The following is a 72,089-nucleotide window of genomic DNA, read 5'->3' on the forward strand; positions in this document are numbered from 1 at the left end:
ACCCGTCAGGCTGTTTCAGAAGGGAACAGCCTACAGGAGCTCTCTAGAACCTGCGTTTCTGGACACAATGCCTGAATGCCCGCCGGTCCCCATTAACTATAATGGGGACCAGTGGAGGTCCAACCACAAGTTGGCAAGAATCTGCTGGACAAATACCACCGCGCACAGTTGTTTAAATTCTCTTCATATTTGCTGTCAATCACCGATAGGAATGTACATGAATGAAATAAAAGGGTAACTGAATGATTTATAATTTTGTTGGAAACAATCTGCTCAGCTCTTCCTGCTCTATAACATGGCGCCTGCGACTACACTGCACTTTTATGGTGACAGGTTCCCTTTAAAAAAAAAAGTTTGCATACTGTCAATATGGGTTCAACATATTTCTTGCTTTTATTACATTTCCCACATTCCATATAAAAATACAATATGTTCTCGGTGTGAATTTTTCTAACGTTGATTTCTGGGTAAAACATTTTTGATATGAAGAAAATCAAAATGGCCTCTCTACAGTAACTTTTCTGATGATGCATACGACTAGCTGTAGAAATGTTCAATTCTGAAGATGAATACGGTCTCTCTCCTGTGTGTCCAGCAAGATTTAATTTACTTGAATAATATTTCCCACATTCTGGACAAATTACCCTCTCCTTTGTGATTTTTCTAATGTATAACCCAATTTGCCCCTTTTTAAGAAACATTTCCCACATTCTGAACATGATTACGGCTTTTCTCCTGTGTGAATTCTCTCATGTACAATAAGACTTGATTTATGTGTGTAACTTTTCCCACATACTAAACATGAATATGGCTTCTTTCCTGTGTGAGTTGTCTCATGGACAACAAGAGCTGATTTAGTTACATAACATTTCTCACATTCTAAACATGAATATGGCTTCTCTCCTGTGTGAAATCTCTTATGGGTAACGAGACTTGATTTATTTGTAAAACATTTCCCACATTCTGAACATGAATACGGCCTCTCTCCTGTGTGATTTCTCTCATGTACAATAAGAGCTGATTTATATGTGTAACTTTTCCCGCATACTAAACATGAATATGGCTTCTTTCCTGTGTGAGTTGTCTCATGGACAACAAGAGCTGATTTACTTACATAACTTTTATCACATTCTAAACATGAATATGGCTTCTCACCTGTATGAATTCTCTGATGTAGAACAAGAGGTGCTTTTTGTTGGAAACATTTCCCACATTCTGAACATGAATACGGCTTTTCTCCTGTATGAACTCTCTTATGTTTAGCAAGGTTTGATTTAAAATCAAAACATTTTCCACATTCAGCACATGAGTGTGGCTTATCTCCTGTGTGAATTCTCTGATGTGTAGAAAGACCTGATTTCACTGTAAAGCATTTCCCACATTCTGAACATGAATACGGCCTCTCTCCTGTGTGAATTCTCAGATGTTGAGAAAGTTCTGCATTATTAGGAAACCATTTCTCACATTCAGAACATGGATACGGCCTCTTTCCTGCGTGAACTCTCTGATGTTTAGCAAGTCGTGCATTTTTAGGCTTTTCTGCTTTGTGACTTGTCTCATGATAATCAAGGTGTGATTTATATCTAAAACGTTTCCCACATAATGAACATGAATACGGCTTCTCTCCTATGTGAACTCTCTCATGGTTAACAAGTTGTGATTTATCTGTGTAACTTTTCCCACATTCTAAACATAAATATGGTTTCTCTTCTGTGTGAGTTATCTCATGTCTAACAAGAGTTGATAGAGTGGCAAAACATTTCCCACATTCTGAACATGAATATGGCTTCTCACTTGAGTGAATTTTTTCATGGGCAACAAGTGTTGGTTTGTCTGCGAAACGTTTCCCACATTCTGAACAGAAGTATGGCTTCGAATCTATGTGAATTCTTCTGTGCATAAGAAGACCTGAGCGGTATGGAAACTGTTTTCCACATTCCCAGCACTGAAAACTTGTTTCCTCTTTCTGATCTGTACTTGTGGCACCAATCTGTGATTGGTCAGGAGAAGGTTCCTCACACTTAGCCGGATAATGTGACAGATCTGTATTATGAAGTCCAGGATGCACATTTCTGGTAATGAGGTTTTTTAGGGACGAGCACTGCATGAGATCTTCATCTTCTACTTTATCATTCTGTGATAACATGAAGTTTTCTTCAGAGTTCCTACTGAGATTTTCTGTGAGGATTAAAAATGGATATTTGTGAAAAGACAAATTTATACCATTCATATTACTCTACAAACACACATAGGGGTCATTTATCAAACTGGAAAATGAAAGGAGGAATCTGATTGGTTGCTTTGGGCAACTAAGCCAGTTCTACTTTACACCAGTTTGATAAATGACCCCCATAGTTTTCTTTTCTTTTAGCCATATCCAGAAGTGGACCATGCAGGAAGATATCTTTCCTTTATAGTTTCCATTCTATAACATGTATCAGTGATAGTGTCCAGGACTCTTCTCTACACTCAGTGATCACTTTTATTACATAAGCCCAGACCTGATACAACTAAAAAATCTGATAAGGTTTCGATGCTTTTCTGGTAACCAGGACTATCCTCTACCAATATATTCAGCCCATCAATGCAACTTTGGCATCACTTTATAGTCTCCCTCCAAACTTACTGTCCCACCTGATGGGCATGAAGAGACACTCTTGCACACCGGGTGGTGAAGTTGCCAAGACAATTGTACAATAACCAGCAAGTAGTGGACATGAGTCCCACTGTGATAAATAACACCCATACACAATATTCACTACATATTTTAGGGTTTCCTAACTCGTCAGGTGCCGTTATATTTCTTCATGAGCAATATTCCTCTTCTCCAATAAGTAACATAGTTTTATGAAAAGATGTTCAGAATCATTATTTTAAGGGAACACATCAGGAGTGGTGACCGGTCCTCCACCTGGAACAAGATAACATGCCATGAGGTCTGTATAGCCTAATGGCCACATAGGAACCAGATCTAATTTTTTGGGACTTATTTAGGATGAAGTGGAACAGACAGAGTGAGGTCATCAATCAGAATCTGTAATAAAGGTTCCAGCACCTTGTTGGGTCCATTCCACTAAGAATTCAGAGTGTTCTATCTAACACAACTAACTATACAATGGAGGAATAAAGCACACTGCACACCAACACCCATCCCAACTGTGAAGCATGGTGGAGGGGTGTCATGATAGGAGCCTATTTTGCTGCCTCAGGGCCCAGACACCTAGGGATCATCGAGGGAACAATGGTTTCTAAGGTGTGTGAAAATAATTTACAGGAGAAGGTGTCCATGAGCTCAAGCTGAAGAGACACTGGCTTATGCAACATAATAATGACACAAAGCACACCAGTAATCACCTAAGGAATGGATAAAAAATTATAACTACCAGCAGGGCCGGTGCAAGGATTTTTGGCAACACAAGTGAAGCTACATTTTGGTGTCCCCCCCTGAACTCCCCCTAACACTGTGTTAGGGGGTATAGTGTATATATGGGGTGTTATAGGACTGTATAGTGTATATATGGAGGATTATAGGACTGCACAGTGATTGGCTGAGGTCCTCAAACTTGCTGGGAGCCCAGAGAGAAGATACCAGGACCACATAGAGGAGAACAGGAGCTGTGGCTGACGCTGACTGACCTAGACCTGGAAGCAAAAAATAAATAGCCATGCACAATTTCAGGTGGACACTTTATAGTCTTTGCTCATAGGACATACATGTAAATGACTTTATAACAATTCAGAAGTCATCCCCATGGGATGCAACTGCTACATACATGAGTCATGTCCATCCATGTACAGAAGAGAACTAATGTAAATCCCTTATATGTAAGCTGACAGAGTGCATTAGAGGGCACAGCCTGGTATATTGGATGCACAAATAGTAATACACAATAGTACAGTACGGTAACTTACTCTTCATGTTGCACTGTTTAAACTGCTTCCGCTCCTCAGCCTGCAGGTCCGTCTGTAGCTGCTGCTGTAGACCGGCACTCTGCGCATGCGCAGCTTGCTCTTTTGTGAGGGGCGCAACAGAGACTCTCTCTGTCCCAGGTCTTTCTAATAAGATTCCACCCCCAATCCCCCCCCCCCCCCCGACTGTGTTGCCGAGGGACGTGAGGGACGGGGCGGCACGGCACACACGCAGGCTGGGGCGGGGGGGGGGGGGGGCGGCGGTGCAACTTCGCAAGTGATTTATTTAAAAAGAAAAAAAATATATAATAATTCATTTTTACGTCCCGGCGCCCCCCCCTTCTCTGCGCCCTAAGGCAGCCGCTTGGTCTGCCTTATTATAGCGCCGGGCCTGACTATCAGTCATTTGATTTTCCAAAAACCCAAGACAGCACCATAGAGAAAAATGGATCCACCCCCCGAAGTTGGGCAGGAAGCCTCAGAGCAATTAAAAAGGGAACAACCACTTCCTCTTTCAGTGTTGATTCCAAAATAGATCAGTAGGAGCCGTACAAATGCAATTCATATACCTTCTTTCTTCCATTTTTTTTAAAATTCTTTATCAAAGACAGAAACAATTGTCATCAACCACAAGCGCCAGGGAGGGAAAAAATCTAATTACCGGTAAATATACTTATCATTCTTCCCTTCACCTATGACAGCACCATAGAGAGACCGATGAGCAGAGGAATAAAACACCCCCCCGGGAGGGACACCTATACTTAGTATTCTATACTAAGAAGATCCAGGAGTAAGTAGAAGGCACCTTAGGCTAACAAGAGGTCCGAACTAAAAAAGTCCCATCAAGAAACATCCTAAAACCCAGGAACTTTTAAAAACTAGACATTAGACTTTAAACCAGTCATAATCTTATAAAAGAAATCCCACATGGGTTCCTCAATAAGTACTTATATAAATAATCATAACAGATTTAACAAAACATGGGGGGCGTGGCCTACCGCTGATCTGTCAAGACACGTCTTGCTGAGCTCTCCAGCTCTCAAAGCTTAATCCTTGGCCATCGGTGGATTAACACAGCCCAGAACCTGCCAAATCACTCACAGAACCAGTGGGCCTCCCAACACACCCTTTGCGACCCTCCGATCTTTCCATCTGGAGGAAATTCGCAACTTGGTGGACTGAGGCCTTCCCGCTAAGCGTGGCCTCCGGTCTTTCTCTAGACTACCGCGCTTCACAGGCACCCCTTCAAGACTCTGCAGGATTGGAGCCAACTGAATAAAATTCCTGCAACCTCTCTGGTGAGATAAGGGTTCTCCCGCCTAATACCGGGCCACAGCCTACAGCAGAGTCGCACCCGATCAGAAGTTGCGGTCGCGCGGAGAAATCGGCAGTTGGTGCCATTCTCACAACTAGCTATCGGCTGGACACCGCATTTGAGAAGGCTGTTGTGCTTTTTCTCACTAAAGGTACCAGACCACATAACCCCACCCCCCTGCCACTGCACCCCTCTTCTTCCCCTCTGTTCTCACTAAGAGTTATGCTCTAATTTTTCTGGACCAACGAAAGGGTCTATTTCTACAACAACAAGGGACACACTATCTATATTAAAGGGACTCTGGCCCAATTTTTAAAAAGTGTTTGCTCCGGCACTCACAATCAGCTATTATAAATAACCTACTACACCACTGCAATGTGATTCTTTCACTATACCTTCAATGAGACTCAACTATTTTTGCTGAAATACCTACTTTATCATGGTGAAAATAGGCCAAGCTGTTTCTAAAGACAACAGTGACTCCCAAAACCCTAATGTTCAGCGTGGAGATATGGATAAATACATAAAAAAGAAAAACGAACTCTTCTACTCAAAAACTGAGCACACCATCTAAAGCCTCTCTCCCAGTAGCCCAAGTGGACACTGGAGATGATGACTCAGACAGCGAGACGGACAGCCCATCACTCCAAGATTCCCTTCCAATTTCTCGCTTCTTCTTGCAAAAATCCCTGGAAACAACACTGGCCAAAGCGCTAGATCCTCTTTTAAGGGACTTACAAGATATAAAACATATTGGCATCCGCGTGGAACAACTCAAAAACGCACATACGGCCATATGCCGCTTCAGCACTGCCGTTACTGAAAGTATGTCTACTTGTCAAAACCTTCTTAAAGTTGCTTTTGAGGCTCTAGAAGACCAAGAGAACAGAGGCGGCAGAAATAACCTACGAATAAAGGGCCTTCCAGAAACCGTAGCTGCTACACTGATAATATTTAAATCGATCCTAAACTCATGCCCAGAAGACATCATCATAGAGCGAGTCCACAGAGCACTATGGAGAAAAAATAAAGACTCTGAGCCGCCAAGAGACGCCATTTGCCGTCTTAAATTACAGAGTGAAAGAAGAAATAATGCAACATACGAGGCTATCTGAGCATATTGAATATGAGAGTGCACAAATCTGTATCTTCCAAGATCTATCTCCGCAAACCCTACAAAAAAAGACAGTTCTCAAAACATTAAAAGAGGCCCTCAGATCCAAAGGAATCCAATACAGCTGGAAATTCCCCTTTGGACATGTTTTCTTTTGAGAGGAGGAGGATCCTAATCCGTTCAACATCTGACCTTCCTGATGTCTACGCGGCCCTGGAACTTCCAGAGCTTCAGATCGCAGACTGGTCAACGGTAACGGGCCTAGCCAATCTGCCCCATTTAAATGCTGCCTACTCTCTGGGAAGAAGTTACCCTATGACCGCAACACAAAATCCAAGAAAAAAGCAGGAAAACTGACGCCCAGGAACCTTATCACTGACAACAGTTGAAACGCTCCAGTGCTTGATGAAACTTTATTCTATTTCTAAATCATCAAACTTAGTGGTAAATTGTCTCTCACCCTTCCCTATCCCTTCCCAATTTCCCCCCCATACCCCTTTTAATGGCCAGATATTGCTATCAACCCTATCACCCCCCCCCCCCCATTTAACCCTTCCTCCCATAATTCATACATTTATGGTATAAATGTAGTTACATCTTATATATTATTCATTTTTGGAGTACACTCTGCTACAACTTTATGGCACCTCTCACCGCACTCTGACCCATTCTTCACCATATCTTCTATGGCTTTATCACCTCTACCTGCATTACAACCTTTTCCATCTCTACTATTCCCTTACAGTATCTGAAACATGCCTCTAATAGGCCTACAATGCACCAATCCTACACCTTACTAAAACATGAATGGAGGAGACTGACCGGACCTGTTGGTGCTTCAGTTTCCATCCTTTATACACATTCTTATCTACTCTCCATCTCTGAACTCTGCTGCCTTCTTGCAGCAACTTTAAGTTCACACCTTTTCTATCTGCTTCTTTCACTTCTTTTCCTTACATCTTTGCCTACTTCACCACACTATTAAGATAGTTGGGTCTCTCCGACTGAGGTGTCAGAGACCACAACTTTTACTCATGTTCATATATCTTCAGGGCGAATTGATCGTCCCTATCAGTTTATTATTCGAGTTTATTATTATAGTTTTACGATGAACGTTCCACTTTCGTATTTCTTTAATGTTATTTGTGCAATAACTTGTTGCCTTTTGTCATACTCTGCTCCGTCCCACCCTCCCTCCCCTTCTATCCTTGCTCACACCTCCCCCTCCCTCTATTTAGGTCCTGGACAATGGAGGACTCCACATGCATAACCTTCTACTCACTATTACGCCTCAATGACGTGACTTAGAATAATAACCTACAACGTGCGTGGGCTAAACTCTCCATCCAAATGAGGTCAGGTGGTTTATTTTCTCAAAAAACACAAAGCAGACATCTGTCTTTTACAAGAGACACATTTTAGAGACACACAGATTCCTACGATGAACAAAAAATATTTTCCACTTGGTTCGACTCGGGCTCTGATAGCAAGGCCTCGAAGGGAGTCAGTATTGGAATAAGTATACATATAGACTTCTCTTTATCAGATAAGTGTACAGACCCAGTCGGCCGTTAGATATATATTAAAGGGAAGATAGGCAACTTCAAAGTAACCATAGGGAACATATACGCCCCCAACAAAGGCCAAGTCTCATGGCTTATTTCTACTATGAAAACACTGTCACTTTTTCCGAAGGCATACTTATTATTGGAGGTGACTTTAAAGGGAACCTGTCATCAACTTTATGCGGTCATACTAACGGCAGCATAAAGTAAAGACAGGCGAGTTCATTTCAGCCGTCTAACATTTAAAAGTAAGTGGTTGCCGAGAACCAACATCACAATCATTGCAAACTAGGCCTGGAAAAGTCGAGGCCAATGAGAAGAGTTATGGTTATTCATGAATTCCTGCTCTCCTGCCCACCTGCTGATGGTTGACAGTCTTCTACCTAGTTTTCTTCCGTTCTCTCTAGGAGAGAACTGCCAATCATCAGCAGATGGGGGAGAGCAGGAGATTATAAATAACCATGACTCTTCTCAGGTAGATTTGACTCTTTTCAAGGCCTGGGCTGTAAAAACCACTTACTATTAGCTCATGAGTGACACACCGCTGAAATCAGTATTTTGTTAATACTTTATGCTGTCCTCCGTGAGATCAGCATAAAGTTGATGACGGGTTCCCTTTAACGTCTCCTTAAATCCATTAATCAACACATCCAGTGGGAAAAGTGGCACTAGCGAAACTCGAACGACAACTTCTATACCTAAACATGTCAGACTCCTGGAAAGCATTGAATCCCTCGGTCAAAGACTTCTCCCATTATTCTACCCCGCATAATTCCTATCAACGAATCGATTACATATTCCTACCTACTAACCAGATTTAAAACTGCCAATCTTTGACCATAGTGTCTCAAGTCCTGTCGGATCATTCCCCGATAGAACTGGTATACACAATACCTTCCTCCTCCCCAAGCTCCCTTTGCTGGAGACCCCCCCCCCCAGAATGTCCAAATGATAAAGAAACATGTAGAGGAGTTTTTTTTAGATAAATGACAATAATGAGGTCTCTCTGCAGACACTTTGGGAAGCTCATAAATCACATATAAGAGGTGAATTCATATCCCTCTCCATTCATACTAATAAAGAAAAGTCAAAAGGAATTGCAGAACTACAGCAAGAGATCTCGACACTGGAGTGTCTGCATAAGAGATCTCTACTTAAAGGGAACCTGTCACCGGGATTTTGTGTATAGAGCTGAGGACACGGGTTGCTAGATGGCCACTAGCACTTCCGCAATACCCAGTCCTCATAGCTCTGTGTGCTTTCATTGTGCAAAAAACCGATTTGATACATATGCAAATTAACCTGAGATGAGTCCTGTCCCTGACTCATCTTAGGGACAGAAATTATGGCAAGAGAGAAAAGGGAGAGGCGCTCATAGGTTAGCAGGCAATGATAATCAGCTAAGCGTAATGGATGGACTATGCTCACCTTTGGGTGTTGTGCGTGTGTGAGCACAACGTCCGTAAAGGTAGACACACAATGGGTAAAGGGGGGGGGTGTCGGTGCTGCCGGTACCCGTTCAATCCTTTTGGATGGAGTTGCCAAAACGCCTAGGGATTGTTGAGGGCGAGATGAATGATTTGTGTGCAAACACACGATAAGGTACCTCTTTGGTGCACAGGGACGACCACAGTAGTCGTCCCTGTGCGCCAAAGAGGTACCTTATTGTGTGTTCGCACACAAATCATTCATCTCATCTTAGGGACAGGACTCATCTCAGGTTAAAGACTTTACGCCTCTCTCCTGACATCGCTACGTTACCACCAAATTGCCTACAGATGGGGCTTTCCATTTGCCCTATCAGCACGCCACCAGGGCAAACTGGTGACTCTCCATTCTTTTTCCAATCTGCAACCCTTCTGTGAAACCTTGAAGTCCCTGTTCCTGCTATGTAAGACTGGGAGGTTGATCCTCCTATGCCACCACAGCTCCGGGTGTGGATTCAGGTTGCACGGGACCGAGTACAGGATCATCCTCATCCTCACGGATCTACTCATCTCCTGGGCACCATCCACCTGATTAAACTCTTCTACAATCTGTACAGAGAGAAGTATTCTGCTCTGGAGCTACCATTCTCCCATGAATCCCATTTGGCAGCTATCATGAGCGCCTTGTCTACTATTGTTTTGTCTTTCTTGCTAATTAGCTAGTTACCCCATTGTTACCTTTCACGTTTTTATTATTCGTGCGGGCTAGGCCGAGTACAAGCCAGCCCCTATAGGTTTTCTTGTTTTTTATCCTGCTCTTCCTGTAACCTTTGTCGGTCGTCTTCTGACACCGTGACCCCAACGGAGGCTCTACTCGTTGCCTCTAGCAGGGATGCATATCATATCCCTGGGAATTATATTGCCTCTGTTAGTTTTAGGTATGTTTCTGGTCTTGTTCTGTGCTGTCTACACCCTTTTGTTTCCATTTATCTCTTTAGCTTCTATGTACGCTTAGGACACTGCCCTTCAGGGCTCTGACCTCCATAACAGACAGGAACTCACCCAGCTGGTCATCAGATGGTGGGGAGATGGGACCTTATTTTGCATCTATTGGTGAGCTGTATTTCTCCTTTATGCTATCCTTCTCCATTCCAATATGGTGCAGTGTGTAACCCTGAATGTTAAGCAACTCAACTCCAACGCAGAGAGGAGACTTTTGCTTGCGGCTCACCAACACCCTACTGCATACTCAGCTACCCATTCCCGTCGGAAGACCAGAGTGGCGATACTAATATCAGCCCATTGTCCCATCAAGATAGGATCTTCTGTACCAGACCCTCAAAGGGGCTACATTATCTTGAAGGGGTAGCCTCTCTGGTCAACCAATTACACTCTGCAATTTGTATGCACCAAACACCTATAAGACCTATTTTGTGAATAAAGTACTCAGCAAGATCTTTAGGGGTTCTGATTTATTTGTACTGTTAGGGGGATACTTTAACATTACTTTTTATGATTCTATGGACAGATTGACTTTACCTGGTAGATCTCCCTATCCGACACAGTAGCGACTCTCTAGGGACTTTCGCAGGCTGATTAGATGATGTACGATTTATGACAAATTAAACACCCTACCGACAGGTCCTTTTCATTTTATTCTGCTCCCCACAACACACATACCAGACTCAACTATTGTTTTGGAACCATTTCCACCCTGTGAGTATTGAAGGGGGCTGTTTTGGGACTGCTCACTTGGTCTGATCATGCCCCAGTGGCGGTCCTACTGGATGCTGGTTCGGGATACACTGGCCAATGTAATTGGCGTCTTAACGATACCCTTCTTAAACAACCGTTACTCAGGGGTGAACTGCGTACCCACCTACAATACTACTTTGAGCTCAACAGGGGATCAGTTAACGATGTCCGTTGCCTTTGGGAAGCACATAAAGAGGTAATGCGGGGCCATTGCATTGTCCTGGGCACTAGGCTAAAGAGGGATTCGGCAGCCACTGCTAAGTCTCTGAGATCACGCCTACATCGTCTAGAAGCGAAGATGAGCGCTCATCTCACACGCTGTACCCTTAAAAGTATAGTTGATACCCGTACCCAAATACATAAGATTGCCTTAGGCAAAGTTGATAAACTAATGCTATATACCCAGCAACAGTATTATGCCTGGGGGAATAAGCCTCATTCCCTATTAGCTCCGAAACCATCCCCCACAGTCTAGTCCATATGCTATCAAAGGAGATGACGGAAAGGTCTACTATGACCCCAAGGAGATATCGGCGCGATTCTCTACTTATTACACTGCTCTTTATAATCTACCTAGTGATCTTCCTGCAGGTGAAGGGCCCAGAGAGTTTTTTGCAGGCATACCTGACCTCGTGTAACCTGCCTACTCTGTCGGCAGAAGATATTACTGCGGTCAATAGGACTATTACTGTGGAGGAGATAGAGGAGGTCATTGACCATCTACCTGAAGTCTCCAGGTCCCGACAGCTTTGCCTATAGGAACTACAAGACCTTTGAATCGGAACTGATGCCCCATATGTCAAGTCTCTTTAACCGGTTCTGTTCAGGTGACCCAATGCCCACTTCTATGTCCCTCCTCCTATCTTATGTTAATCCCGAAACCTGAAAAAGACCCTCTGGAATGTCAAGACTCTAGACCTATTGTGTTACTAAATTCTGACCTTAAGATTTTTACTAAAATATTAGCTTCTCGATTGAACGTTTTCCTCCCATCGTTAATCAACAAAGACCAAGTTGGTTTTGTTTCATGCAGGCAGGGAAGCGATAATACACGAAGGAACGTCGACTAATTAGATGTTATTAGTCGCTCGGGGGAGGAGGCCTTGCTACTTAGCTTGGACAAGCATTAAAAATAGGACAAGACAGGGGTGCCCCCCTATTCCCAATAGTGGCAAAAATCAAAGCTTGCCCAGACATTCGAGGTGTCATGGCCAGAGACAAAGAGTTCAAATTATCGTTGTATGCGGATGATTTCCTGCTTACTCTAACCAGGCTCCACACCTCCCTCCCAAACCTCCACTTCATACTGCAAGAGTTTTGGATTCTGTCAGGATATAAGGTCTATACTCATAAGACTTACGCCCCCTCCCCCTCTTAATATTCACCATGTGTCCCTCAGTATTCTTCAGGCTAACTTTCCCTTCAATTGGAAAGCGGACTGTTTGCGATATCTGCGTATTAACCTTACCCCCCCATTAAACTGATCTTTACTAAAGTAATTTTCCTCCCATATATAGACAGAGAGATTAGAGATCCTCTCACCAAATGGAATACTCCCCCTATATCCTTCTTAGGTTGCATTGCGGTGATGAACATGACGATTCTTCTGAAGATCCTGTGTTTGAGACCCTACCCATCCATCCCTATTCCTCTAAGGGACATCAAGTCGATCCAGTCACAGCTCTTAAGATTCATTTGGGCCGAAAAATGACGCAGGATACCTAAATCAGTAGGTAATTCTAGCCACCTGGAAAGACATGTAGTTCTTGGAATGTGCCAAGCAGATGGGTCAAAAGAGAAGATCCTTTCAACTGCCACCAAAATTCAAAAACCATAATCTTCTCCTTCTCCAGCTTCTGTTCCCGAACCCATGCAGGTGGACAGAGTAAGGCTGTCTGATGAAAAATCTAACCACAGACCTACCAATAGACTGTGCCTGCACTGTGGTGGCAGTGATCACTTTGCATCTGTCCTAAAAAGGAGGAAAACTCCAGAGCCCAGGCCCAGTTGGAGTGGCGCCCATGGTGAAGATCAGTCCTCGCACAGCCATCTTTGCCAGTGACTTTGTCCTATGGTGGTGCTCGGTTCACCGGGTCAGCCCTCCTTGATTCTGGTTCGGCAGGTATCTTCCTGCAATAGCACGTGGTGGACCAGTATTACTTACCGGTTTGATATCCCAAAAGACTCTTGGCTTTTTTTTTTTTACAATTTGATCAGGGTTCGCCGAGGGGACGAATGGAAAACAGTTTTTAGTACCCGAGATGGCTGCTACAAATATTTAAAGATGCACTTCGGTTTAAGTAATGTGTCAGCCGTATTTCACAGATTCCTCAATGATATTTTCAGAGACATTCTGTACGTATATATTGGCGTACATTCTTTTATCACCTTCATGTTTCTTCTTTTTCATGTCACCCCAAAGACATGTGAATGGTGCTTCAGAACCGGTTTTATGCAAAAATTTTAAAAAACTTACTCTTAAGAAATCTTCCCTTCCAATCCTTGGTCCACTACCCCTTCGAAAAAAGCAGCACTCGAAACGCGTGTCGGAAAGTGGACTGGTGGTGCTTGTATTTTGTTGTGGACTATCTTGCGGTCAGTATTATTGTGTAGCACTGTTTGGCTACACAGGGGGAGACAGGCAGACACCTCTCCGCCACAGGGGGAGACGAGCAGACACCTCTCCGCCACAGGGGGAGACGAGCAGACACCTCTCCGCCACAGGGGGAGACGAGCAGACACCTCTCTGCCCATGCTACTTTACTGGAGCCTCACCTTACAAAGTCTGACCGTTTGTGCATGAACGGAGGACCTGTCTGAAATGTTTCTGCAAGGTGTTGTCCCATTTATTAGCTAGAATCATTATGACCTGTAAATGAACACGGACCTGAGAGACTTAGCCGTTGTCTGCCAGGGGTGTCTCGGGATTCTGATTTATTACTGATCTGAGTGTGGCCACGCCAAGGTCCGGAATACCAGATAAACACCATACACGCAGTGACTTACAGACTGCAGGAGCTGGCGACATTCCACTAGGAGGTGCAGATCACTGGTTAAACTAGATAAAAGCTGGAACTTTTCAGCTACTGGTCAAAGTCCATCTTCAGAAGGACACTTTGCGTAGAAAACGGCGCTCTCCATCAAGACCGACTGCTTCTGCTGGAAAGGGCTTCACAGACGATGTGTTTGTCCGATGAGGTTATATCAGTCAGTGATGTAAGTTTTCTATTCTTTGTGTACATATATGGGTATACTATTACTGTTTTATATATTAAATATAAAAAATTAATTTGAATTGTAGTTTTCACCTTAATTTGAAGTGTAGCTGCAGTAAAGAGTCTCTCTATAAAGAGGATCCAAACCTGAAGTTGTGTCCGGCAAAACACCTGAAGAAACCTCCCAATTCCCTTCCTCCATTCATTACTCCATACCTGTGGTCACATGGACTGGAATGTCCTCCTCCACCTCACTCTTACACGGGGGATCGCCCATCATCCGCTCTTCTTCATCCTCCACTTTAATATCAGTCACATCTTCCCCCTGATTTGTCATCTGTAACAATTCAGGACAATACAGCAGACAGGTGGGAAATCTAACAGATCCACATAAGAGACCCCCACAATCTATGACCCCTCTATGGCTGCAGGACACCCCTATATAGATGTGTATAGGGCTCAGCTCCATCTACCTGATGGTTCTCTGGAAACTTCTCCTCTGGACAGTCCTGGGAATACAGAGGACGAGGACATCTCTCGGGGGGATTTCCTTCTATGAGTCCATCTGTAGGAAACACACAGGGGCAGGAGAGATTATTACATGTGATGATGAGATGATGGGAGTAGTATCCAGGTGACCCATGACAGCCCCCCTCCTTACACTGCTGATCGCCCCATAAATCCGTCTCCTCTTTTGCTTCATCTTTAACCTCAGCCTTAATATCCATCAGATTTTCATCCTAAAGAAGAAAAATGTAAAAGGGTTAATTACTCTTACTGGTAATTGGATTTTCCAGTAGCCTCCACAACTCACAGGAGGGTGTCCCTGCTTCCCCAGGACAGGAAACAATGTAGAAGCTCAAGTTTAAAAGCCCCCCTCCCTTTACCTGCTTCAGGTAATGACGTAGGACTCATTATTAATGCAAATAATGTATTATTTGAATATTTCAATGCACTTTATCACATCATTATGTCACAGAAAAAAAGAAATGGGTCGGGAAACCACAGAGCCGTTGTGGAGGCTATTGGAAAATACAATTACCGGTAAGAGTAATTAACCCCTTTCCCCGGCGCCTCCACAACGGCACTCACAGGAGTGACAGAAAAAAAACAAATTTTTAGGGTGGGACTACCGCAGATAATACTTTTCTGCCAAAAGATAAATCATAGTTATGGAGCACATCTAATTTGTAATGTCTGAAAAAGGTACTAGGGTTTGCCCAAGTGGCCGCCCTGCATATCTTATCCACAGATGGAGAGGCAGAAACTGCCCTTGTAGAATGTGCTTTTATCCCTTTAGGGGGGAGTCAAGCCCTTTTGAATGTAGCAGAATTCAATGGGATTTCTTATACATCTTGAGATGGTACTTTTGCTTGCTGCAGATCCTTTACGATGACCCCGATACTGCAGAAGAAGATGGTCCGCGTTTCTGAATTCTTTGGTGACATCTAAGTTAATATGCATCTTCTTACATCCAGATTATGATATTTTTTTATCTGTTTCTGAGGATGGATTTGGACAGAAGGAAGGCAGGGATACCTCCTGCTGACGATGGAATCTGGAAACAACTTTTGGCAGAAACATCTGGAGTATGCCTGAGAATAATGCTGTCTTCTAATACCGTGAGGTAAGTGGTCTGCAGGAACAGGCTTGGATTTCCCCAACTCTTCTAGTCGATGTAATTGCCAATAAAAAGGTGGTCTTAAATGTCAGACGTTTTAGATGAATATCCTGTAAGGGTTACAAGGGTGCATCCGTCAGAACATCAAGCACCAGAGTTCAAATCCCAAGGAGGTATAGTTAGGAATGGACAATGGAATCATCTCGTTGCCCTATTTAGGAATCGTTTTATTAGGGTAGATCCCTGAGTTTTGTTTTCTAGAAAAGTTACTTAACACTGAAACTAGCATCTTAAGGGTGCTTGGTCTGAGTCCTTTATCTAGACCTGCTTGTAGAAATTCCAGTATTAGGGGGAATATCAGGATCTCGATAGTGACACCATCTATTTCCTGCAAATTTTAAGAAGGCTTTCCATGTTCTTGTATAAATCTAGGAAGTGGTGTCCTTTTTACTGAACAAAAGGTGGATATTACACGATCTGACAGATCCTTTTGTTTCAACATAACTTGCTCAGTCTCCAAGCTGTTAGGTGTAATTGAGACACACGTGGATGAGATACCGGACCCTGATGCAATAGGCCTGGATATGATGGGAGAATCCAGAATTTCCCCGCTGCGAGGTCGAAAAGGAGGGGAAACTGGATCTTTTCGGCCAGAAAGGTGTTATCTGAATCATCTGCACCTTTTCCTCTATCGCCTTTATCAGCACTCTCGGTATTAAACTGAAGAATGGAAATGCATAAAGGAGGTCCTCTGGCCATGGGGCGGATAGAGCATCTACAAACCGCTGATTCTTTAACCTCTTCAGGACACATGATGTACCGGTATGCCCTGATGTCCTGGTACTTAAGGACACATGACGTACCGGTCATTGAGCAAGCACCTTGGCTAAATGCGCGGGGGGGTCCCGTGACCCCCCGTGTCGGCAATCGCCGCAAACCGCAGATCAATTCAGACCTGCGGTTTGCGGCTTTTACCTATTGCGGTGGGGCCATCGGGTCCCCTTGCAGCTGTAGGGGGGACCTGATGGCATGGAGGGCAGCGCGATGCCTAAGGAAGGCATCGCGCTGCCTTCCGGTGACGAGCCTGTGAGATCCAGCCCCCTGGATCTCACAGGCCAGAAGCTGTATGAGTAATACACACTGTATTACTCATACAGCCAATGCATTCCAATGCAAACCTTTTCAGATTTATTATTACCCTGTAAGAGTTGTTTGGTTTTCAAATTAAAAAGATCAGAGAATATAACCCTGTTCCCCCCTGATCTTTTGGTACCGGGAATTATAACTTGTTTTTGTAGCAGCAACAATATCTCTGATTCCAGAGCCTGCTGCTTTTCTAGTCAACTCAAAGGCTTGTTGCTGGTGTAGAAATCTCAGGGAGGAGTAGCGAACTCTAGTTTGAAACCTTCACTTATGGTCTTTCTTAACCAAGGGGAGGTAGAAATGTTTTCCCAGGCCGAGGCAAATCCTTTTAATCTGCCTCCTACCTGAAATTTGGCGTCATTGTGAAGACTTTGCAGTGGTTTCTATGGTTAACAAAAACCCTTTCCCCTTTCCTCTTAAGGGTTGCCATATTCCAGAGCTGTCTTTTCTCCTTTGATCTGATCTAGTCCTTTTTTGGCCCCGAAAGGACAGTCTCTGTTGGAAAAATTTTGAGTCTGAAGGAAAGACTTTTTTCCTGTCTGATGCCTTATCCAAAATGTCATCTAAGGCTGAACCAAACAACTTATTCCCCTCACACGGAATGGAGCATAGACGACTCTTCGAGCCAGCATCCCCAGACCAGGATCTGAGCCATATAACTCTACGTGTGGCATTTGATAAGGCCGCGGATCTAGCCGAGAGCCTTACAAGATCCGCCGAGGCATCTGACAAAAAATTTGAGGCCTGCTTCAAAATGGGGATAGAGGCTAGAATTTCTTCTCTGGGGTACCTGCCGCCAGGTGTTCCTCCAATTGGGTTAACCAGACCGATAATGATCTGGAGGTACAGGTAGCCGCTATACTAGGCCTCAGCATAGCCGCGTTTGTGTCCCATGCCCGCTTGAGAAGACCCTCACATTTCTTATCCAGCGGATCTTTTAAGAGGCCCATATCTTCAAAAGGTAAGGAAGTCCTTTTTTTATATGCGGGCAACCGCGGCGTCGATTTGGGGAACTTTATCCCACGAGGAGGAGTCTGATTCTGCAAAGGGGTATTTTATTTTTAAGGCCTTCGTAATTGTATTTCGTTTTTCTGGATCCTTCCATTCTTTAGCGATCAACATTTAATTGTTATTATGGACCAGGAAGACTTTCCTTTTCTTTTCACCCAATCCTTGAAACATTTTATCCTGAACTGATTAAAGTGGTTGGACATACCTCCATTTTAACTCAGGCAGCCCACCTCACTTAAACATTGGAGCAGTTCATGCTCTGATGCTCTCTTTTGCCCTGCGCTAAATCGCATGCAATTTTAGGAGTTCCGGTGATGAACCGGGCTCTCTATGGGGCTGCTGGGAAGTCTGGCGACGCTACTGGCACTGATGGGTGGTAGCCAGAAAAACGGCTAGGGCAGCGCTTAAGCATGCCCATCAGAGCCAGTGACGTCCCCGAACACACTGTCGGGAGGAGGCTTCCGTGTTATTGTGAACAAAAGAGCCCTTGCCCTGCGCAATCTAGCGCAGGGCAAGGGAGAGCATCAGAAAATAAGATGCCCCGATGCTAACATCAGGTGGGCTGCCTGGGTGAAAATATGGGTATGTCCGGGTTTAGCTCTGAACCCGGACGACCCCTTTAAGATTCTTTTATGTCCTCAATCTTCATAGTAGCTCTTATTGTTTTTAATAATTTTTCCGTATCTTCAGGAATAGAGAAAGGCTTTCATGATTCGTCCTCAGAAGATTCGGAATCTGCCTGAAGATTCGGAATATTTCACTCTCATATGAATCACATGGGAATTCCGATATCTGTGAGGTTGGGGGAAAACTGGTGGCAATCTTGCATCTATCACTGCGTTTACTTCCTTCTTAATAATATTTCTTATGGATTCTAGGAAGGATGAGGATTCTTAAGTCATTACTTTGTACACCATACACCAGTACGTTCCAGATTACAGTGCTCCGACCCACTATAAGTGTAACATGCATTTTTTATTTTATTTTTTGTATTTCCTCATACCTGTATATATTTCGATTTTTTTTATTTTTATTTTTAAATTTTTTTGGTATCTTTTCGGGTGGGATATTGTGCCGTCATGGTGGATTCATGGAAACAATTACCGGTAAGTCTAATTCCGGTTTTCCATTTCACCACCATGACGGCACACATGAGAGAACTACCAGATTACCAACATTAAGGGGGGGGGGCTATGGTTTGTAAAACTTTCCTCCCGAAAGTTGGATAAGTCCAATCTATAGTGTCTTACAAAAGTATTCATACTAGACCATGTGGTTGCTCTGCATATTTGTTCCAGAGAAGCCCCTGCTCTTTCTGCATATGATGAGGAAATTGCCCTGGTAGAATGGGCTTTAACTCCTACCGGGCAACTAATACCCTAAATTTTGTAACAATCTAAAATCGTCAGTCTGATCCATCTAGCAATGGTTGCTTTTGATACTGCTTTGCCCTTATTTTTTCCTCGGAATTGGATAAGTAAATTATCCACTTGGCGTAAATCTTTTTTTGGGGTTTGTGCAGAAGGAAGGTAATATTATTTCTTGGTTTCTATGGAAATCGGTTACTACCTTGGGTAAAAACCCTGGATCTAGTCTGAGGGTTATCCTGTCTTCTTGTATCGTGAGGTATGGTTAACGAATTGAAAGGGCCTGGATTTCACTTAACCTCTTAGCTGATGATATGGCTATCAGGAAAGCTGTTTTCTGTGAAAGGTTCTTTAAAGAGATGTTTTCTAATGGTTCAAATGGAGCCCCTGATAGTCCTTTAAAAACTGTATTTAAGTCCCAGGAAGGCATCCGGGGTCTGATTGAAGGTCTTAGTCTAGATGCGGATCTAATAAATCTCCTGATCCATATATGACTGGCCAGTTCAATGTCAAAGAAGGCACTTAGGGCTGAAATCTGAACCCCCAGTTCTAGACCCTTTTGAAGAAAGTCTAGGATCTTCTGGATATTGGGATCTGAGTGGTTAGATGTGTCCTCTCCACTCCAGATACAGAATCTTTTACATATTTTGAGGTAAATAGCAGCGGTTACTTTCTTTCTAATTGCCTTGAGAGTAGATATTACCTTCTCAAAAAGGCCTTTGAGTCTTAGGATGTCGAATTCAGGATCCATGCTGTTAGCTTGAAGAGCTCCGGATGTAGATGCGAGATCGAGCCCTAGACCAAGGTATCGTTATTGAGTGGAAGAGTTAATGGTTCCTGTGGAGATAGTTTCATTAGTATGGAAAACCAACTTCTCTTTGGCCATAACGGGGTTATTGAGATTAGTTTTGATGACTCTTGCATGGCTTTCTGTAGAACCCTGGGTATTAGCTGGAATGGGGGAAAGGAATAAGCGAGGTCCCAATTCCAGTTTTGGGAAAAAGCATCTATTGCCCAAGGATTGTCCCTTGGGTTGAGGGAGCAAAATAATGGGACTTTTGCGTTTAGTTTGGATGCAAATAGGTCTATAGATGGAAGACCCCACTTTTCTACCAACAGGTTGAATATCTCGCTGTTTAAGGACCAATTCTCCCTGATCTATGGTGGTCCTGCTCAGGAAATCTGCTATTAAAGTTCTGTTCTCCTTTTAGGTGAATTGCAGAGACATATTTTACATTTTCCTCTGCCCAGGAGAATATTTTTGTGGATAGATTCTGTAGTTTTACTGATCTTGTACCCCCCTGATGTTTTAGGTAGGATACTGTTACGTTGTCTGAGAAGATCTTTATGTGGTTGTTTACTATTTCTGCCGAGGCTGCCTTCAAGGTCTCCCATGCTGCTCTGAGTTCCCGATAGTTCGAGGATCGCATTGCTATTTCCGTAGTCCAGATTCCCTGATAGAAGTTTGTGTTGACCTTTGCTCCCCTCTCCTTGCCGCTTGTATCGGTGTGGATAATTATTGCTGGTGTATTCTGCCATTCTACGCCTTTCCTTAGATTTTGTGAATCCAGCCACCAGAGTGTGGAGCTTTTTACGCGTCTTGGGATCCGAATCCTTTGGTCTAGTGATGACTGGCGCTTGTCCCACTTCTTCAGAAGCCAAGCCTGGAGGGTTCTGTAGTGGGCCTGACACCATGGAACTGCAACAATACAGGCTGTCATCTGCCCTAAGAGACTCATTGTCTCTCTGATGGAATAAAACCTCCTTCTTAAAAAACTTCTGACAGTTTTTTGTATATTTCCTATCCTTTCTTCTGGAAGGAAGTTTATTTTGTGGAGTCTAAAAGAACTTCCAGAAATGTTACCCTTGTTTTTGGTGATAGACAGGACTTGTTTAAGTTTATTATCCATCCTAGATTTTTTAAAAGATCGCAAAACCTGTCTCGATCTATTTTTATTTGTTATTCTGTGTCTGATATGATTAGGAAGTCGTCTAGGTAGGGGACGATTGTAAGACCCTGAGTTCTCAAAAGGGCGATAATTTCTACGATTTACTTGGTGAATATTCTGGGGGTAGATGATATCCCGAAGGGGAGGGCGAAAAATTGAAAATGGGCTAGGTTCTCCATGTGATCTTTTATGGCGAACCTCAGGTATTTTTGAGACTCAGTACAGATTGGGACGTGATAGTACGCGTCTTTTAGGTCGATTTGTACACATCAGGGCATTTCTTTTTATTAGAAGGATGGTGGCGCTCAGGGATTCTATTTTGAATTAACATGCTTCTTTATGTCCCTTAAGTTTATTATCATTCGATATGCACCCCCAGTTTTTTTTTTTGTAGGAACAGGTTTGAGTAATAGCCCTGACCCTGTTGAGATGGGGGGACTGGAATTACTACTCCCAATTTTTGGAGATCCTAAATTCTTTCCCAAATTAATTTTAACTGTGCCAGATGAGGAGAGATTTTTAATCTTTCTTTAGGGGGAGAAAACTCTATTCCTGTAACCGTCCTTTATTATGTTTAAAGCCTAAGAATTTGAAGTTACAGATTTCTACTGAGGGTAGAAGCTCTTTAGTCTCCCTATCCTGACTTCATTGTTTGTCGCTGTTTTTGTTTTGGGGATTAGGAAGATATCCTCTACCCTGTCCCCCTTTTGCATAGCTCCAGCGGACAGTTTTTCCTTTTCCCCGAATGGATTTTCCTTGACTAAACTGGGGACAAAACTGCAATTTCCTTTTTGTCGGCTTTTCTTCAGGAAAACCTTTTTTCTTGTCGGTAGATTTTTCTAGGATCGTGTCCAGGACGGGGCCAAATACATACTCCCCAGAAAAAGCTATCGAGCATAACTTCATTTTGGATGCTATATCTCTCCCCCCAGGATTTCATCCAAAGAACTCTTCTGGCAGCATTTGATAAAGGCGCGTCTTTAGCTGAAAAACGGATAGTTTCTGCTGAGGCATCAGCTAGGAAGCCTGTAGCTGATTTCAATAAAGGAATTGAATCTAATATCTGTTCTCGAGATGTTTTATTAATTAGATATCTCTCTAGTTCATTCAACCAGAGATACATCGACCTGGCCACTGAGGTTGCAGTGATATTCGTCTTAAGGCAATACATTGCCGCTTCCCAAGACTACTTCCTCAGAAGGCTTTCCTTTCCATGGTGTCTTTTAATTGGGAAGAGTCCTCAAAAGGTAGAAAGGTTTATTTAATTTACCTTTGCTACCTGGATGTCAATTCTAGGTATTTCATCAAATACTTTAGATTCAGTGGGGTCAAATAATAACCTACTCTTAAATTCCTTAGAAATGCCAAATTTTTTCTCAGGGAATGCCCACTCATCCATAATCATTTCTTTAATGTTTTCGTTTATGGGAAACACTTTAAAGCGTTTAGTTTTTAAACCCCGAAACATCTACTCCTGAACTGAGTGAGGTTTTAGGACATCCTCTACTCCCATAGTATCTCTAACCGCCTTTAAAAGATCATTCATCTCAGTCATGGAGAAAAATTTTTTTTTGATTCATCCGTTATTTCCCCTTCAGATAAGGGATGCTCGTCTTCATCTCTTTTATTTGAGGAAGCTTCGTCCTCCAGACCCTCAGAGTTTGAGGAGGATATGTCTATCAGTTTTTGGCGTTTTGGCAGAGGCACTGCAAAGGCTTCTTTGCGAAGGGATGCCAATGAAGATTTAACTTACTCTTGGATCATGGACTTGAATTCCTGCATGATAGACGGCTGTTCACCTCTCACAATTTTGGTAATACACTCTTTACAGAGTGTTTTAGTATATTTATCAGGAAGATTAGCACAACATTGGATGCATCTCATAGTCTTCCTGTGTTACTTCAAAGTCTGTTTAGAGACCTATGAGAGAGCAGCTGTATCAATGCAGGATTCTATGTATAGTACATCATAAGAAAGTGCAGTATACATTGAAATGTGAGGCACTAGACCAAGGGGAGGCATTCCATAGTAGTTATTCCAAACTACCTCCTATAATCCCCACTATGGACCCTTTCATTGGTGGGTCTGCTGCCACTACACAAAAATGTGCGCACTCGCGGTTTGTAGCGTTGGAGCGTCATGCTCTTGCCTGCTGTAGCTCCTGGTCCGACATGTTGCGATGTGTCGGAGAGGTACGGAGCTTTTAAATTCCCCGCCTTAGATAGTCACTTCCGGGTATACTCCTTGACCCGGAAGTGAGGTCAGATGCCCGCACACGGGCTGATCTCACTAGGAGATAGGAGGCCCGTGGCAGCCGCAGGGCAAGCTTCTGATTAACCGGGAGCGTGACCCTGCCGTCTCCCTGTCAGCTTTGGCATGCGCCTCCGGAGAGCAGGGGACGCACCCGGAACGAGATTTCTGCAAGGGAAAGCCGAGCTCCCGATGTAGCTCCCAGGTACATAATACGTTTCACCTCCCTGACCGGCAGAGAGGACTTTCTCCGTCCTGGCCACTGTAGGGGCGCAGGAACACACTGGTGTATGGTGGTGGGAGGGGTGAATTTAACCTTTCTCTGTTCCTGCCCCAAAAGAGGTCAATCTCTCTCATGTGTGCCGTCATGGTGGTGAAATGGAAAAACAATACAACTGTGCTCCCCTCCCCCCAATAAAGGTAACATGTGAGGCACAACTGTTAGGAGGAGGCTTACCGAGCTCTGGGCGGCAGAAGGATCCACAGGTCTGCTGTACATGTCAGGAGCTTCCACGAGAGCGGACATACTGCACGAGCAGGAAGCGGTCTAATGCGCTCCATGCTCCCGACATTCCCCCGATATCCACTAGACCTCCGACGTCATGCCAGCGGAAGTGACGCGCAGAGACCTAGCAAAGCAGAACTCTTGCCCAGAGAGTTCCGGCCTGTTAAGCGCAAGCACGCGATCCTTCGCATCCCGCAGGTGCCATAACCGGGGAAGCGGATGCCCCAGGGCCACCTTCACTGAAGGGCTTACGCCAGAGGAACGAGACAGAGGCGCCAGGCCCTCTTCAATCCCCGTCCCCTGCACAGACCCTCCAGGATGAGGCAAACTACCAGCCCGTGCGATTCTTCATTTGTACTCCCGACTCTGCAGGAGCGGCTTTCATGCGATCCCGAGGACAGGAAACAACAACTGAAGCTGGTAAAGGGAGGGGGCCTTTAAACTTGAGCTTCTACGTTTTTTCCTGTCCTGGGGAGGTGGGCACACCCTCCTGTGCAATGACATTGTGGAGGCGCCGGGGAAAATGATCTTTGCTTCAATCTCTTTCTGGTCAAAATCTGGGGAGACTTCAGCTCCATCTACCTGATGGTTCTCTGGGAGCTTCTCCTCTGGACAGTCCTGGGAATACAGAGGACGGGGACATCTCCCGGGGGGATTTCCTTCTAGGAGTCCATCTGTAGGAAACACACAGGGACAGGAGAGATTGATTATATGTGACGATGAGATGATGGGAGTAGTATCCAGGGGACCCATGACAGCCCCCCCCCCCCCTTACCCTGCTGATCGCCCCATAAATCTATCTCCTCTTTTGCTTCATCTTTAATCTCAACCTTAATATCCATCAGATTTTCATCCTAAAGAAGAGAAATGTAAAATGATCTTTGGTTCAATCCCTTTCTGGTCAGATTCTGGTGAGACTTCAGCTCCATCTACCTGATGGTTCTCTGGGAGCTTCTCCTCTGGACAGTCCTGGGAATACAGAGGACGGGGACATCTCTCGGGGGGACTTCTCCTCCTGGATCCATCTGTGGAGACACAGAGATGAGAAATTGAGAGGCTCCAATATGTTGCTATGACAGCCTTGGGCCTTGATAGACAACCAGTAAAAATCCCATAGACTGCAATAGTATTCTATTACAGTCTCTGAGCAATAATATAACACGTACAAGTCCTGAGGGGACTAAACACTATAGAAAGAAATAAAAAATAAAAAACACCAAAGTAATTCAAATCACCATTTACCAATTTTTTATTTATTTTTTAAGTATGATATAAAAAGGTATCAGCGGGTCTTGAAATGTCCAAAATAATATGAATAATCTTTATATAGCGCTTTACAGTTCAGTACAATATAATTTTCCTGAGCAGTGAATGCTGAAAAAGGGAAAAAAAAATGTTAATTTTAATGTAATAAAAAAAAAAGCGATCAGAAAGTCAAACCGACCCAAAAATGATAAAAAAAAAACCACAACAACCTGCAGCTCGCCTTACAAAAAAACACCGCTCCCTCAGCTCTGTACATGGAAATATTGAAGAGTAATGGGGTCAGAATACAGCGAAGCAAAATGTTTTATTTTTTCTGAGTTTTTTTTTTAAAGGATTAAAATATAATAAAAGAATATAGATTTGGCATCACCGTATTAGTACCGAAACTCAGAAGAACATGATACAGTTGGACACATTTCCTGTATACAGGACACATCCCTCCTCCTGTAGTATATACCGATAGAGCCGGACACATTTCCTGTATACAGGGCACATCCCTCCTCCTGTAGTATATACCGATAGAGCCGGACACATTTCCTGTATACGGGGCACATCCCTCCTCCTGTAGTATATACCGATAGAGCCGGACACATTTCCTGTATACAGGGCACATCCCTCCTCCTGTAGTATATACAGATAGAGCCGGACACATTTCTTGTATACAGGGCACATCCCTCCTCCTGTAGTATATACCGATAGAGCCGGACACATTTCCTGTATACAGGGCACATCCCTCCTCCTGTAGTATATACCGATAGAGCCGGACACATTTCCTGTATACAGGGCACATCCCTCCTCCTGTAGTATATACCGATAGAGCCGGACACATTTCCTGTATACGGGGCACATCCCTCCTCCTGTAGTATATACCGATAGAGCCGGACACATGTCCTGTATACAGGACACATCCCCCCTCCTGTAGTATATACCGATAGAGCCGGACACATTTCCTGTATACGGGGCACATCCCTCCTCCTGTAGTATATACAGATAGGGCCGGACACATTTCCTGTATACAGGGCACATCCCTCCTCCTGTAGTATATACCGATAGAGCCGGACACATTTCCTGTATACGGGACACATCCCTCCTCCTGTAGTATATACCGATAGAGCCGGACACATTTCCTGTATACGGGGCACATCCCTCCTCCTGTAGTATATACAGATAGAGCCGGACACATTTCCTGTATACGGGGCACATCCCTCCTCTTTTTTTAGATTGCTGTATACACAGCGCTCAACGATCAGGGAGCACTATGAGAGTGCAGGAGCTGTCGGGTCTTCTACAGACCTCGATCAGCCCTGCACTGGGGCTGTACAGCGCTGTATACTGCTGTACAGCCTCTCTGGGGGGGGGGGGGGGTATTTACCCTGTAACTGGGGCTACTATGTCAGCCCCAGTTACAGGAAAAATCAAAAGCGGGGAAAAAATAAAGTGAAGTTAAATCTCCCCCAGAGGTCTTGTATGACTTTATGGGGGACGCAAAGTGTAACATTAAATAATAAAAATGGTTTCACATGTAAAAAAATTAATAAATAAAAAGTTAAAAATAGAAAATAAACAAAATAGACATATCTGATATTGCCGTGTCCGTGACGGTCGGCTCTATAAATATATCACATGATCCACCCAGTCCAATAACCATAAAAAATTTAAAAAAGGGTCAAAAAAGCCATTTTTGTCACCTTACATCACAAAAAGTGCAACACCAAGTGATCAAAAAGGCGTATGTCCCACAAAATCATAACAATAAAACAGTCACCTCATCCCACAAAAAAAATTTGCCCCTAGGGCCCTACATAAGAAAATCTTTCAAAAAAATAAAATAAAAAAAAGCCATGGCTCTATGGAGACACCAAAACATTTTTTTGGTTTCAAAAATGCTATTATTGTGTAAAACTTAAATAAGAAAGTAGACATATTAGTTATTGCCGCGTCCGTAATGATCTGCTCTATAAAAATTTCACATGACCTAACCCCTCAGGTGAACGCTGTAAAAATAAATAAAAACTGTGCTAAAACAACCAATTATTTGGTCACCTTGACCCATAAAGTGTTATAACAAATGAACAAAAAAATCCTATGTACCCAAAAACGGTACCAATAAAAACGTCAACTCTTCCTGCAAAAAAACGAGCCCCCTGCACAAGGCGATTGGCAAAAAAAATAAAAATGGCGTTCAGAAAATGGAGACACAAAATTATTTTTTTTCAAAAATGCTTTATTAATATGTAAAACTGAAACAAAGCAAAGTAGACATATTTGATATCACTGCGTCCGTAACAACCTGCTCTATAAAAATACAAAAAAACCTTGCCTCACAAAAAACCTACTATAGAACAATTAAAAATCATATGTACCCCAAAATAGTACCAATAAAACTGGCTCCTTATCCCCTGGTTCCAAAATGGGGTCACTTTTTTGGAGTTTCTACTCTAGGGGTGCATCAGGGGGGCTTCAAATGGGACATGGTGTCAAAAAAACAGTCCAGCAAAATTTGCCTTCCAAAAACCGTATGGCGCACCTTTCCTTCTGCGCCCCGCTGTGTGCCCGTACCGCTGTTTATGACCACATATGGGGTGTTTCTGTAAACTACAGAATCAGGGCCATAAATATTGAGTTTTGTGTTTGGCTGTTAACCCTTGATGTATTCAAGAAAAAAAAAATGGATTAAAATGGAAAATCTGCCAAAAAAGTGAAATTTAAATATTTGATCTCCATTTTCCTTTAATTCTTGTGGAACACCTAAAGGGTTTTGAGTAACTTGAGGGGTGTAGTTTCTACAATGGGGTCATTTATGGGGGGGTTTCCACTATGTAAGCCTCACACAGTGACTTCAGACCTGAACTGCTCCTTAAAAAGTGGGTTTTGGAAATTTTCCTAAAAATTTTAAGAATTGCTTCTAAACTTCTAATGTCCTAAAAAAATAAAATGACCTTTACAAAATGATGACAACATAAAGTAGAGATATGGGAAATGTTAGGTAATAAATATTTCATGAGGCATCACTTTCTGTTTTAGAAGCAGAGAAATCAACGCACAGCCGACCACGGGAGGGGGGGGGGCGCGATCACCGCACAGCCGACCACGGGGGGGCCCTTACCCGACAGTCAACCACAGGGGGGGGGGGGGCCCTCACCCCACAGCCGACCACAGGGGGGGGGCCCTCACCCCACAGCCGACCACAGGGGTGAATTGGACGCCATGCTTGTAGTTACCCGGACCTCCGCTGGGAAGGCTGCGGTCACACAGTGCACCCCCTTCTCTTCTACCGGCTGATGGGGGGGGGGGGGCGGACCCCGCTGATGGGATATGAATGGACTGTGCTGAGCGGAGGACCCCTCTAATAAAGGGCTGCTTGGCGTCTCCCGGGCAGACAGCTCCTCAGTCTCCTCCACAGTAACCGCAGAATGTCCGCTCTGTGCGGCTACAGCGGAACTAAAAACCCTCCTGGTCCTGAAGGGGTTAAAGGGAAGACTTAAAGGGGCACTCCGGGTGCAGCAGGTTGTCCCCATCCCCAGGGGTCGGGGGTGACTATAATATGGGAGGGGTCTGACCGCTGGGACCACTATTAGTTTCTGTGGAGCCCCCTGCAGGTGGAGCAGGTGCACTGCCGCCCCGACTACATCTACACCGGGGCCTCTCACCTGCTGATGTGAAGGAGGCCTCCATCCCGGGCGCTTCTCATCTCAACACAGCACCGGAAATAAGCAGAACTGCATGTGGTGACGTCACCGATCAACGGAGGACAGGGCGGAGCTAAGCAGAGAAGAGAATACGTGCTGCTGAAAGACCTTGATGATGTCACCATGTGATTTATCAGGAGGCGGAGTTTAGAATTAAAGTAATGAAGGACCTGCAAAGACGTCAATGTCATGTGACCAGTGATGTAGGGGGCCGGGCACGGAAGTGTGGTGCGGAGGAGGGGCACCATGGTCATGTGACCAGTGATAAAGGGGCGGAGCTGAGCAGTGAAGAAAAGAAGTGTTACTGAAGGACCTGGGATGACACAACGGTCATGTGACATGAGGGGCGGAGCTGAGCAGTACGAGGCTTTATCACAGGCGGTGCAGATGGAGCAGCAGGTAGACGGCGGGTTCTGAGCGGAGACACCGGAAGTGGGTGTGCAGCGCTGATCTCTGCCCGGTCACTGCTGTGTGTTCTCTGTATACAGAGGGTATATATATATACAGCCCTCGCTGGCTGTGGCCCCAGGATACATTCACACCGGTCCTGTATACAGAGGATATATATATATATATATATATATAATGAAAAAATTGGACTGCACTCCAGACGGTTCCTTATAGTAAAACGAGTGAAGTTTATTCACACATGCAAAAAAGCAACGTTTCGGCTCAGCATGAGCCTTTCTCAAGCCTCTATATATATATATATATATATATATATATATATACAGCCCTCGCTGGCTGTGGCCCCAGGATACATTCACACCGGCCCCGTATACAGAGGAGATATATATATATATATATACAGGCCTCGCTGGCTGTGGCCCCAGGATACATTCACAACGGCCCCTGTATACAACGTTATCTCCGGAGACGTTGAGGTCTGCCAACTCCGGACCCGGCGGAAAGTCCTCCACGTCTCCCACCATCACATTTAGCGGGGTTGTCTCCCTCTCATTCACCGAAGTAGTGGCCACCCCTACCGCTGTAGTGGCATCCCAGGGTTCTGGTCTCCCCCCTGAGCCGGGCAACTCTGCTAGGGTTACATCTGTCTCCCGGGTACCGGTAACTTTCGTATCCGGCCATAGTGCCGGGAAACCGGGGAAGTCTTATGAGTTCATACTGTAATTTTGTGGCGACGGCCATCTCATGAGTCCACCTGCCAGCCACCGTTGACAGAGAGACCAGGGCGGTGGGATAGTCCTTTAAGTCTCCATGAATACACACTACCCGACCTTTCGGCCAGTATACTCGGCTGGCCATACGAGGGAAGCCCTTACCAGGGATACCAGGCTCCCTGAATCCAGCAGATCCACCGCCAGTGTCCCCTACTTCTACCTGGCACAGGTGGCTATTGTCTATAGTCTCGGAGGTTCCGGTGGCACACAACTTCCTTGTATATAATGAGTGGCGGTAGCCATAGTTAGTGTCCATGGGTTCACCCCAATGTGGACAGTCAGCCCTTATATGTCCAGGCTCCTAACATCGCCAGCAGACCATCGGGGCTGGGTCTACAGGGGGTACGTCCCGGGTGGGTTTGGCTGGCACCGGCCACCGGGTCTGGGGTGGAGATTTCCGGGGTTTGACTGGCCTTCTCCCCAAAGAACCCCCCTGTAGATTTCTGGTGGCCTCATAGCGCTCCACCAGGTCGACCATCTCTAAGGCATTACCTGGAGACACCTGGCCGATCCAGTGCTGGAGGGGGTACGGCAAAGCCCTCCAGAACACATCTGCCAAGAGACAGTCCAGCATAGCAGTGGGGGGCAGTACATCAGGCTGCAGCCATTTTTGCAAACAGTGTAACAGGTCAGAATACTGCGGTCTGGCGGGTTCAGCCGGGTTAAATTCCCACTGATGCACTTGGTGGACCTGGACCAACATATTCACCCCCAGTCTCGCCAGGATCTCACCTTTTATGGTCAGGTAGTTGGCCGCTTGATCATCGTGGAGATCGAAAAAAAGAACTTGATGGGGTCCAGACGCCAGGAACGGAGCGACGACCTCAGCCCACTGGTTTTGGGGTAACTTTTCCCTCACAGCCACCTTTTCGAAGACCGCCAGATAGGTCGCAACGTCATCTGAGGGGGTCATCTTAGGAATCGCCACGCGGACACCTTTCCGGCATCGTGGACGTTCTGGGACACTCCTGCCGCTTGCAATGCCATTACATGTCGCAATAGCAGCTGGTTAGTTTCTTGTTGCTGCTTGTTAGCCTCCCGCTGCTGCAAGTTAGCCTCTACGAGGGCTTTCACAACCGCCTCCATTTTGTCAGGTGCCTCGGGTCGCAACCTTGCCGGCTTAATATAAGACATGCACTTGTGCCGGGGAAAAACAAAAACTTTTCGGCCTTCAGACCTGGCTCACTGCTTTTGCACGCATCCTCCACCAAATGTGGGGATTCGCTCTAGTAGGCAGATTAGCAGGTGCAGTACAGAGGCAAAAACAAAGTCTTTGACTTAAACAGTGCAGTGTTTATTCACACATAAACAAAAATGACAGTTTGTTTTCCCACGGCAAGTCCACAGAACAAAAAACATTCACCTTGTCACTGGTTTTGGCAGTAGCAGTCCCCAAGAGGCTTTAGGGCCTGCTTCCCAGCAGTGCGGCTCTCAGCCCTTTAGTATGGCACACATCCTGCAGATCCCAAACCACAGAGACTCCACAGATATTCACTTTGAAATGGAGGATGCTGGCTGGGTATTTATATCCCAAACCAAAACCCGGCCTGGAACGTAGGGAGAAGCCACCCACCCTGCACTTTGGCTGCTCCCAATGAGAGCCGGCCCGGATCGGCTTTACAGCCACATTAAATAACCAATAGTGTCAGTCAGCACTAACTGCCGCTGACACTTAAATTACCAGCTCTTACCTCACCGAGGCCAGGAACCTCGGTGACACATATCTTCCGTCAATGACTTCCCCTTCCGCTTTCCTACAATATATATATATATATATATATATATATATACAGCCCTTGCTAGCTGTGGCCCCAGGATATAATATATTCACACCGGCCCCGTATACAGAGGATACAGTCTGGTCCATAAATATTGGGACATTGACACAATTGTAACATTTTTGGCTCTATACACCACCACAATGGATTTGAAATGAAACAAACAAGATGTGCTTTACCTGCAGACTGTGAGCTTTACCTGCAGACTGTCGGCTCTACCTGCAGACTGTCAGCTTTACCTGCAGACTGTCAGCTTTAATTTGAGGGTATTTATATCCAGATCAGGTGAACGGTGCAGGAATTACAACAGTTGCATCTGTGCCTCCCACTTGTTAAGGGACCAAAAGTAATGGGACAATTGTCTTCTCCGCTGTCCCATGGCCGGTGTGTGTTATTCCCTCATTATCCCAATTACAATGAACAGATAAAAGGTCCAGAGTTAATTTCCAGTCTGCTATTTGCATTTGGAATCTGTTGCTGTCAACTCTCAAGATGAGATCCAAAGAGCTGTCACTATTAGTGAAGCCATCATTAGGCTGAAAAACACAACAAACCCATCAGAGAGATAGCAAAAACATCAGGCGCGGCCAAAACAACAGTTTAGAACATTCTTAAAAAGAAGGAACGCACCGGTGAGCTCAGCAACACCAAAAGACCCGGATGAACATGGAAAACAACTGTGGTGGATGACCGAAGAATTCTTTCCCTGGTGAAGAAAACACCCTTCACAACAGTTGGCCAGATCAAGAACACTCTCCAGGAGGTAGGTGTATGTGTGTCAAAGTCAACAATCAGGAGAAGACTTCACCAGAGTGAATACAGAGAGTTCACCACAAGATGGAAACCATTGGTGAGCCTCAAAAACAGGAAGGCCAGATTAGAGTTTGCCAAACAACATCTAAAAAAGCCTTCACAGTTCTGGAAGAACATCCTATGGACAAATGAGACCAAGATCAACTTGTACCAGAGTGATGGGAAGAGAAGAGTATGGAGAAGGAAAGGAACTGCTCATGGTCCTAAGCATACCACCTCATCAGTGAAGCATGGTGGTGGTAGTGTCATGGCGTGGGCATGTATGGCTGCCAATGGAACTGCTTCTCTTGTATTTATTGATGATGTGACTGCTGACAAAAGCCGCAGGATGAATTCTGAAGTGTTTCGGGCAATATTATCTGCTCATATTCAGCCCAATGCTTCAGAACTGATTGGACGGCGCTTCACAGGGCAGATAGACAATGACCCAAAGCATACTGCAAAAGCAACCAAAGAGTTTAAGGGAAAGAAGTGAATGTTATGCAATGGCCGAGTCAATCCCCGGACCTGAATCCGATTGAGCTGCATTTCACTTGCTGAAGACAAAACTGAAGGGAAAATGCCCCAAGAACAAGCAGGAACTGAAGACAGTGGCAGTAGAGGCTGGGCAGAGCGTCACCAGGGATGAGACCAGCGTCTGGTGATGTCTATGCGTTCCAGACTTCAGGCTGTAATTGACTGCAAAGGATTTGCAACCAAGTATTAAAAAGTGACAGTTTGATTTATGATTATTATTCTGTCCCATTACTTTTGGTCCCTTAACAAGTGGGAGGCACAGATGCAAACTGCTGTAATTCCTGCACCGGTCACCTGATCTGGATGTAAATTCCCTCAAATTACAGCTGACAGTCTGCAGGTAAAGCTGACAGTCTGCAGGTAAAGCTGACAGTCTGCAGGTAAAGCTGACAGTCTGCGGGTAAAGCTGACAGTCTGCAGGTAAAGGTGACAGTCTGCAGGTAAAGCTGACAGTCTGCAGGTAAAGCTGACAGTCTGCGGGTAAAGCTGACAGTCTGCGGGTAAAGCTGACAGTCTGCAGGTAAAGCTGACAGTCTGCAGGTAAAGCTGACAGTCTGCAGGTAAAGCTGACAGTCTGCAGGTAAAGCTCACAGTCTGCAGGTAAAGCTGACAGTCTGCGGGTAAAGCTGACAGTCTGCGGGGAAAGCTGACAGTCTGCAGGTAAAGCTCACAGTCTGCAGGTAAAGCTGACAGTCTGCGGGTAAAGCTGACAGTCTGCGGGTAAAGCTGACAGTCTGCAGGTAAAGCTGACACTCTGCGGGTAAAGCTGACAGTCTGCGGGTAAAGCCAATCGTTTCATTTAAAATCCATTGTGGTGGTGTATAGAACCCAAAATGTTAGAATTGTGTCAATGTCCCAATATTTATGGACCTGTCTGTATGTAAATGCTTATTACTACAAAGGAACCTGATACCATAGACTATATACAATGTATTATGGACTTGGTTCATTATGCAGAACACGCCTCTTTTGCTCCCCTTCCCGCCCCCCTGGCCAGCCCGCCAAAAGTGTTTTTAAATTTCCTTGTGTATGTCACTTTCTTTTTGTCATGATGAAGGGGACGCTCTGTCCCAGAAACGCGTTGATCGTTTATATATATAAAAAAAGAACACTGCTTCTCCATCCATATTGCTGGCAGCGCCAACCACTGGGCTTTATTCTTTTCTTCACATCTTCTACAAAATCATCCTGGTACTCGTTCATTCGAGCCAGGAGGGAACCCGGGCAGCTGGGAAGGGTCAAAATCCAGCGAAGCCGCCACAGCTGTTGTGACTACTCCTAAACCTTATTACATCTGCACATCTTTTAAGGCGATATTGCACATGAGGCGCTGTATGTTTCTGTTTTTCTTTTATCTATATACTGTCTATATATATATAAAATAAACAAGTGCAGTTTTATTATCTTCTGCATTACGGTAAGATACGGGGTTATTGATTTTTTGTGCAGAAAGCTGTCCATAGCCTTTAACACTGACAAATGTAAGGTTATGCACATGGGAAGGAAACTACATGTCACCAGTACATACTAAATGGTAAAACACTGGGTAGGAAACACAGTAAACAAAAAAGTTCATAACAAACTGTGGTGGAATCAGGCGTTTTTTTCTTTTATAATTAAACCCCATTTGGTCATGGATCTACTGCACTAGGGCACTAAAAACTTAATGGACAGATGCTTTTTCATGATTTTCCCTAAACACCTGGGCACTCTTCTTTATTAGCTTCTGACTAAACTCCAATATCTGCAATCGGCGGACTATCAGACTGCGCCAATCATCTCTATGGATATATATTAAACCGTTTGTAGAGGTCCCATGTGGCAGCTTATAACCGTCACCCTTCCCTTGTCTATGGATGTCCGCATCCAACCTCAAGGACAAAGGATCAATCAGATCATTATAAAAAAGCGGATCGGGGGAGGGTGCCGGGTGTCAGAGCCTGGCCGATCAGATAGTGATGATCTGTCCTAAGGATAGGCCATCACTTGCTAAAAGACTGACAACCCTTAAAGGGATTCTGTCATCAGATTTTACCCCTATAACCTAAAGATATCCTCATGTCCGGACTAAGAAGAAGAATCCTAAGCTGGCCTTATTAAAAGTCACTGAGGCTCTATTTGTCCAAAAAACAGGTTTTTATAACCTGCCAATCACTTACTTAAGGTGCCCAAGGGGAGGTCCGTTAATACAGGGTGCCCGTCCGCACCCCTCGCCGTCCGGTGCCCAGCGCTGCCTTCCGTCTTCATCGCCGCCTTCTACAGCTCAGAGCCGCCCCTGCAATTCTCCCGTCCCTTTGCCAGATCCCGCGCCTGCGCACTAGGCTCGGCCTGATGCGCCCGTGCGGACTCCTGGCAGCGGCTTCATTGAGCGAAGTGCGCATGCGTCGGCATGATGCGCACTTCGCTCAACCCTAATATGACCTGCAGATTGGCCGAGCCTAGTGCGCAGGCGCGGGATCTGGCAAAGGGACGGGAGGATTGCAGAAGGTGCCGTGTGGTTGGTTGTTATTACATTCAGGGTTTTCCATTCAACTAGTTTTAGGGCTCTTTCACATGAGCAAATCCCTTTCAGGAATCACGCTCCCTGTGAGAGACGTATGGACTATGATTGTGTCACAATCAGTGTGGGGGAGGGGGAAACTCCACACTGAACACAGGAGGGAAGAGGAACAGTAACTGGGCCTGGAAACTAGGGAAGAAACAGGTCACCTCCTAGACAACCCTAATCCGGGCCCTGACTACCTATCAATATGAATAGACCTTGAAGTTAGGAATATTCATATGCAGGATACCTAGGCCCTGATTTCCCTATAAGGCCCTGGAATAAGTTAAGGACCAGAGACAACCCATTCCTCTCCAGATGGACGAATGGAAGTCTCTGTCTCGGGCCCAGATACAATAGGAAATATACAAATACAAACAAACGCAAAACTTAACTTCTGTAGAGATGACCTCACACCAGCTCATTCAAACCCAAATGAAGCTATCTACCGCATAGTCAGAAGGGTAGGGTCAGACTATAAAGGGTAGAAGTGATGACCACTGAGCAACAGCTGAGAAAAGGGAAGTGGTCATTAACCTATCAACACTGAATAAAGAGACATCAAGGAGGCTGTTAGATTCCTTCACGCTCAGTCAGTCTCTCTGATCTCCTGACACCAGTCACCTGAGGGACCGTGACAGTACCCCCCTTCTACGGGTGACCTCCGGGCACTCAGGACCAGCCTTATCAAGATGAGCTCTGTGAAAGGCCTTCACCAAACAATTCGCATTAACATCGGCCGCTGGAACCCACATCTATGGTCCGTAACCCTTCTAGTGGACGAGATATTGAAGGAATCTACAGAGAACTCAGGAGTCCACAATCCTGCTGATTTTAAATTCTAAATTACCGTCCACCATGACAGGAGGGGGAGGCAAGGAGGACAGCTCAACAGGTTCGACACATTTCTTCAACAACGATTTATGAAATACATTATGAATTTTCAAAGCCTGAGAAAGTTCAAGACGAAAGGCTACAGGTTTAACAATGGCAGTGATCTTATATGCACCAATAAATCTGTCACCGCTAGTTCTGTGAGAAGGTCTGACAGACGTTCTTCTCTACCTCTTGTATGATGTTCTTTGTTTTGGTTTCACTTTCTCATCTCCTTTCCTTCTGCCAGGTGTCACTTATTTCGACTAATCGTCTTCCTTTATAATCCCTCCCATACTGCCTCACCTTGCGGTTTATACTACCTCCTGGATGAGGTGTTCACTTCTGGAGGCTGCTTCTGCTGTTTGTTCAGATAAGTAATTTACTTTATTTCTTGCTGGCTTGATTCTAGGTGACTCTGACTCCGTCTGTATTAAGTGCAGGGAGCCGGCGGTCATGTCCCCTCACTATTCTAGGGTTTTCAGGTGTCACACAGTATTATGTACGCGGGCATGCAATAGTCTACCATACAGACCCTTGCATGTGCATAGCAGTCAGGGAGAGCTCTTAGGGTTTTATAGGGCTCACCTATAAGCTCCTTAGTTTGGGATCAAGCCAGTTGCTCATTTATTCATAAGTTCCAGCTATCTGCTAACTTCATCCGTGACATTATAAACCGCCATAACAGTCTTAAGCATGGATCAGATTTCAGCCTTGATTGACCGCATGCAAGGTCTTTCGCTGGAGGTAGCAGATCGCCGTAAAACTGTGTCTCAGTTTCAGGTGACCGGTTCTGCTGGCGTTCATGGAGTTTGTTCTGAGCCTAAGATCTCGATCCCAGATACGTTCTCCGGGGGTAGTGAGAATTTTGTTCGCTTTAGAGAGGCTTGCAAACTCAATTTTTGCCTACTTCCCCATTCCTCTGGTGATGAGGAGCAGAGGGTGGGGATCATCATCTCACTGCTCAGGGATAACGCTCAGTCTTGGCCTTTTCGCTGCCGTTGGGGGCACGGCCCCTCCAATCAGTGGATGAATTTTATGTAGCCCTGGGGCAGATATATGATGACCCGGATCATATTGCTCTGGCTGAATCTAATCTGTGCCTTTGCAGCCCCCAGACAGGATGGGGTCACAGAGGGAGGGAGCCCCCCTCCTTCCCCTTCCCCATCTGCTCAGTTGTGGCAGATGGGGAAGGTTCCCATGGCAACAGGACGTTTTCTCAGGCATCCTGCTGTCCATGGTGCTGAACAGATCTGTGCTAAAGGCATAGATCTGTTCATACAAAGTTTAAGTAAAATACACTATATAGTAAACTGTACTGTATTATATAGACATCAGACCCACTGGCTCTTCAAGAACCAAGTGGGGCTGGGTTTAAAAAAAAAAAGTGAAAAAAGTGAAAAAAGTAAAAGATTAAAAAAAAACATTTATCACTGAATAAAAATTAATAAAATACTCTACACATATTAGGTATCGCTGCGTCCGTAACAACCTGATCTATAAAATTGTCATGTTACTTTCCCCGCATGGTGAACGCCATAAAAATAAAAAAATAAAAGAGGAAATTGAAATTTTGCCCACCTTACTTCCCAAAAAAGGCAATAAAAGTGATAAAAAAAAAGTCGCATGTACGCCAAAATAGTACCAATCAGTCATCTCATCCCGCAAAAATCATACCCTACCCAAGATAATCGCCCAATAACTGAAAAAACTATGGCTCTTAGACTATGGAAACACTAAAACATGATTTTTTTTTTTTGTTTCAAAAATTTAATCATTGTGTAAAACTTACATTAATAAAAAAAAAGAAGTATACATATTAGGTATCGCCGTGTCCGTATCGACGGGCTCTATAAAAATATCACATGACCTAACCCCTTATGTGCCCACCGTAAAAAAAATAAAAACGGTGTAAAAAAAGCTATTTTTTGTCATCTTACGTCACAAAAAGTGTAATAGCAAGTGATCAAAAAGTCATATGCACCCCAAAATAGTGCCAATCAAACCGTCATCTCATCCCACAAAAAATGAGACCCTACCTAAGATAATCGCCTAAAAACTGAAAAAACTATGGCTCTCAGACTATGGAGACACTAAAACATGATTTTTTTTGTTTAAAAAAAAAATGAAATCATTGTGTAAAACTTACATAAATAAATACATTGGATACATATTAGGTATCGCCGCGTCCGTGACAACCTGCTCTATAAAAATACCACATGATCTAACCTGTCAGATGAATGTTGTAAATAACAAAAAATAAATAAAAACGGTGCCAAAAAAGCTATTTCTTGTTACCTTGCCTCACAAAAAGTGTGATATATACAGCAACCAAAATCATATGTACCCTAAACTAGTACCAACAAAACTGCCACCCTATCCCGTAGTTTCTTAAATGGGGTCATTTTTTGGAGGTTCTACTCTAGGGGTGCATCGGGGGGCTTGAAATGGGACTTGGTGTAAAATAAACCAGTCCAGCAAAATCTGCCTTCCAAAAACCGTATGGCATTCCTTTCCTTCTGCGCCCTGCCGTGTGCCCATACAGCAGTTTACGACCACATATGGGGTGCATCAGGGGGGCTTCAATTGGGACATGGTGTAAATAAACCAGTCCAGCACAATCTGCCTTCCAAAAACCATACGGCGCACCTTTCCCTCTACGCCCTACTGTGTGCCAGTACAGTAGTTTACGGCCACATATGGGGTGTTTCTGCAAACTACAGAATCGAGGCAATAAATATAGCATTTTCTTTGGCTGTTAACCCTTGCTTTGTTACTGGAAAAAATTTATTAAAATGGAAAATTTGCCCAAAAATCTAAATTCTGAAATTTGATCACCATTTTCCATTAACTCTTGTGGAACACCTAAAGGGTTAACAACGTTTGAGGGGTGTAGTTTCTAGAATGGGGTAACTTTTGGGTGGTTTCTATTATGTAAGCCTCACAAAGTGACTTCAGACCCTGAACTGGTCCCTAAAAAGTGGGTTTATGAAAATTTCAGAAACTTTTCAAGATTTGCATCTAAACTTCTAGGCCTTAAAACGTCCCCAAAAAATAAAATTGCATTCCCAAAATGATCCAAACATGAAGTAGACATATGGGGAATGTAAACTAATAGCAATTATTTTTAGGTATTACTATGTATTATAGAAGTAGAGAAATTGAAACTTGAAAATTTGCTAATTTTTCAAAAATTTTGGTAAATTCTTTATTTTTTTTATAAATAAAAATAAATTTTTTGGACTCCATTTTACCAGTGTTATGAAGTACAATATGTGACGAAAAAACAATCTCAGAATGGCCTGGATAAGTAAAAGCGTTTTAAAGTTATCACCACATAAAGTGACACTGATCAGATTTTCAAAAAATGGCCAAGTCCTTAAGGTTAAATAGGGCTGAGTCCTTAAGGTAGTTAATAAAAATAATAAAAAAAATATTGAAAATTACACATTTTAGATATTTCCACCCCAATAGTAGCAAAAATTCTATCTAATCAGATCTGGTCTTCAAGTTGGTTAGAAAGCTTGTGTATGTGACCTTAAGATATATCGAATGGGCCATAACTTCTGGCAAAATTACAGCCTGATCAGACATACATGTCAGGAGCAGTGGGCAGTCAAAGTAGGCCCTTAACGGTCATTTGTCAATTTTGTGACATATTTTGATGGCATGTAAAAATTGAGTCAAGCCTTCTTAAGGCAAGAGACTTAGACTAAGTAGTTTTACTAACCTGCAAAATTTCAGCCTCCTAGCTTAACTCTTTAAGATACTGTGCCTTGACAAAGTTGCCACTTTGGGTTACGCAGCAAGCAGCGCATTACAGCTGGTCCATCACCAGCTGCCTGAAACTCTGGAACCAACAGAGGTCCAGATGAAAAAAATTGTAAGATTTCATTTAGGACCCTAGGGAACATCTGTGCAAAATTTTATTCAATTTGGAGAGGGTCGGATTTCTAGGTTAGTCCACTTGACATGGAATGACCCAGCTATCTCGATATACACAGTCATGGAGGGAAGGTTTTCAATCACTGATAGGAATGTACATCAATGAAATAAAAGATTTACTGGATCTTTCCCACAAAATTATAAAATCATTATGCTCAGCTCTTCCTGCTCTATAACATGGCGCCTGCGACTACACTGCACTTATGTGGTGACAGATTCCCTTTAAAAAATAAATAAATCACATACTGTCAATATGGGTTAAACATATTTCTTGCTTTTATTACATTTCCCACATTCCATGAATACAATATGTTCTCAGTGTGAATTTTACTAAATTTGATTTCTGGGTAAAACATTTTCTAGATGAAGAACATCAAAATGGCTTCTCTACAGTAACTTTTCTGATGATGCATACGACTGGCTGTAGAAATGTTCAATTCTCTCCTGTGTGAACTCTCCTGTGCAAGATTTGATTTAATTAAACAATATTTCCCACATTCTGGACATAAATAACCCTCTCCTTGGTGATTTTTCTCATGTATAACCCAATTTGCCCTTTTTAAGAAACATTTCCCACATTCTGAACATGATTACGGCTTTTCTCCTGTGTAAACTCTGATACGACTAAAGTTGTGATTGGTAGGAACACATTTCCCAGTTTTCTGATGTGTAGAAAGACTTACTTTAACAGCAAAACATTTCCCACATTCTAAAATATGAATATGCATAGGACGACGTCTTCGACTCAATCGGCGCCGCAGAATCCCATAATTCAAATTAAACAGAAGGTGAGCTGGCAACATGGCTTTAGACAATAAAACACACATCTACCACACAGCTCACAAATCCTAAAGGTGAAATGCAAGATATTATATACCTGGGACACCACAAAACCAACACCAATTACAAATCATGGTAAATTATGATGAAATGGATCCCTTAGCGGAAACGAACGGATCCGTTATTAACCCCTTAAGGACCGGGCTCATTTTCACCTTAAGGACCAGGCCATTTTTTGCAAATCTGACCAGTGTCACTTTAAGTGGTGATAACTTTAAAACGCTTTGACTTATCCAGGCCATTCTGAGATTGTTTTTTCGTCACATATTGTACTTCATGATACTAGTAAAAAAAAGTCAAAAAAATTAATTTTTTTGCATAATAAAATACCTAATTTACCAAAAATTTGGAAAAATTAGCAAATTTCAAAGTTTCAGTTTCTCTACTTCTGTAATACATAGTAATACCCCAAAAAATTGTGATGACTTAACATTCCCCATATGTCTACTTCATGTTTGAATTATTTTGGGAATGATATTTTATTTTTTGGGGATGTTACAAGGCTTAGAAGTTTAGAAGCAAATCTTGAAATTTTTCAGAAATTTACAAAAACCCAATTTTTAGGGACCACTACAGCTCTGAAGTCACTTTGCGAGGCTTACATAATAGAAACCACCCAAAAATGACCCCATTCTATAAACTACACCCCTCAAGGTATTCAAAACTGATTTTACAAACTCCGTTAACCCTTTAGGTGTTGCACAAGAGTTATTGGCAAATGGGGATGAAATTTGAGAATTTCATTTTTTTGCCTAATTTTCCATTTTAACCCATTTTTTCCACTAACAAAGCAAGGGTTAACAGCCAAACAAGACTGTATCTTTATTGCCCTGACTCTGCTGTTTACAGAAACACCCCATATGTGGCCATAAACTACTGTACGGCCACACAGCGGGGCGTAGAGTGAAAGGTGCGCCGTATGGTTTTTGGAAGCCAGATTTTGCTGGACAGTTTTTTTGACACCATGTCCCATTTGAAGCCCCCTGATGCACCCCTAGAGTAGAAACTCCATAAAAGTGACCCCATCTAAGAAACTACACCCCTCAAGGTATTCAAAACTGATTTTACAAACTTTGTTAACCCTTTAGGTGTTGCACAAGATTCAATGGAAAATAGAGATATAATTTCAAAATTTCACTTTTTTGGCAGATTTTCCATTTTAATATTTTTTTTCCAGTAACAAAGCAAGGGTTAACAGCCAAACAAAACTCATTATTTATGGCCCTGATTCTGTAGTTTACAGAAACACCCCATATGTGGTCGTAAACTACTGTACGGGCACACGGCAGGGCGCAGAAGGAAAGGAATGCCATACGGTTTTTGGAAGGCAGATTTTGCTGGACTGGTTTTTTGACACCATGTCCCATTTGGAGCCCCCCTGATGCCCCCCTAGAGTAGAAACTCCATAAAAGTGACCCCATCTAAGAAACTACACCCCTCAAGGTATTCAAAACTGATTTTACAAACTTTGTTAACCCTTTAGGTGTTGCACAAGATTCAATGGAAAATAGAGATACAATTTCAAAATTTCACTTTTTTGGCAGATTTTCCATTTTAATATTTTTTTTCCTGTAACAAAGCAAGGGTTAACAGCCAAACAAAACTCATTATTTATGGCCCTGATTCTGTAGTTTACAGAAACACCCCATATGTGGTCCTAAACTACTGTACGGGCACACGGCAGGGTGCAGAAGAAAAGGAATGCCATACGGTTTTTGGAAGGCAGATTTTGCTGGACTGGTTTTTTGACACCATGTCCCATTTGAAGCCCCCCTGATGCACCCCTAGAGTAGAAACTCCAAAAAAAGTGACCCCATTTTAGAAAGTACGGAATAGGGTGGCAGTATTGTTGGTACTAGTTTAGGGTACATATGATTTTTGGTTGCTCTATATTACACTTTTTGTGCGGCAAGGTAACAAGAAATAGCTTTTTTGGCATGTTTTTTTTTTTGTTATTTACAACATTCATCTGACAGGTTAGATCACGTGGTAATTTTATAGAGCAGGTTGTCACGGACGCGGCGATACCTAATATGTATACAATTTTTTTTATTTATGTAAGTTTTATACAATAACTTCATTTTGAAAACCAAAAAATTGTTTAGTGTCTCCATAGTCTAAGAGCCATAGTTTTTTCAGTTTTTGGGTGATTATCTTGAGTAGGGTCTAATTTTTTGCGGGGTGAGATGACAGTTTGATTGGCACTATTTTGGGGTGCATATGACTTTTTGATCGCTTGCTATTACACTTTTTGTGACGTAAGATGGCAAAAAATTGCTTTTTTTACACAGTTTTTTTTTTTTTTTTTTTACGGTGGTCACCTGAGGGGTTAGGTCATGTGATATTTATATAGAGCCGGTCGATACGGACGCGGCGATACCTAATATGTATACTTTATTTTTATTTATGTACATTTTACACAATGATTTTATTTTTGAAACCAAAAAAAATCATGTTTTAGTGTTTCCATAGTCTAAGAGCCATAGTTTTTTCAGTTTTTGGGCGATTATCTTGAGTAGGGTCTCATTTTTTGCGGGATGAGATGACGGTTTGATTGGTACTATTTTGGCGTACATGCGACTTTTTTGATCACTTTTATTACCTTTTTTGGGAAGTAAGGTGGGCAAAATTTCAATTTTCTCATAGTTTTTATTTTTTTATTTTTATGGCGTTCACTGTGCGGGGAAAGTAACATGACCATTTTATAGATCAGGTCGTTACGGACGCGGCGATACCTAATATGTGTAGTGTATTTTATTTTTTTAATTTTTATTCAGTGATAAATGTTGTTTTTTTTTATCTTAACTTTTTTCACTTTTTATTTGATTTTTTTGACCCAGACCCACTTGGTTCTTGAAGATCCAGTGGGTCTGATGTCTGTAAAATACAGAACAGAACCTATATAGGTTTCTGCACTGTATTTTACTTACACTGAACAGGTCTATGCTTTCAGCACAGATCTGTTCAGCACCATGGACAGCAGGACGCCTGATCAGGCGTCCTGTTGCCATGGGAACCTTCCCCGTCTGCTCAGTTATGGTCAGAACTTCGCAGACGGGGAAGGGTAAGGACGGGGTTCTGGGGGGGCTGTCTGGGGGCTCTCTCCTTCTCCCATCGGGGGGCTGCAAAGGCACAGCAGCCCCCCGATCGGAGAGGGAGGGAGCTCCCTCTTACTGTTAACCTTTTCCATACAGCGGTCCGTACGGACCGCTGTATGGAAAGGGTTAAACGGCTGACATCGCATCAACGATGTCAGCCGTTTATACCAGGGTGCCAGCAATGTGCTGGCACCCTGGTATACCCACTGTACACCAACGATTATGCAATGGGAGGCGGGCGGGGGATCGCGATCCCGCCTGCCGCACCGCCCGCCTCCCGCAACGCCCCCACTGCATGCGACACCCCCCCTGCACCACCCGCCGCCATCAAATCGTGCAGGGGTGCAGGGGGGGGTTAACAATATTGATTTCGGCCACTCTGAAGTTTCTGATCCCCGCGGTCCCATCAGAAACGGCAAAAAGCGCAGCAAACCGCAGGTCTGAATTGACCTGCGGTTTTCTGCGATCGCCGATACGGGGGGGTCAAATGACCCCCCCCTGCGTTGTTACGGGATGCCGGCTGAATGATTTCAGCCGAAATCCCGTTCCGATTAACCCCAGCGGCGCCGGAATTAAGATTTTAAGTTAGGACGTACCGGTACGCCCTTGGTCCTTAAGGACTCGGGAAATAGGGCGTACCGGTACGCCCTATGTCCTTAAGGGGTTAAAGCACAAATCCCAAACGGATCCGATAAAAAAAAAAATGTTGCTTTAGTTGCTTTCCGTTAGACGTTTCTGTTTATAAATTTTATTTAAAATACTAACTCTCACACAGGAAAACATTTCTCATATTCAGAATAGGGGTATTACTTTTCTTCTGTGTGACCTGTTCTCTCGTGATAACTAAGATTTGATCTATATCTAAAACATTTCCCACATAATGTACATGAATACGGCCTCTCTCCTGTGTGAACTCTCTCATGGTTAAGAAGTAGTGATTTATATGTGTAACTTTTCCCACATTCTAAACATGAATATGGCTTCTCTTCTGGGTGAATTCGCTCATGTACAATAAGATCTGATTTATATGTGTAACTTTTCCCACATTCTAAACATGAATATGGCTTCTCTCCTGTGTGAGTTTTCTCATGGGTAACAAGATTTGATTTATTTGCATAAGATTTCCCACATTCTAAACATGAATATGGCTTCTCACCTGTATGAATTCTCTGGTGTATAACAAGAGGTACTTTTTGTGGAAAACATTTCCCACATTCTGAACATGAATACGGCTTTTCTCCTGTATGAACTCTCTTATGGCTAGCAAGTCTTGATTTAACACGAAAACATTTTCCACATTCAGGACATGGGTATGGCTTTTCTCCTGTGTGAATTTTCTCATGTGCAGAAAGAGCTGATTTCATTGTAAAGCATTTCCCACATTCTGAACATGAATACGGCTTCTCTCCTGTATGAGTTCTATTATGTTGAAGAAGATGCGATTTCTCCATAAAACATTTCCCACATTCTGAACATGAATACGGCCTCTCTCCTGTGTGAACTCTCTTATGTCTAGCAAGTCGTGCTTTATTAGGAAAACACTTCTCACATTCAGAACATGGGTATGGCTTTTCTCCTGTGTGACTTCTTTCATGATAATCAAGCTGTGATTTATATCTAAAACGTTGTCCACATAATAAACATGAATACGGCCCCTCTCCTGTGTGAACTCTCTCATGGTTAACAAGTTGTGATTTATCTGTGTAACATTTCCCACATTCTAAACATGAATATGGCTTCTCTTCTGTGTGAGTTATCTCATGTCTAACAAGAGTTGATAGATTGGCAAAACATTTCCCACATTCTGAACATGAATATGGCTTCTCACTTGAGTGAATTTTCTCATGGGCAACAAGGGTTGGTTTGTCTGCGAAACGTTTCCCACATTCTGAACAGGAGTATGGCTTCGCTCCTATGTGAATTCTTCTGTGCATAAGAAGACCTGAGCGGTATGGAAACTGTTTTCCACATTCCCAGCACTGAAAACTTGTTTCCTCTTTCTGATCTGTACTTGTGGCACCAATCTGTGATTGGTCAGGAGAAGGTTCCTCACACTTAACTGGAAAATATGACAGATCTGTGTTATGAAGTCCAGGATGCACATTTCTGGTAATGAGGTTCTCTCGTGATAAGCGCTGCATGAGATCTTCATCTTCTACTTTATCATTCTGTGATAACATGAAGTTTTCTTCAGAGTTCCTATTGAGATTTTCTGTGAGAATTAAAAGGAGATATTTGTGAAAAGACAAAGTAGACATATTTATACCATTCATATTACTCTACAAACACACTGGAGTATGGCTTCGCTCCTATGTGAATTCTTATGTGTCATTTATCAAACTGGAAAATAAAAGGACAATTCTAATTGGTTGCTTTGGGCAACTAAGCCAGTTCTACTTTACACCAGTTTGATAAATGACCCCCATAGTTTTCTTTTAGCCAGATCCAGATTTGCAGGAAGATGTCCTTCCTTTATAGTTTACATTCTATAACATGTATCAATGATAGTGTCCAGGACTCTGCTCTACACTCAGTGATCACTTTTATTACATAAGCCCAGACCTGATACAACTCAAAAATCTGATAAGCATCGAAACATTGTCTAGTAACCAGGACTGTCTTCTACCAATTTATTCAGCCCATCAATGCAACTTGGGCATCACTTTATAGTGTCCTTCCAAAGTTACTGTCCCACTTGATCTGACATTAGGCATGAAGAGACTCTCCTGCACACAGGGTGGTGAAGTTGCCAAGACAATTGTACAATGCCCAGCAAGAATTGAGCACGAGTCCCACTATGATTAATAATACCCATACACAATATTCGCTATATATCTTAGGGTTTCCTAACTCGTCAGGTGCCATTATATTTCTGCATGAGCAATATTCCTTGATGAAAAGATGCTTCAGAATCATTATTTTAAGGGAACACGTCAGGAGTGGTGACCAGTCCTCCACCTGGAACAAGATAACAAGCCATGGGGTCTGTATAGCCCAATGGCCACATAGGAACCAGATCTCATTTTTAGGGACTTATTAAGGATGAAGTGGAATAGACAGAATGAGGTCATCAATCAGAATCTGTAATAAAGGTTCCAGAACCTTGTTGGGTCCATTCCACTAAGAATTCATAGTGTTCACTCTAACACAACTAACTATACTATGGAGGAATAAAGCACACTGCACACCAACACCCATCCCAACTGTGAAGCATGGTGGAGGGGTGTCATGGTTTGAGGCTATTTTACTGCCTCAGGGCCTGGACACCTAGGGATCATCGAGGGAACAATGGTTTCTAAGATGTGAGAGAACAATTTACAGGCGATGGTAGGGACAGTGTCCATAAGCTCAAGCTGACCAGACACTGGCTTATGCAACATAATGACACAAAGCACACTAATAATCACCTAAGGAATGGATAAAAATAAAAAATGATAACTACCAGTAATTAGATTTTCAAAAAACCCAAGAGAAATGGATCCACCCCCCACAGACAGGAAGCCTCAAAGCAATTAAAAAGGGAACACCCACTTCCTCCTTCAGTGTTGATTCCAGAGTAGATCAGTAGGAGCCGTACAAATGCAATTCATATAACTTCTGCTTTCTTCCATTTTTTAAAATTCTTTATCAAAGACAGAAACAATTGTCATCAACCACAAGCGCCAGGGAGGGGAAATCAAATTACCGGTAAGTGTACTTAGCATTTTTCCCTTCTATATGGTGGGTCTGCAGCGGTAGATACCCTCTGGCCTCCCGACATTCCTGCATGGCTTCTTTCCTACACCATCCCCTGCTCCCAGCTAGTATCACCACGTCTGTGACAAGGTCATGGTTTCAACAGAATGTCTTTAACTATGCGGACATAGTTCACCTGTTCAAGGGATTTATTATCCTTCTCTGTTCTTCAGGCTAAATACAATCTTCCCTCCCTGACTAATTATTTCTATGTTCAAAGCAGACATTTTGCCCAGTCTGTTTTTTTATGGGTTAACTGTCTCCCTATTGTTACACAGAAGGGGTAATCCATAACTTATAAAAATAAAATAGCCTTAGAAATAGCAGACAGAAATACAGAGCTGAATCAAGTAGGAACTAGAGTGCACAGCGGCACTCAAAACATCTTTAGTCCCACCATTTTTCTCGTTGTACGATACATAAATTGCTAGTACAGGTGCTGACAGCGGCCAGTCGGCTTATTGCTCGTTTTTCGAAACGCCCCGACTCCCAGAAGATCTCTGATCTCTACGCCAGGGTGTCAGAGGTTAGAACAATGGAGTATATGACAGCTTTATTACAGGATAGGGTGGATTTATTTCCAACTATTTGGGAAGCATGGGACACTTATTGGATTACCAGACAACTATGAGGCAGGCTTTATATAGAATGGACACCCCCACCTTACGTCCACGTCTTTTTATTTATTATTAGTTATGTCTTTTTGAGATGCCATAAAGATCATATATATTTCATTGGGATATTTTTGATCGATATATTCTTAGGACCTTCTTCTTTATGTTGTGATACTGTTGACATTCATCCTTTTATTAATGACTGAACACAACATGAAGTTTGGATATCAATTAGCCTTTATTTGTATTTCAGAGATATGGACTGATTTTGATCTTTGATGCTTTATGTATGTTATTCCAGCAAAGTGAATTGTATATCTTGTCTTGCTCAGATCTCTCCATGTTTCATGTAAATGCAAAAACAATATTTTTCTTTTATATTTATATAAAAATACAATTACAAAAAAAAAGCGAGTTGGCTGGTAAGGACAAACCTACCTCTCTGGATGCCCTGATCATTCTGTCCACCTGGAAAGACATGTCATTCTTGGAATGTGCCAAGCAGATGGGTCAAAAGAGAAGATTCTTTCAACTGGCACCAAAATTTAAAAACCATAATCTTCTCCTTCATCAGCTTCTGTTCCCGAACCCATGCAGGTGGACAGAGTAAGGCTGTCTGACAAAAAATCTAACCACAGACCTACCAATAGACTGTGCCTGTACTGTGGTGGCAGTGGTCACTTTGCCTGCATCTGTCCCTAAAAGCAGGAAAACTCCAGAGCCCAGGACCAGTTGGGAGAGGTGCCCCTAGGTGAAGATCAGTCCTCGCCACAACCATCTTTGCCAGTGACTTTGTCCTATGGTGGTACTCTGTTCACCGGGTCAGCCCTCCTCGATTCTGGTTCAGCAGGTATCTTTCTGCAATAGCACGTGGTGGAACACTATTACATACCTGTTTGACATCTCAAAAGACTCTTGCTGGTGACTTCCGAGTCCATGCTTTTCATCACCTGGGATCTGCAAACGGTTAACTGCACTCTGAAAAGAGATCTCTATGGATGCTTCGAAATTGTCAAGCCATTTGGGGCTGCTATGGCTCCGTATGCATAAATATCCGCTGCCTCCAATCTAAATTGTTTGATTGTCTCCATTTTTATTTTATTTTTTTACAATTTGATCAGGGTTCGTCGAGGAGACGAATGGAAAACAGTTTTCAGTACTCGAGATGGCTGCTACGAATATTTAAAGATGCACTTCGGTTTAACTAATGTGTCAGCCGTATTTCACAGATTCCTCAATTATATTTTCAGAGACCTTCTGTACGTATATATTGGCATACATTCTTTTGTCACCTTCATGTTTCTTCTTCTTCTTCTTCATGTCACCCCAAAGACATGAGCGCTTCAGAACCGACTTTATGCAAAATTTGAAAAAACTTACTCTTAAGAAATCTTCCCTTCCATTCCTTGGTTGATGTCCCTGGTTATTTAAGGCACCCTCTCCCAACATGGTGACCCCGAGATTTCGGTTCTCTGGAGACCAGTAAAGGTGTGTCGAAGTCCAGTGCTCCTGCTTTTATCCTGCATAAGTTCCTTTTGTTGCTCAGTCGTGTACCCTTCCTACCTGTGTTCCTGCACTTCCAGTTCAAGTTCTGTTTGGGCTTAAGTAAACGAGTCTGTCTGCCTTATGCTGCCAAGTATCCAGCCTGCCCTGCTTATGTCTCCACCACTACCCCAACCGAAAGCTTCCCTGTGTATACGTCTCAGCCTAATAGAACCTTAAAAATGAAAACAATAAAGTTTTAATAGAACCAAACGGAAAAAAAAGGGTATAGAACTGTAGTAGGTATAAAAATCAGGCAAACAGGAGGTCTAGGATGTGGAGAGAGATTGGATTGATTAATAGCCTATTGTTTGCTAACATTGAATGTAGTGACACACCTGTGTATGTGTGAACTACGGCAAACTAAGCTACTCTCTGCGCTATACTAGGGGCAGGGACTCGCATACATAGACCTGATCCCCTAATACATCTGTCCCTGTGTTGCTTGTAACAAGCCATGGAAAGATAGAATGGACCGTCTACCGAGTATCATCAGCTGGTGTAGGTAAAGCACTAGCCCTGAGCTCTGCCTAGTGAGCGATATATAACACATCAGAGCGATAAATAAATAATGACTGGACCACTGTGCTTTGACTCGTACTCAGAAGAGGCACATCTAGATGAATAATAGCAGTCCAGGTAAATAAGAAACCCCCAAAACTGGGCAAATATAAGCCCAGAACCAGGATGGCTGCAAGGATAAGGCCCACTCACTTCCAGTCCATGCACAGAGTCTACAGATTATACTGGTCTATCAAATGGCAACCAGAGGAAAATCACTGTCTCCAGAAAATATGCAGAACACTCATGGCGCCTAACTCAGATTACCACCAAAGATGCCAGTGCTCCCATATATACACCAGATGATGGCTCCTGTGCCAACACCACCGCAACCCTAGTGACTATGATGGTCAACACCTCAACATCTGAACTGTGTATGGGCCAAGCTCTAACACATGTACAGGAAATCTACAACACCAGAGAACACAACAATGGACACCATGTCTATAGAATGATCCAGGCATAATCACGGATATAAACTACAATTACAAGAGACCAATCAAAGATGGCTGCCATGCCTACAGTCTGATCCGCGCATTTGCTGAAATTCCTAGAAAGAAACCCAGAATGGCTCCAGAATCACTGAGCAGAACAGGTAATGGTCAAAGGTAGAGGCTGATCAAGAGCAGAAACCTCTCCACACAAGGGGAAGACGGGCAGACACCTCTCCGCCCCAGGGGCAGACACCTCTCCGCCCCAGGGGCAGACGAGCAGACACCCACCCACCAGCAAGACAATAAAAAAACACAATGGGGAAAAGCGCTACAGTACAATAGTGCTCATTATTCTGTTAGCTCTTAATGTCACCAGTACAAACCAAGCAGTAGGAGAGGTATCTCCAACCCTAATGTATAAGCGGCGTGCAGGATGTCCAGGAGAAGAGCAGCAGCCGGTAACTAAGTTCTATCTGCAGTCACAACTCCCTCCGCTCCTGCACATAACACAGGGGTCACTGCCCGGAGTGCTACTTTACTGGAGCCTCACCTTATAAAGTCTGATTGTTTGTTCACGAACTGAGGACCTGTATGAAATGTTTCTGCAAGGTGTTGTCCCATTTATTAGATAGAATCATTATGACCTGTAAATGAACACGGACCTGAGAGACTTAGCCATTGTCTGCCAGGGGTGTCTCGGGATTCTGATTTATTGCCGATCTGAGTGTGGCCACGCCAAGGTCCGGAATACCAGATAAACACCATACATGCAGTGACTTACAGACTGCAGGAGCTGGCGACATTCCACTAGGAGGTGAAGATCACTGGTTAAACTATATAAAAAGCTGGAACTTTTCAGCTACTGGTCAAAGTCCATCTATAGAAAACGGCGCTCTCCATCAAGACCGACTGCTTCTGCTGAAAAGGGCTTCACAGACTATGTGTCTGTCCGATGATGTTAAATCAATCAGTGATGTAAGTTTTCTATTCTTTGTGTACATATATGGGTATACTATTACTGTTTTATATATTAAATTAATATAAAAATTCATTTTAATTGTAGTTTTCACCTTAATTTGAAGTGTAGCTGCAGTAAAGAGTCTCTCTAAGAGGATCCAAACTTGAAGTTTTGTCTGGCAAAACACCTGAAGAAACTTCCCAATTCCCTTCCTCCATTCATTACTCCATACCTGTGGTCACATGGACTGGAATGTCCTCCTCCACCTCACTCTTACACGGGGGATCACCCATCATCCGCTCTTCTTCATCCTCCACTTTAATATCGGTCACATCTTCCCCCTGATTTGTCATCTGTAACAATTCAGGACAATACAGCAGACAGGTGGGAAATCTAACAGATCCACATAAGAGACCCCCACAATCTATGACCCCTCCATGACTGCAGGACCCCCCTATATAGATGTGTATAGGGCTCAGCTCCATCTACCTGATGGTCCTGGGAATAAAGAGGACGGGGACATCTCTCGGGGGGATTTCCTTCTATGAGTCCATCTGTAGGAAAAACACAGAGACAAGAGAGAGTGATTGCACGCGATGATGAGAGTAGTTTCCTTTTTTTTTTTTTTTTTGTATTTGTTTTTTTTTTTATTTAAATCCTTCTATTTCCATTTCGTACAACAAATACCTCCGTAACACAACACCATCCCAACAATACATATGAAAAAGTTATCAACAAACGGTGGTTACTGTTCATCCCTCATTTCTATTCTCCTTCTTTCTTTCACCCCATTCCCGACCACCTCCCAACACCCACCCTCCCATTACCCCCTGCGTGGAGAAAAAATAAATAAATAAAAAAAAAACCTAGAGTAGTTTCCAGATGACAGCCCCCCTCCTTACACTGCTGATCGCCCCATAAATCCGTCTCCTCTTCTTCTTCTTCATCTTTAACCTCAGCCTTAATATCCATCAGATTTTCATCCTAAAGAAGAGAAATGTAAAATGATCTTTGTTTCAATCCCTTTCTGGTCAGATTCTGAGGAGACTTCAGCTAAATCTACCTGATGGTTCTCTGGGAGCTTCTCCTCTGGACAGTCCTGGGAAAACATAGGACGGGGACATCTCTCGGGGGGATTTCTCCTCCTGGATCCATCTGTGGAGACACTAAGGTGAGAAATTGAGAGGCTCCAATATGTTGCTATGACAGCCTTGGGCCTTGTGACTTGAAAGACAGCCAGTAAAAATCCCATAGACTGCAATAGTATTCTATTACAGTCTATGAGCAATAATATCACACGTACAAGTCCTTAGGGGACTAAACATTACAGCAAAAAATAAACACAAAAGTAATTCAAATCACCATTTTTAGTTGTTTTTTTAAAGTAGCATATAAAAAAGTATCAGCGGGTCTTAACCGCCTCCGGACCGCCTAACGCAGATGTGCGTTCCGGAGGCGGCAGCCCTGCGCACAGTCACGCACATATGAGTCATCTCGCGAGATTTCCTGTGAACGCGCGCACACAGGTGCGCGCGCTCACAGGAACGGAAGGTAAGCGAGTGGATCTCCAGCCTGCCAGCAGCGATCGCTCGCTGGCAGGCTGGAGATCTGATTTTTTTAACCCCTAACAGGTATATTAGACGCTGTTTTGATAACAGCGTCTAATATACCTGCTACCTGGTCCTCTGGTGGTCCCTTTTGTTAGGATCGACCACCAGAGGACACAGGTAGCTGTGTAAAGTAGCACCAAACACCACACTACACCCCCCCCTGTCACTTATTAACCCTTTATGAACCACTGATCACCCCATATAGACTCCCTAATCACCCCCCTGTCATTGATCACCCCCCTGTCATTGATTACCCCCCTGTAAGGATCCATTCAGACGTCCGTATGATTTTTACGGATCCACGGATACATGGATCGGATCCGCAAAACGCATACAGACGTCTGAATGGAGCCTTACAGGGGGGTGATCAATGACAAGTGGGTGATCACGCATATAGACTTCCTGATCACTTCCCTGTCATTGATCACCCCTCTGTAAGGCTCCATTCAGACGTCCGCATGATTTTTACGGATCCACTGATACATGGATCGGATCCGCAAAACACATGCGGACCTCTGAATGGAGCCTTACAGGGGGGTGATCAATGACAAGGGGGTGATCACGCATATAGACTTCCTGATCACTTCCCGGTCATTGATCACCCCCCTGTAAGGCTCCATTCAGACGTCCGCATGATTTTTACGGATCCACCGATACATGGATCGGATCCGCAAAACGCATGCGGACGTCTGAATGGAGCCTTACAGGGGGGTGATCAATGACAGGGGGTCGATCACCCCATATAGACTCCCTGATCACCCCCCTGTCATTGATCACCCCCCTGTAAGGCTCCATTCAGACGTCCGCATGGGTTTTGCGGATCCGATCCATGTATCCGTGGATCCGTAAAAAATCATACGGACGTCTGAATGGAGCCTTACAGGGGGTGATCAGGGAGTCTATATGGGTGATCACCCCTCTGTCATTGATCACCCCCCCTGTAAGGCTCCATTCAGACGTCCGCATGTGTTTTGCGGATCCGATCCATGTATCCGTAGATCCGTAAAAAAATCATACAGACGTCTGAATGGAGCCACAGAGGGGTGATCAATGACAGGGGGGTGATCACCCCATATAGACTCCCTGATCACCCCCCTGTCATTGATCACCCCCTGTAAGGCTTCATTCAGATATTTTTTTGGGCACAAGTTAGCGGAAATTTTTTGTTTGTTTTTGTTTTTTCTTACTAAGTCTCATATTCCACTAACTTGTGTCAAAAAATAAAATCTCACATGAACTCGCCATACCCCTCACGGAATCCAAATGCGTAAACATTTTTAGACATTTATATTCCAGACTTGTTCTCACGCTTTAGGGCCCCTAAAAAGCCAGGGCAGTATAAATACCCCACATGTGACCCCATTTCGGAAAGAAGACACCCCAAGGTATTCAATGAGGGGCATATTGAGTCCATGAAAGATTGACATTTTTGTCCCAAGTTAGCGGAAAGTGAGACTTTGTGAGAAAATACAAAAAAAATCAATATCCGCTAACTTATGCAAAAAAAAAATTCTATGAACTTGCCAGGCCCCTCATTGAATACCTTGGGGCGTCTTCTTTCCAAAGTTGGGTCACATGTGGGGTATTTATACTGCCCTGGCATGTTAGGGGCCCTAAAGCGTGAGAAGAAGTCTGGGATCCAAATGTCTAAAAATGCCCTCCTAAAAGGAATGTGTGCCCCTTTGCCCATCTAGGCTGCAAAAAAGTGTCACACATCTGGTATCGCCGTACTCAGGAGAAGTTGGGGAATGTGTTTTGGGGTGTCATTTTACATATACCCATGCTGGGTGAGAGAAATATCTTGGTCAAATGCCAACTTTGTATAAAAAAAATTGGAAAAGTTGTCTTTTGCCAAGATATTTCTCTCACCCAGCATGGGTATATGTAAAATGACACCCCAAAACACATTCCCCAACTTCTCCTGAGTACGGCGATACCAGATGTGTGACACTTTATTGCAGCCTAGGTGGGCAAAGGGGCACATATTCCAAAGAGCACCTTTCGGATTTCGCAGGGCATTTTTTACACATTTTGATTGCAAAGTTCTTCTCACACATTTGGGCGCCTAAATTGCCAGGGCAGTATAACTACCCCACAAGTGACCCCATTTTGGAAAGAAGACACCCCAAGGTATTCCGTGAGGGGCATGGCGAGTTCCTAGAATTTTTTATTTTTGGTCGCAAGTTATTGGAATATGAGACTTTGTAAGAAAAAAATAAATAAAATAAAAAATCATCATTTTCCGCTAACTTGTGACAAAAAATAAAAAGTTCTATGAACTCACTATGCCCATCAGCGAATACCTTAGGGTGTCTACTTTCCGAAATGGGGTCATTTGTGGGGTTTTTCTACTGTCTGGGCATTGTAGAACCTCAGGAAACATGACAGGTGCTCAGAAAGTCAGAGCTGCTTCAAAAAGCGGAAATTCACATTTTTGTACCATAGTTTGTAAACGCTATAACTTTTACCCAAACCATTTTTTTTTTGCCCAAACATTTTTTTTTTATCAAAGACATGTAGAACAATAAATTTAGCGAAAAATTTATATATGGATGTCGTTTTTTTTTGCAAAATTTTACAGCTGAAAGTGAAAAAAGTCATTTTTTTGCAAAAAAAACGTTAAATTTCGATTAATAACAAAAAAAGTTAAAATGTCAGCAGCAATGAAATACCACCAAATGAAAGCTCTATTAGTGAGAAGAAAAGGAGGTAAAATTCATTTGGGTGGTAAGTTGCATGACCGAGCAATAAACGGTGAAAGTAGTGTAGTGCAGAAGTGTAAAAAGTGCTCTGGTCATGAAGGGGGTTTCAGCTAGCGGGGTTGAAGTGGTTAATGTTGTGCCTTTTCATAGGTGTATAACATTTATATCTAAATATCCTAATTATAGTGGATTTGATATATAATACGACATGTTGTGTTATATTCACCATTGTGTATGTATTTTAAAGTAGGCCGAGAGAGGACACAGTTCATATAAATTTCTTCTATGTAGATGTACCAGTCTGTGAAGGGTCATTCTTTTCTCCTTATAGATTTATGACTGAGATAAAGATATTCTCTAGATGTGTATGGGAACTAATTATCCCTATGTTTAATGTATATTGATGAAGCAGAAAGTCTGTGATGTATATGTATAATGAACATTAAGTTTAGTATAAGATAATCATAGGACATATATTGTTTTGTATTGTTGAATATTATGAAGGACATAAATGCATCTGTTATCTTATATATTTCTCACTAGGAATGTATACACTCCTAAGGCATGGTAAGAAATATTTAATGGTAAAATTTTGTTAGTAAGAGTGTTATTTTAACTAACAATCAATCAACCATTGGAGTAACAAGAGGAGGACACACATGTCTGTGAATGTACAAGTCCATTATATTCTTATCTGTACATACATTTGAGAGTATGGAAAAAGTCTAAATGGCACCACAAAAGTCCTATGCCTTATGGGTTATGTGTCAAAAAATAATCTTAGCGCTGATTTAGGATTCCATATATTATGTGTATAGAATATAAGAGAAATCAGACCTGGACAGTTAACCCTTAATAGTGATGATGCTAGTAGCTTATGCAACAGTGCCACCTAGGTATGAAAAGGTAATATTGCACCAACAGTTGAAATGCATTCTGGGTGATACAGTGACATCACAGTCATTATCATATGTACACGCCTAACCGACAATGATTGGAAAACTCCAAGTTAGGAAGGTGTGTCTAACTGATAAGTTTGTGATCATAAACCACACACACACACATGAAGGGGAAAAACAACAACAGGGAGCAACTAAGAAAGAAAGGAGAGATCCCAGGAGAAAAATCCCAATGATCAGAACGGACTATAGAGCTGACTTCCCTTAGACTCTGCATATCATCTGCATTCTCGGGTAACGTATAACTTTATTATGTGTAGTATTGATTGAATTAATTAGCTTGATATTTAGGAAAATCCCCGCTTTATTGCGGATGTGTAATGTTAGATGTACTACATCAATATTATCACTATTCAGTAAAGATGCATATTACTGAATAAAAGATCTAATATTGATATCAGAGAGAATCTCTGATTGGAATATTCATTCCATAGTCATTTCAGGCTTGATAATTTATAACTTATTTTAGCAATACTACTAGATATCCGAGATTGGTCATAGTTTCAGCAGAGCAAGGGTTCGTATCTCTTCTTATCACTATTGTGTATATCTCATAATTGTCGTTGGGACGCTTGTATAACATTTTATGTTTGAGAGGTGATATGGAACTCTGGTAGTCGTGTTAGAGCCATCTAGTGGCGAATTTAGGGTACTGCATATCACTGTGTTATTGCATATTATTGAGTTTCACATTCATTAAGATTTGATTGCATTTTAAGTTATTGTATAATACATAATTTATAATTTTTGCATAGACGCTTGTACTTTATTTTACTGATTGCACAATATAATTAAATTACCAACAATTTTTTTTGAGGCATTTTATATGTCCACCTCTAGGATCAATTCCCTTTGATCCTTTCTTTTATATAAAGCATTTGCTTTATATCCCCGACATAAATTGGAGGCACTGCTGAGATAGTGTTAATTTATTAATTATTTGTGCAAATAGTAAAACGTTCCACAATTTTCTTGGCTAACCAGATTATTTATATATCTGTGTACTAATTATTGGTAGCGAAAATGAGCGCAGCCAGTAGTGAAGTGGATTATGGTAACGCTACAGGAGATAGTCCATCTAACCCGGAACAGTTAATCCACAACATTGTTGAATATGTAAATTCACGGTTGGGTTTGGATCAGGATATAACTGCATGGTTAAGTGAGCTGCAGGCAGAAGCCAAGGGAGAATTTGTGGATGCATGGACATCACTTGGTACAGTCAGGAGACATCTAACCTATTTTGGTGTGCTTAAAAGTAATGCCAGTAAAGATCAACACCTCTTAAAGATGTTGCCACCAGTCCTGTATTCAATATTAGAAGTCAGTACCCTGTTAAAGAGTAAAAATATGCATATAAAAGACATGCAGGCCTATACAGTGCTTTGCAAAAGTATTCACCCCCCTTGACTATTTTTGTATTTTGTTACATTACAGCCTTAAGTTCAATGTTTTGTTAATCTGAATTTTATGTGATGAATCAGAACACAATAGTTTAAGTTGGTGAAGTGAAATGAGAAAAATATATTGTCACGGTAGGCAAGATAAGTGAAGGAAACAGAACAAGGCAAAGCAAACAAAAAAAACTGACTCTGCTCCAAATGCTAGGGAACAAAGGGGGTCACCTCCTAGCAATCCCTAAAACACTTTCCCTAAGCTGCTATGCCAATGTGCATATCTGGATGGTAGATATGCACACGCCCACGTACCTAGGACTATAACACACTGAACTTATCTTGAGATATGTTGGAGCAGACGATCCACCAAACTACCAGAGCTCACACAAGGCAGAACTATAACCCGCAAAGGCAATAGGAAGAGAGAGGAATAAATAGATTCTGCTCAAACCCACAACAAAACAAACTGTCAGATCGAGTCACGTGCAGCAATTCTGACAGATCTCCTCAGAACACCCACAGGGCAGGGCGTGACATATATGCATAGAACTATTGTTTAGAAAACAGAAAATTGGCATGTGCGTATGTATTCACCCCCTTTGTTAGGAAGCCCATAAAAAGCTCTGGAGCAACTAATTACCTTCAGAAGTCACATCATTAGTGAAATGATGTCCACCTGTGTGCAATCTAAGTGTCACATGATCTGTCTTTACATATACACACCTTTTTTTTTAAAGGCCCCAAAGGCTGCAGCACCTAAGTAAGAGGCATCACTAACAAAACACTGCCATGAAGACCAAGGAACTCTGCAAACAAGTAAGGGATAATGTTGTTAAAAAGTACAAGTCAGGGTTAGGTTATAAAAAATAAAAATAAAAATATCCAAATCTTTAATGATCTTCAGGATCCTCAAATCTATCATAACCAAATGGAAAGAACATGGCACAACAGCAAACCTGCCAAGATACGGCCGCCCACCAAAACTCACAGACCGGGCAAGGAGGGCATTAATCAGAGAGGCAGCACAAAGACCTAAGGTAACCCTGGAGGAGCTACAGAGTTCCACAGCAGAGACTGGAGTGTATGTACATAGGATGACAACAAGCCGTACGCTCCATAGAGTTGGGCTTTATGGCAGAGTGGCCAGAAGAAAGCCATTACTATCAGCTAAAAACAATAAGGAACATTGTGAGTTTGCTAAAAAGCATGTGGGAGACTCCCAAAATGTATGGAGGAAGGTGCTCTGATCTGATGAGACTAAAATTTAACTTTTCGGCCAAAGAAAACGGTATGTCTGACGCCAACCTAACACATCACATCACCCAAAGAACACCATCCCACAGTGAGACATGGTGGTGGCAGCATCATGCTGTGGAGATGTTTTTTCAGCAGCCAGGACTGGGAAACTGGTCAGAGCTGAGGGAAAGATGGATGGTGCTAAATACAGGGATATTCTTGAGCAAAACCTGTACCACTCTGTGCGTGATCTGAGGCGAGGACGGAGGCTCACCTTCCAGCAGGACGATGACCCCAAACACACGGCTAAAGCAACACTTGAGTGGTTTAAGAGGAAACATGTAAATGTGTTGGAATGGCCGAGTCACAGCCCAGATCTCAATCCAATAGAAGATCTGTGGTCAGACGTAAAGATTGCTGTTCACAAGCGCAAACATCCAACCTGAAGGAGCCGGAGCAGTTTTGCAAGAAGGAATGGGCAAAAATTCCAGTGGTAAGATGTGGCAAGCTCATAGAGACTTATCCAAAGCGACTTGGAGCTGTGATTGCCTTTAGGGGGTGAATAGTTATGCACATTGTTTGCTTCACAATAAAAAAAAATCTTTAAAGTTGCGGACATGTTCTGTAAATTAAATCATGCAAATCCTCAAACAATCCATGTTAATTCCAGGTTGCGAGGCACCAAAATATGAAAAAAAGTCAAGGGGGTGAATACTTTTGCAAGGCACTGTATATCCCGTATAGAAAACAGAATTAGAATCTGCAAAAGCATTGATCGAGGACTTAAAGTGCGAGCTCGATCTCAGCCACGTTGCCTATCAACTAAAAAGGGAGGCAGATGAGCTGAACCTCCGTTATTGCAGACTTCAGCAAACAGACAGACCAAGCCATACTGTAGTCAATGTTGAAAGTGATCTGTATGATAATGAGAGATTTTTGGATCCTCCAGCTATCACACCCCAAAATACAGACATGTCAACATCATGTGCTCTTAAAGCGGAATCCATCCAAGACCCTAAGCCACCCGAAGGTGGCAGTATGATTACACAGGATGCATTAACCTAATTAAATCAGGCATTTCAAGCTGTAACCGCCTTACTAGGCGCTAGCGACACTAAATGCCATAGAAGTGTCCCCACACACCTTCCCCTAGAGAGGGATGTTAGGGTTAAGTCATCTGTGTCAAGCAAGTACGATGGAAGGGATTGGAGCATGAGTGATTATGTCAGTGATGTGGAGAAGCGTGTGGCTTATTCCCCACTGCACAGGCATGACTTTGCCCACAGGGGGGATGAGAGTTCCAGGCAACAGTCATTGTCACGGCTGAGGATGGGGAAAACCCTCAGCCGTGACAGTATGACCACAATGGCTCCTCACGTGGCCTTCCCTCAAAAAAGGGTGAAGCATGTACCGGTATCTGCGGATGGGGTGCATGCGCGTTCTCCGGAGGGAGAGCGTTGTGGGGGTTTCGCCGCTGAAGGCGCGGTGAGTGGCATTCCCCGCCATCCCTTCACCGTTGTCTGTTTTGGCGTCCCCTTATTTTTATATTGCATGTTTGTTTGCTTGGTGTGCGGTAGCACACCTTCGAAAGAGGGTGCAGCATGCAGTGCCATCCTCTTTTGGCCTGCATGCGCGTTCTCCAGAGGGAGAGCGTTCCGGAGATCACCGTTAACGGCGCGGTTGGTGGCTTATTCCCCGCCACCTTACCTTCCGTGTCCGTGTTGGTGATCCCTCGTCCCTCTCCATGTTCCTATCTCTGGTCGTCTGCTGGCAGCATTCCGTTAGTGGACCAGCTGCGTGCTGGTTAGGAGTGTCTGCTGGCAGCGACTGGAGTGGGGACGCGAGTGGAGAGTGGACGCAGTGTCAGTGCGGTCTCCTCAGGCTGTTTCTTTGCTGGTCTCTGGTTCCTGTGTGTTGTTCCAGAGGCTGGCAGTCGGATCCTGGTTCCTGTGTGTTGTTCCAGGGTCCGCAGCAGTCCCGGGGAGACTCACAGGTACTGACACTGATTCCCTTTCTCCTATCCCCTTGTGGGAGTCCCTCACTAGTTTTCTTTTTTTTTTGGTGGGGGGGCTTTGAGGGGTGGGAGTGTCATGGCCATGGTTATGGTCGTGACTCCTTGAGACCCGCATGCATTTGCCCGCGGTCTTTTCCTAGTCAATCACAGGTGAGGGCCAGTATCTTGCCTCACGTGTGGTTGCCGCTGGCAACTTGTGGTTGTTGGGCAGTGGAGCAGCCGGAGCTGGTGGTCTTTAGTAATGTGTGTATGTTATGCACTTTTGTATGTCTGGTGTGCACTTGGTGTTTAATTGGTGTGCACTGTGACATTTTCCCTTCACTGTAGCTGCCCGTGGCAACGTTTGGTTTGATGTACATGTGGTGGTTGTGTCTTGGCCTTTTGGCCGGCTCCCAGGACACGTTTGCCACACATGTCGTTGTCACCGGTAACAGCTGCAGTGAGTATTTGTGTGTATTTCCCTTTATGTGGTCTCACTACACTTCCTGGTGTTGGAAGGGTTAATTCCCTTCTGTGTGTGTCAACACTGGGTGTGTCTGTGTGGGTGTGGCTACTTGGGCCTATAAAGCCTCTGTGTTTATCTCCAGTCTGAGGGGTACTTCAGCCATGTCTAGCTGGAGTAGCCTCCTGTCTTTTATCACCTGCCAGTGGGGGCCACCCTTGTGGTCATTAGTTTATATGATGTTCAGTTGATGTTTTCCTTTGTTATCTGTTTATTGCAACTATGGATGTCCTGGTTACCTGTGTGATATGTGTGCTGTGTCCCTTAGTGTTTTGTGAACATTAGTAGTCATGCATGGGTTCCAGTCAGCGTGGCTGTGACAGGTACGTTTGGAACTACTTTTGTTCGCCTGTCATATCTGTATGTTGTATTTGTTCCCCCATTCCTGCAGCTTGGCCAGTGAGACTCCTGTTCCTCCGTGTCCAGAAGGAACAGGTCGTCTTACCCTACTCCTAGTTCAGGGACCGGTCGGAGGGCGAGTAGGGATCCGAGGTTCCTGAGCATGGGCCCTCCTACCTTCAAGGTCGGCCCATGCAGCTAGGAGTTAGGAACGGATTAGGGATGTATTAGGAGGTGACCTGCTCCCTAATTCTGTCGTCCTGGCCGAGCATCCATTAGCATCTTCTGGCATCGCACGGCTGAGGGTTTTCCCCATCCTCAGCCGTGACAGTCATATGCTGAGGTGGTCTCTAGAAAGAAAAATTCTCAGTGTTCAGAAGGGGATCAGAGTTAGAATTTGACCCTTCCCGGACAATTACTGCTGCAAAACGTGATATTTATAAACTCACATGTAGACCCAATCAAAGTCCCCGAGATTCCTCTCTATCCTTAAAAATGCCTATGGGTTAGCATATAGGTCCCCAAATTGGGAATCTGGGAAATTCAAACAACTGTTTTATGATGCAATGCCTACGGAATTTAAATTTAGCCTAGCTAGAGATCTCGATCTTAAAGCTCCCTTGGACAGATTGGTGATGGCTGTCACTTCACTGTATAATATCAGTGAATGCCATGCTACAGGTGAGAAAAGATACAAAAAAAGGTCCCCAGAACAAAACGTAGTAGAAGCTAAAATAAACCCCAACCTGGGATTTGAAACGCAGCCACGCAAGTACCCTCTGTCTACAGGACCTTTCAATGAACCCAGCGACAACAGGTAGGACCCAAGCAAGCAAAACCTCATAGCCCCAACGGGTCAGAGAGTGATAATAATGGTGATAAGAGGTCTAACTACCGTCCCCAATATTACAATAGGAGTCCCCCAGGATACAGGCGCTGGAATAACAGGCCTAGAAACAGAATGAAGGTAGGCCTAAACCTTCTACTTTGCCTAGAAGTCGGCCTCCCACCTCTAGTAAGGGTACACCACAAAACCAAACTGTGCACAAATCAAAATGATCGGTTTGATCAGTTGGCAGATCAAGTGGCTAAATTAAGTGAAATAGTTAATAAGATGTGCCAGGTGTCTGTCGAAAAACAACCTGAGCCTTTTTTAGCAGTGGCTGCAGGTCCTAGCTCAGCCCTATAAAGCAGGCAGGGTGGGGTCAGAGCCCAGGCCAACGCAAGGCTACCGAGCTGGTTGTAGAAGAATCTAATGTGATTCCTAATCTTATATTGCCTTGCAGCGTTCTTGACCCTAAAATTGAGGCCAAAGAGGAGGTGTCTAACGTGTTGTCTATCTTGCAGTCTAACCACGTAGATTCGTGCACTAATGTGTCTTCTCCAATGAGTGATCCCGTCATCTCAGAGTCAGGCCGAATGCACACGGCCGTGAGCGGCGTCATTGGTTGCTATGACGCTGTGCTCTTCCTGCTGCCGCCGCAATACAGTAATACACTGGTATGATCTATACCAGTGTACTACTGTACTGCGGCGGCAGCAGGAAGTGCACGGCGTCATAGCAACCAATGACGCCGTGCGCTCCTGCTCTCAGCAGGAATCCAGCCCGTGAAACACGGCCGTGTGCATTCGGCCTCAATCTGTGAGCTGCAGTCTGTGATATAATCCAGTTTTCCCCAAAAGTGGGGGCTGCTTCCGCGTGCAGTAAGAATGTCCGGGTTTCTCCAAAAGTCGCATCGCTGAAAAAAGATCAAATCTTTAAAATGAGTCAGATGAGTGAACATCCTAATTTCTTAGGCTACTTTCACACTTGCGTTTTGGGCAGATCCGTCATGGATCTGCAAAAACGGTTCCGTTACAATAATACAACCACATGCATCCATCATGCACGGATCCGTTTGTATTATCTGTAACATAGCCAAGATGGATCAGTCATGAACTCCATTGAAAGTCAATGGAAGACTGATGCGCTTTCGATTGTGCCAGAGAAAACGGATCCGTCGCCTTTGACTTACATTGTGTGCCAGGACGGATTCGTTTGGCTCAGTTTCGTCAAGCGGACAGCAAAACGCTGCAGACAGCGTTTTGGCGTCAGCTTCCAGAGCGGAATGAAGACTGATCGGAGGCAAACTGATGCATTCTGAGCGGATCCTTTTCCATTCAGAATGTATTAGAGCAAAACTGATCCGTTTTGGACAGCTTGTGAGAGCCCTAGACGGATCTCCCAAACGGAAAGCCAAAACGTGAGTATGAAAGTAGCCTTATGTGATTTATTTCAGGTTGAAGGCCAATATTTTGTTGATTCTTATCTCCAAGATAAACTTATCTGGCCAATTAGGGGTTTACTTGACACGGGATCACAAGCCACTATATTGTAATATCGTTATTTCCAACAGGTTATGGATGTGACAGCAAAGAGGCCGAAATTGAAATCATTTGATGGCTCTTTGATAAGTGTAAGCAGTGAAGCTTTGCAGGTAAGAGGTACAGCATGGTTAAAATTTAAAATAGGAAAGAAAGTAATTAGACATCCCACACTCATTGTGGACCTTCCCTATGATCGGCAGATCATAGGAATAGACCTCCTGAAAAGATTGAGTTCCATAGTAGACTTCATCAATGAAGCAATCTGAACTAGGTATCTATTGCCTATGAGTACTCTTGCAATGCACAACCCCAATGTAGTTGTCATGTGATTGAAGAAAGGCTTAACTCTGTTGAAGTTCGTTTTAGGAACAACCGGATGTCGGAAGATGTCAATGGTACCGCTGAAACCATAACCATCCAGAAGGACAGAATTGAAAAGATAACCTTGGATGGGGATGTATTAACCATTTCTCTTGAAGGGGGAAATTACGAAGTTGCAGACCTGACCGAGCATACTGAATCCATGGTATGGATTGAGAAGGTCAGTGATAACTTATTGATTCCCGTACAGGTGTACAATATAGCCCAGGTGAAATATGCCAAGTTGGATCTAAAATCCGAAGCCAGTTATATAAGCCTAGGTCTCTTAAAACAGGTCGCCAACCCTAAAGTGATAAAAGGTTCCTCTTCACAGGACCAACATGAAAAAGAGAAGGTATGCAATACTCAAAATGATTTAACTAGCGAGCTTGAAGAAGCTTACGAGTTAAGTCCACCTAAAATCTTTCCAGAATTTCAGGAACGGGTGGAAGAGCAAATCTCTATAGCCGACGCACGCTCCGACGCAGAGCGTCAACAGCTGAAGGGGCTCTTCACAGAATTCCAGGACATGTTTGCTAAGGACTCTTATGACCGTGGGGAAACTGACCTGAATGTTGCAAGAATCCATACGGATCTCAATTCACTCCCTGTATATATGTTAAACAGTACCGACTTCTGCTGGCAGCTTACAAGTCGCTTTCATAAATCGTCAAGAACTTGGAGAGGTGGGGAATCATCCGTCTGTTGCACAGCTGGTTCAATCATTCTATACTTGGGATTCTCAAACCCAATGGTCAATTTTGCCTCTGTTCAGACCTAAGGCAATTTAATAAACAGGTATATTGACCAGTGTTTGGCACAAATACAGGGGTCCAAAATGTTCACTGCTCTTGACTGTGTACAAGGATATTGGACGATTAAGGTGGACGAGAAGGATCAATACAAATTGGCCTTTACATTTGGGAAGCAGCAATATGCCTGGACCCGAATGGCTTTCGGGTACATTAATGCAGGCCATGAGTTTGCTGTGTTCATGAACAAGGCAATGCCTGATGCCACTGAACGAGGTACCTTATCCTATGTGGATGACGTTCTGATCAAAAGCACGATTTTTGAGGAATACATTGCAGAACTGAGGCATGTACTAACCCAACTGAGGAAAGCTGGTGTGAAACTTTCTTTGCAGAAGGCTCAATAGTGTCGTACCAAAGTCAATTTCCTTGGTCACGAAAATCACTGCCGATGAAATTAACCCGCAGAAAAAGAACGTAGTAGCAGTGATCAATATGAAGTCACCTACAAATCTCAAGGAGTTGAGATCCTTCCTGGGTATGATGAACTATTCACGTAAGTTCATAGACAACTATGCCGAGATTACGAAACCTCTTTTGCAGTTGCAGAAGAAAGAAGTGAAATGGTAATTGAGTGAGCTGTGAATGAGCTCAAAGCCAGACTCACCCAAGCCCCATGCCTTGCTTACACAGAAGGTGGGAAACCTTTCTTCATTGAAACAGGCTTCACCGACAAAAGCGTGAGTGCAGTCCTCGTCCAGAAACAGGACAACCTGAATAAGATGATAGCCTATGCCAGCAAGTCCTTATCACCGGTTGAGATAAAATTCAATGACTGTAAAAAAGCATTACTGTCAACGGTGTGGGCTTTGCAATATTTCAAGAGTTTTATCCAAGGCGAAAAGATAATTGTGGAAACTGCACACCAACCACTGCAATATTTGCAAAGTGATAGAATCAAGGATGGAAATCTGTCAAACAGCAGGATAACCGCCTGGACGATGTCCTTAATGGGATGGCCATTGGAAATCAGATACAAACAAAATAATTAGAATCCAGTTGCTCAAAGATTAGCCGAACTACATGATTGTACCAATGCAGGACAAAGATGAATCAACAGGAAATGATTTCCTGAAAGAACAATTTATCTCCATACAAGTCTTATAAAGAAGAATATTGCAAATCCTTACCATGTGTATATGTAGACTGATGTTCTTTCCATACCAATATAGGAACTGAACGTACATTGGTTGAGGGTATCGGAGTCGTGTGGAATAATACAGTCACCTAAAGAATTATTAGGAACACCGTACTAATACGGTGTTGGACCCCCTTTTGCCTTCAGAACTGCCTTAATTCTACGTGGCATTGATTCAACAAGGTGCTGATAGCATTCTTTAGAAATGTTGGCCCATATTGATAGGATAGCATCTTGCAGTTGATGGAGATTTGAGGGATGCACATCCAGGGCACGAAGCTCCCGTTCCACCACATCCCAAAGATGCTCTATTGGGTTGTGATCTGGTGACTGTGGGGGCCATTTTAGTACAGTGAACTCATTGTCATGTTCAAGAAACCAATTTGAAATGATTCGAGCTTTGTGAAATGGTGCATTATCCTGCTGGAAGTAGCCATCAGAGGATGAGTACATGGTGGTCATGAAGGGATGGACATGGTCAGAAACAATGCTCAGGTAGCCCGTGGCATTTAAACAATGGCCAATTGGCACTAAGGGGCCTAAACTGTGCCCATAAAACATCCCCCACACCATTACACCACCACCACCAGCCTGCACAGTGGTAACAAGGCATGATGGATACAAGTTCTCATTCTGTTTACGCCAAATTCGGACTCTACCATTTGAATGTCTCAACAGAAATGGAGACTCATCAGACCAGGCAACATTTTTCCAGTCTTCAACAGTCCAATTTTGGTGAGCTCATGCAAATTGTAGCCTCTTTTTCCTATTTGTAGTGCAGATGAGTGGTACCCGGTGGGGTCTTCTGCTGTTGTAGCCCACCTTTCTTTCCCATTCTGACATTCAGTTTGGAGTTCAGGAGATTGTCTTGACCAGGACCACAACCCTACATGCATTGAAGCAACTGCCATGTGATTGGTTGACTAGATAATCGCATTAATGAGAAATAGAACAGGTATTCCTAATAATTCTTTAGGTGAGTGTATATTCCCAGATGTGTCCGTGGGGTACAAAATTGGTCCCAAAAGTAGCCAGGTCACAGAGCTTATAGCTGTGTATAAAGCCATACAAATCGAATCTGGTATTAAAGAGTTTGTTATAATCACAGATTCGAATTATGTTCGTAACAGCTTTGTGGAGTACTTCCCTGGATGGAAAAGGTCTAACATGATAAGAAGCAACAAGCCTGTCAAGCATGGTAAAATGTTTTGTAGGATCGACGAGATGGTTATCGCCCACGGTATCACCATTTAATAGAAAAAAGGTAAAGGGCCACTCAAAATAACTAGGTGTGGATAAGGGAGGGAATGATTTGGCAGATTCCCTTGCCAAACAAGGAGCCATTAATGGAGAAGTGCTGAACGTTGATGACCTTATGGGAACTGTTCAAGTGGAGGCAACAACAAGACAGATATAAGTGGTGAAGAAGATGCACAGGAATGTTGATCCTCCAAAAAGGGTGCTCACAGTCCCACAGTGTCACCCCACGGCTGGTCATCAAGGTGAGAAGTTAACGTATGAATTATTACGGGATTACGCTTATTGGCCTCATATGTTGCAAGACGTTCGCACATATTGTCAAGGATGTTTAATCTGTCCTCAATTCCAGCCACAAGCACCCACTCATCGGGCACCGCTGAAGAAAAAGGGGATGTCCATGCCATGGTCAGACATCCAGATTGACTTTATTGGACCAGTAACAACTTTATCAAAAGGCAACAGATACATGTTAACCGTGACTTGTCTGTTCACGAAATAGGTTGAATGTTTGCCTTGCAGGACATGGAGTTCAAGTGTGTGCACATCTCTACTAATTAACCACGTATTTTCCAGGTTTGGTCCTTCCCCAACGCATCGAGTCCGATCGCGGAAGTCATTTCACTAGTGAGGTCATGACGAAAATGTGGGAGATACTGGGGGTAAAAAGAAAGCTACATATAGCTTATCGGACAGCCTCTAGAGGTAGAGTAGAATGCTAAAACCAAACAAATGTCAACATTCTAAAGAAATTTGTCAATGAATCCTGTAAAGACTAAGATGTAAGGTTGCCTTTGGTTTTCATGGCCACCCCAAGTGCAGCAACCAAACTTTCTCCCTTCAAAATGATCACAGGCAGGAAGATGGTGTTACCCCAGGATTTACTCCACCGGACAACAGACCACAATTTGATAAATGCTTCAACAGCTCATCAATATATGGAGAATATACGCCAGCACTTTCAGCATGCATTTGCGTTTGCCCAGAAGAATGTAGAGAAAGCAGCAGTAAGCGTCAAAACCCGCTATAAGCTGAAGACTACTCAAAAGGAGTACCAGATTTCAGATCAGGTTTAGCTCTATAACTTTGCCCGGGATTAGGTGAAGGAAAGGAAGTTCCTGCCTTCCTAGAAGGGACCCTATGTCGTCATTGACAAATTGTCACCTGTGGTCTACAAGATGAAAATTTTTAAGGGGGATGGATTTGTAGATAAATGGGTGCACATTAATCAATTACGTGTTTGTCATACTAGGTCACAACTTCACAAAATGGAAGGATTACCGGATGATCAGGAGTGAAGAGATATCAAGGTTCCAGCTAAAGACGGAAACCCAGGATCGGTATCATATAAACAAGAGTGTACTAACCTATGCTCATGTATTTTTCCTCTGTAACTAATTATCTCGACTCACTTCTGTTAAAGAAAGAAAACTATGCCAAACTGGAGATGTATGGTAGTATTGCTTCTTTTATCGTAGGGTTTATAAAAATAAAGTGGAGAGATGTATGTGCTTATATTTGTCATAGAATATATTATAGGAGCAAGATGGCATCAAGGATTGTTGCTGTTATGTACATCGTAGATATCTTGGGGAAGGAGTTCCATGCTGAGCCGATGGCTGTACCAGGTCCTTCATATGGAATCATGCTGCAGAATACCACGGGATTCATCTTGACGAATAAGAGGATTCTATTCCAAAAGATCTAAGTCAGTTTGGATCCACGCATCTCCGTTGAAAGACAGTTCAACGTTTCCGAGATTCAGTCTCCAGAGATAAAGATGTGGTATCATGTACCCGTCGGTTATTCCCAAGAACGGATTACACAGATCCTGGAAAATACAAGAAAAACTCTGACCAGGGAACAGTGTTCTACGAGTCAACGGCCAAAGCGGTTCATTTCTGCGATTGCAGCTGCCATAATCTTTGGCGTAGTAGGCGCTGTCGTTGCCACCGGTGTATCAGCTGCTAATTCCATCTCTATTAAAACATTGGCGCTTAAGAACAGTTTGCTAAATAGCAATCCGATGACTATTCATGCAGAGATGGAAAATCAGAAGCAACATCTATCAGACTTATATTCAGTTGTGGAGGACACTATCGTCACCACCAACTTGCATTCAAAGTTATTGACCCACTCAATAAATCTTCATGAGTAATGAACAATTTAAACAAAAACTATTCATAAAGGAACCCGTATGTAAAGCCCTTTTGACATTCCAATATAATCCAATTTTATTTCAATGGATTAGATTGTAATGAAGGGGGATTTGTGGTGCCTTTTCATAGGTGTGTTCATGGAGAGGACACAGTTCATAAAATTTCTTCTCTGTAGATGTACCAGTCTAAGTCATTTTAGTCTCCTTATAAATTTATGACTGAGATAAGGATATTTTCTAGACGCATCTGGTGCTAATTATCCCTATAGTTTAACTCCTTCCCGACTGCCATACGGCTATATACGTGCTAGCTGCACATACCCCGTGCAGCTAGCTTGTGTATAGACATCATGGCAGTTATTTAATCCAAGCGCTGCAAAACGCTTGATTAAAGCTTCTGCCCCTGCACTGCTGCTGTCTCGGACAGCATACAGTGCAGTAAGGCCGGCAAGGGACCAATCAGAGTGGTCGCTTGCCGGCATCTGTGCCTCCTCAATGCTGGCCGTTCTCCCCCCATTCCAGCACTGCCCCCGATGCGGTCCCCCTGCTATGTTTGATGGCGGTGGCTCCATTCCTGAACCGCTGCCATCAGCAGCGAGTGTCAGCTGTATGCTGACACTCTGCTGTAACCCCTTAGATGCCGCGGCATCCATGGGTTAATAGAGGGAGGGGGCTCCCTCTCTCAATCATCGGAGATGCCGCGCTGC

General features: G+C 43.5%; 1 protein-coding gene and 1 long non-coding RNA gene across 2 annotated transcripts; both read right to left on the minus strand.

Annotated features, from left to right (window-relative positions):
* Nucleotides 1-370: 370 nt before the first annotated feature.
* On the minus strand, nucleotides 371-52,824 carry LOC122935204 (zinc finger protein 585A-like). The gene is made up of 6 exons (XM_044290968.1): nucleotides 52,764-52,824; nucleotides 45,498-46,899; nucleotides 24,099-24,168; nucleotides 15,011-15,040; nucleotides 14,517-14,571; nucleotides 371-2,178 (listed from the first exon to the last, which is right to left on the minus strand). The coding sequence occupies exons 1-6, from the start codon at nucleotides 52,822-52,824 to the stop codon at nucleotides 722-724; spliced, it is 3,075 nt and encodes a 1,024-aa protein (XP_044146903.1). The 3' UTR covers nucleotides 371-721.
* On the minus strand, nucleotides 14,971-25,128 carry LOC122933921. The gene is made up of 4 exons (XR_006388586.1): nucleotides 25,080-25,128; nucleotides 24,922-25,000; nucleotides 24,729-24,820; nucleotides 14,971-15,040 (listed from the first exon to the last, which is right to left on the minus strand). It is a non-coding gene; the product is annotated as an uncharacterized LOC122933921 (long non-coding RNA).
* Nucleotides 52,825-72,089: the final 19,265 nt, after the last annotated feature.

Source organism: Bufo gargarizans, chromosome 4 (assembly GCF_014858855.1).
Source record: "Bufo gargarizans isolate SCDJY-AF-19 chromosome 4, ASM1485885v1, whole genome shotgun sequence".
Classification (NCBI taxonomy): Eukaryota; Metazoa; Chordata; class Amphibia; order Anura; family Bufonidae; genus Bufo; species Bufo gargarizans.

Excerpts from the sequence above, each read along its gene's own strand:
- LOC122935204 (XM_044290968.1), bottom strand. The coding sequence starts at position 52,824 with ATGGGTGATCCCCCGTGTAAGAGTGAGGTGGAGGAGGACATTCCAGTC. Across the intron at positions 46,900-52,763 it reads TCCAGTCCATGTGACCACAG|AAAATCTCAATAGGAACTCT; the intron begins GTATGGAGTAAT and ends TAATTCTCACAG. Across the intron at positions 24,169-45,497 it reads ACAGGTCACACAGAAGAAAA|TATGTCCGCTCTCGTGGAAG; the intron begins GTAATACCCCTA and ends CTGCTCGTGCAG.